The 72,089-nt window shown below is 34.0% G+C and overlaps 1 long non-coding RNA gene across 1 annotated transcript; it reads right to left on the bottom strand.

The window, feature by feature from the left end:
• Nucleotides 1–17,469: 17,469 nt before the first annotated feature.
• Nucleotides 17,470–70,125, bottom strand: LOC309647513. The gene is made up of 2 exons (XR_014256102.1): nt 69,958–70,125; nt 17,470–20,889 (listed from the first exon to the last, which is right to left on the bottom strand). It is a non-coding gene; the product is annotated as an uncharacterized lncRNA (long non-coding RNA).
• Between the last annotated feature and the right edge of the window lie 1,964 nt (nt 70,126–72,089).

The raw sequence follows: 72,089 nt of genomic DNA, 5'->3' as shown, positions 1-72,089 counted from the left end.
TAGCTTTTTGATAATTAAGGAAATCTTTGTAACAATATCAGAGCAAGGAAAACAGTTGAAAATCAAATGGTACATGTTGGCAACTTTTATCTCAAATTCAACTGAATAAATTCAAGTTTCCAGAAAAATTAAGAACAATCTTCTAAAGAAACGAAAGTAAAAATATAGCAGTGTCAATTTGACTCCTCATTAATCTTTGAACATAAAGGATTTTAAAAGATCAAAGAACATGCTCTCCTTGAATCAATATGCTTTATTTTAAACTTTTCTTTTTGAAGTAACTTTAGATTTGCTGAAAAGTGGCCAATAGCTGCAGCAAATTACTGTATACCCTTTACTAGCTCCCCTGAATGTTACATAACCCTGCTATAATTACCAAACTAATAAATTGGCATTGGTAACATAACATTACCTAAACTATAGACTTTATTTGGATTTCACCAGAATTTCCTCCAATATTATTTCTTTCTAATCTAGTATCCAATCCAGAATAAAATATTATACTTAGTTGCCATGTCCCCTTAGTCTCCTCCACTATGACAGTTTCCTAGTCTTTCATTGTTTTTCAAGACCTTCACACTTTTGAATAGTATTGGTTGAATATTTTGTAGAATTCCCTGTATTTAGATTTGTCTGATGTCTTCTCATGATTAGACTAAGGTTATAGATTTCTTTGAATTCTACATGGGGGTAATACCCTTCTCATTAAATTATATAATTGAGGACATGTCAACCTGCATCTTACTTGTGATGCTAACACTGATCATTATTTAGATTGTGTCCGTCAGATAACTATTTTTCCCTTTCCAGGCAATATTCATATCTATACCATATTCATTAGAAGTGTGTTACTAAGTCTAGCTCACTGTTCAGGGGAGGAAAATTAAGCACCAACACCAGGAGAGATGAATATCAAATAACATAGCTAAAAAAAAGTGTTAAAATATGTTAAAAATATATGTGAATACATGTTAAAATAAACCAAATGTAAAATAGATAGCTAGTGGGAAGAAGCTGCATAGCACAGGGAGATAAGCTCAGTGCTTTGTGACCACCAAGAGGGGTGGGACAGGGAGGGTGGGAGGGAGACCCAAGAGGGAGGAGGTATGGGGGTATATGTATATGTATAGCTGATTCACTTTGTTATAAAGCAGAAACTAACACACCATTATAAAGTAATTATACTCCAATAAAGATGTTAAAAAACAAACAAACAAAAAGATGTAAGGCACACTGAGAAAAAAGAAAGAAAGAAAGAAAAAAAGAAAGAAAGAAAGAAAGAAAGAAAGGGAAAGAAAGAAACACTGAGATTAATAAATATTACTTTGGAAACACTATGTAAATATCATGTTTCTTCTTAAAGTTTCACCCATTATTTATATTTTTTGGCGGGGTATATTGTATACTTTGTTGTATACAACAAGGCAGGGATTTTTGAGCCCCTCCCCTTCTTTGGGGTTCTGGGATAGACTCTGTATTAAGGATGGGAGATTCTCAAGAGTATTGGAGGACTGAGTTGGGACAAGGACCCTTTGACAGCTGAGGTGCTCTTTCTTCTTTTCAGAGTATCAGTGGTGCTGGTGGTCCAGGAGGGTCTTTACCCCTTGGAGGCCATCTGAACCATAAGGTCCACCAACCTGTTGGAGTTTCCAACCACCCATTAATTTTAGCATTCATCAGTGAGTCTCACCTGTAGCATTTATTGTTGAGATGTTCTACTGATGACTTTCTATTTCTTTGGTTTATTCAATGCTATTTTTTAAATTAAATTTTGTACCACTTTTGGACATAAGAAGCTCTTTCTTATTGGTTCCTGTGTCCTAATGACACAGCTCCTGGTTAAAGATCTGTGTGTGATTTTTCAGACCTGATTCTAGGCAATGACAAAGACTTTACCTGGCAGGCCTCATGGGGGAAGTCAGCCCTCTCCACACCAGACCCAGCCATAGCCAATGCATTGCAGTCTCTGAAGGAAGTTGTAGTAAAGGACTCAGGCCCTCCTGGCCTGTCAAATGCTTAACATATTGTGATTTCTAAGTCCCCAGCATGTTCATACCAATGTCTCTTTATCTGAGGCCTTGGGCAGAAGTCTTATTCAGCTGCATCTGTTGAGGTCTCCTTTTGGAGACAGAACAGGGGTGGGGGAGAAAGGAGAAGAAAGTCTTAAAGTCCCTTTTCCCCTCCTTGATTTACTGAGTTCTTTTTCACTCCTAGTTCTCCTCCCAGCCCTCCTCTCCCAACCCTGAGGTCAATAAAATTGTCAAAGCTTTTTTTTGGGGAGCTCCCTTAACAGTGAGAGGATCCCCACATTTGTGCTGATCCACTTGGCCCTTGACCGGTGGAATTTTGCAAACAGATTGCAAACCAGAAAGAAGGGAATTTTGGAGGGGAAGTGATGGAAGTCTGTGTCTAAGTTCCTTGGAGGGGAAGTGATGGAAGTCTGTGTCTAAGTTCCTTGTGGTATCTTAACTGAGAGCTGGAGTTTTTTATGTTTCAGTCATGACTCAGACTAGCAGAAAGAAGACACTGTGAGGTCGATAGCTAACAGAGATACCAAGAGTCATGCAGTGCTGGGGAGACTGGAATTCCAGAGAGAAAAGTGAAGACACCTTGCTTAGCAAATCAGATATTCAGATGAGATAAGTGAGCTAAAGACCAAATAAGTAAAAGCCACACCCTAGATTACAACCTATTACTAAAACAAAACTGAAATAGACCAATAGAAGAAAACATAAAACCACAGCTGAAAACATCAAAAGGATCTACCAGTAATAGAACTGCATGCCAAAACAATACTCAACACCTCGAAAAAGAGGACAAAATAAGTAGCACCCATATTTTCTAACATATAATTGACCAAATGCTAGATATGCAAAGAAATAGAAAAATGTAGCTATTGCTACCACTACTGTATAATTAATACAGACTCCAAGATGACCCAGAAGGAATAGTGAACTTAAAATCAACTATTACGTAGATTGCGATAAGTTAAGGATGGATGTTCAAATCCCAAGCACAAACAATAAAATTATTAAAAAATAGATAAAACAAAAATATAATAGATGGGAAGAAAGATATGATATGAAACAGCAATTTGGTCAAACAAAAATAATGAACATATGGAAGAAAACTAAGTAAACTAATTGGCACTAATACAAAATGACTGAAAGTATCAACCATTTCAAATATATTAAAATTAAATTGAATAATTAAAAATGATCATGACCAAAATAATTGTTATATATTTCAAATATTTAAATATTTATGAGATTAATTCAATTCTATATAATTCTTCTAATACCCAGGCAGAATTTTAATGTGTATGTCTTTATTTTTTAATATACTGGCTGCCCAAAGTATTCAAAAGTATGTACTATGTTCTGGTAATGATTTTGTTTTATTCTGATGAATTTCCAAGTTTATCTAATGAAGGCAAACAGTATAACTCCTAATGATAGAGATAATAATTTGGCAGTAGTATTATTCTGACTTGTTTACTTTTACTACCCATAAATAGAGAATGATTAAAAGTAACTACAAGATTTGTTTTTGTGAACTTAATTAGATTAATTGCAAGTTTCAGTTATACTGTGAAAATTCCATTGGTAAGTTATACTACTATTACTGAAATGTTAAGGTAAACATATTTCTAATGGAAAAACATTGTCATTTTTTTTTGCAAATATTTTAAATGTCTCTCCCATACTAAATATTGTATATTAACACCGTTTCTGTCCCTTTCCTTCAAAAGTAGACCAGATTGTTCATAACTGAAGTGAGTGATTTTATTTTCAATTTAAAAATTGTATTTCATAAATACAATAAAAGTGTGTAATATTATTAATTAAAGGAGAACCTACATTCAAATGAAAAATAAAGCATTATAATTCGTATTGATTAACATATAGTAAACTCAATTATAACAAACAGTTACAACTTGCAGCAAATTTTACCAACATGGCATTAGAGAAGATCAAGCAAAAAAAAAAAAAAAAATCATTCATTTAGTTTAGTATATTTTTTCTCCCAATTTGGAATCATACTCAGTTCCCTCAGTCACTGATGCATTCATTTCTTGAGCATCTAGCCTTGGGCATTTTGAGAGTAGATGCTCCCACCTTTGACCTCTCTTGCTTAACCTTCATCGTTTACCTATTAACTCTCCTGTTGGCCATACCCCTGTTGTATTTAAAACATCTGTCCTTGGCACTTGATGAGACCCAGGTCTTTCTGCTTTCATTTCCTTTATCAAAATTCTTTCCTCCTCAATTTTTTGTGTTGCTTAGCTTGTGAAGAAGTGGAATTATTCAACTTAAATAATTAAACTGGAAAAATGTATTAATTAATATCATGCATATGACATTCATATAAAGTATTTTTTGAGGAGTGATTGGACTAAGAATATCTCTTCTGAAACAGCTCTGAACATTGAGTTCATTACACTGAAAAATCACAAAAGTGAAGTTGAAAAACAAGAGGATACTATTAAAGAGCTATTTCTGTGGAAGAGGAATGGGTCCCTGCTCTGTCATAAGACTCTACTAATTAAGCCAAGGATTGGAAGAAATTTTATTTCTTTGCAGCCCATATAAAATTTTTATCATTTGATTCTGTAAACCATCTTCCAGGCAGTGTATTTGTCATTATCATCACATTAACCATGTGATCATCAGTCTAGGCAAATGTGGAATGATGCTCATCCTGTTACCTGCACAGCTTCCGCTGGTAAAGAGGATTGTTCACTGTGTCTGGCAGCAGGGATACAGCTCTGCTCTACCTATTCTACTCAGAAAAGAAACTATGGCAGGGCTACTTAGTTTCCCTGACATTCTGATTCCCTCTATGCAAGATAGATACGTGATGGATACCAAAAGCATACATGAACATAAAGAAGGAATTGGAATTTATAATTACTTGATGCTACTTTGAAAAAAAAATCCTCTTCTAACATTCATAAACAAAATCAGTTAAAACACCAGATTGATTTTGACAGGTACTCAACCCACTTTCTCAAGACCAGATCCTCTTACTGATATTTTAGAATAAATATTGAAATCAATCACCACCAGAAATTTCAGATTTTCAAATTAGCTGCATACCTTTGACCTGTCTATTTAAAACACAGAGGTGAAAATGTAAAAATTCAATTTTAACAGGGTCAGTTTAATTACCCGATACTTTTTAAGGATTTAAGCATATTTCTCATTAAAAATTATAAAATACAAAGTAATTCTGGAGAGTAATTTGAGTAGAATAATTAATTTTTACAATTTTCCCTATAGCAAAATTAATTTCATGAATTATGTTTCAAATATACATTTTTAAGATTTCCCCTATATATTCTGCTGACTTGTTCACTTATCCCAACATTTTTTGGAGAAATTGGTAAGTGTGAATACTGCAGTCTAATGTAGCTTGCAGTCTAGAGAGAGAATTTAAATTATTGAAGTGATAATGCTAACTAGAAACAAGTTAATATAGATGTATGTGTACATATACATATCTATATATACAGATATAGATAGATACATGCATCTATCACACAACTATTATCTATCTCCTTATATATCTGTCTAATCACTGCGAGATAGACTAAACTGGTATTCAGGAAAATAAACTGGGAATAATTCACAGAAACAGAGAATAGACAGTGTATCTCCTAGTTAAAAATGAAAGATTATTCATTCCTGGAAAAAGAAACAACACATTCATTTCTTTATTTTTCTTAATTTATCCCTTTATTTTCTTTAGTACTCAAAACAAAATTTCTAACTTTAAACATTGTCCCCATTAAATGTTGTTTGTCTAGCTCTACTTTATCTTAATTGTAATGTCTTACCTTTACATGCTGCAATAGCATGCTACTAGCTACACAACATTCTAATATGGTTTAGAAAGATTAATACTGCACATTATCTGACACTTTTTATTTTAGTTGAGATTTTGAATATTCTCTAAGTTATTTATTTTATGATACAGAGGGTTTGGAGAAAAAGTTTTAAGGAAATCAATCATAAATATTCAGACATTTGGCTTATTATTTTTCAGAGTAAAACTACAATCTCTCCCCATTTTGGCTGCAGCTGATCCTATTTTTACACGGGTTTCAGAAGAGTTTATGTAAGCTTTGAAGATGATAGGTGTTATCTAATGAATATTATTTACAGTTTTGGGTTAGTCATTTACACAAGCACTTTATGTATTTAATATTACTGAAGTCAAAAATACATAAACATGAGTTATCTTATAAAATGTGCTATGTGCTTCATTCCTTACGGCAACTTAATGCAGTGATGCTTTATACCACACCAAGCTGCAAACGTTTGTTAACTCTCAATTATTTTATTGAAGTAAGCAGATTTCTGACAACCATCTGTTTAGAGTGTACTTATTTCTGTTAATAAATCCATTTGAATGTGAAATAGTCATTAAAGCAAGAAAGTAAGCCCAGCATCTCCGGGAAGTTGGAGCTATATATATATTTTGTGACACACCCTGTGCAATGTTAGTTATAGAGGCATAAAATGAGTGCAAAATTTCTGCAAAAACCAAAAAAAAAAAAGAGCTTTGTTTATATTGCACTTATACAAATATCATCTTTAAAGCAAACCAACGAAGAATATAGGTGAGGCTTAAAATTTACATAATTTGCATTAATATCAGAAAAGTATAATGAAGCATTAACAACATTTTTGACACTTCATTACTCTAAATATTTCTCATTTGAACTTTTATTTAAACACCGTATTTTCTTTCTCTGGTATCTCCCAATGATATGTATTTAAGGACTATTTGAACACGGCTACCTAATTGTTTTGATATAATACATAGTAACCTTTCTAAACTGCTTTGCTCAAGTGAACCATCAATGTTGTAAATTATATAAATGACTGAGTATGTTCACTCTGGAACATGTGACACAGAGTTGCTTGGTGGGAATCAACTTGATCACAAATAAATGTCTGCAATCTTAAGTGTCAGCTTCTGCAATTTCTTTTAATATTTAAAATCATCATTTTTCTTGTTTTCAATGAGATCTTTGTGTAACTCTTGTCTTTCCTAGTTTGCATTCAAATGAATCTCTTATTGTACCTGGACTTTCTTCTTTGGTAGTGACATTTTAGGTCTGTGAGGTGATTTTCTTCAGAGCTTGTCAAAGTGAATTGTTTTATGTATTCTAAATTCTATACTTAAAGTTAGATTATCCCAAATATAACCTCTTAATTTGATTAAAAATATCTATCTAGACATTTCCATGTCATATGTTCACAAACAGAAACAACTTTTACAACATTTTTTATTAACAATTTAGCTAACCTAGGATAATATGATAAAGTTCTGTTCAGAGAAACATATATTTGATGAAATAAAAATGGCTTTTCTATGGACAAGAAAAGTTTCAAGGATGGTGACACATCCTAATCAGAACATGTGCCTAAATCCCCTGACATTTCCTTAAGCTAATCAAGTTCCTGTTTCTTATACCGTACCAGGAGGATGGAAGTCTACCTTTTGGTTCCTTGAATATGAAGACAAGCCTGCCCTGGGAAATAGAAGAGGATCAGCCAAACTGAACTAATATCCCTGTCATTAAAAGACAAGTATCTGCAGTGAGAAGCGTCTGTAGGAATACCAGCAAGGATATCTTAATTGTCCCAGCATCATCAAGAAATAAAAGGGTATAGAGTACAAACCAAGGAGGGAGATCATATCAGAACTTATGTTGTGCTTATACTTGGAATGAGAAGACATGCAGAATTAGAAGCTGTCTTGGTGACATAGTTGAATGATAATACAGGGACATATCAAATTAATATCACTCCCAACACAAAATAAATATAAAATGTTTTGGGAAGATAATTAAGAAAAGTCTATCAAAAAGTTGAAGTAGATTTATTTTTTAGTGTAACTTCACCCACCCTTCACCACACGGTGAGAAAAAAGGGAGGTTCCATATGTTTCCTTGTCTGTGGATGTTAGCTCTTTTGATACTCCAATGGAAAGTGAGAAGACCACTTATTGCCTTTTCTGAGTTACAAAATTGTATATATTATGTGGCAAAATATACATGCATCACGTTTAATGATCTACATTCTGGTTTGTAAGGGATTATAATTAATATTATTTTCCAGAAGATTTATGAATAACAAAATTATTTTATCATTATATCAAAGTAAAAGGACAAAGGCTGATGATATGCTACAGAGATAATCCACTTCAAAGAATCTGAACAGAGATGTTAGGAAATGTAGCTGTAGAAAGAATATCAGGCCTAGCTCTGATATATAGAAGTGATTCAATCTGAAAACTTAAAATATTCACAACATATCAAGTAGTATCAATGAAAACAGAAGAGAACATAGATACAGTTTTACATATAGGGAAAAAGTTAAAAATTACCAACCATATAAGAAACTACATGAGAAATCTTCAAACATTCCTTTGGCACAAAATAGCAAATTAAATAGAGAAATATTAAGTAAAAAAATGTTGTTTTGTGTGCCAATAATTCCTTCCTTTGTTGAAAGATATTCTCCCCCAATGCATTTGTTGCTGGTGAGGCTGTTAATCACAGGTCCATTCACCACTGGCACAGGGATAGATACATGACGTGTTCAATCATAGAATCCCATCAAGTGAACAACTGACCCAAGTAAAGTTCTATGGACACTGGAAGAAAGAAGTCCTTATTTGTTTTGATTGCCTATATTAGTTTTAGCAATGAATAAATATGAGTCTTCACTGTTAATTAATAGTTAAAAGTGTAATGGTTCAGGTCACATTGTAAGGAATGTGGTATTGCTTATTAATTTGGTTGAGAACAATACTGATGTCATAATACCTGGTTGAATATAGTAAATCTTTTGTAACCCACAGTGAAGAAGCTGAAATTTCACCTGTGGTATATTGGCCTCAGATTAGTTTTGACTGATGCTAGAGTTTATGGGAATTTATAGAATTATTACCAGGATGCTAGAATAAGTTGTATTTTTCTTTTCTTTACAAAAAATAGGTATATTTCATTACATACTAGGGTATTTATAGTCTAGAAAGTATGGACATGAAATTTATTGCATTTTTTTTAGTCAAGAGTAATTCAAGATGGACAACTGCTAGTTAGTCATATGACTTGTAAAATCTTTTTATTTATTATTATTGTTATTTTTTATTTTTATTATTTTTTACCCTGACCAATGGCTGTGGTTAAAACTATGGAAGATAATACTGAGATATGGGAAACCTAGTGATGTGTGAGAATTTTGATCCTCTGAGCCCTTCAGAAGGACTTGCTGATTTTTATTTCCTAACATGATACAAGAAATAATATCTAGGTTAATTCTAAATAGTGGGTTTAGGGGGAGGGTAAGAGTTACCTTACAACTCCAACTGTTTCCATTATGTTGATTCACGGAAAAATTCAAGATGAGAGCTGAGACACATAGATTATGGCAAGGCAGTAAAGCCTTTTGCTAAATGAAATGCAAACTTAAAAGGCAGAGATTAGATTTATGGATCATGATTTGATAAGTGTTTGTGTCTGTCTAGGATTCGAAAGGATTGGCAGCCTCTGAAGATCTTAAAAGAGTTGCATTACAAATGACTTTTCAGCCTAATAAACAGTAGCCTAAGGTTCTGTTTTTGTATAATATAAATTTAACACACTTCAATTGCTTCTCCCACTTAATACAATGGTACAAACAGAACAGAACGCATACAGCAATCATTTCAGGACTGTGCAAAGTAAATAGTAGTGCATGGATCATCAATGAGCATCAAAAAAAAAAAAAAAAAAAAATTACCAGCAAACTGGCTGTGAGTATACCCTTTCTCTCCCTCCAGGAAAGAAGGAAACTCAGCTTGACTATAATACAATTAACAACGTGGAAATGAGCACAGTGACACCCAAAGTTCTAGCCCTATAATTCTGACTTAAGGAGACAAACAGGAAAATCCTAATACTCCTTCAGAGTGCAGAAACACAATTATTTTTCTTTCCTTCATTTTCTCTGTCCTTTCATATTCCAGCTTCGTAACGATCCAACAATGGCAGCAGCCAGTATGAAGGACTAACAGGAGCTGAAACTTTGAGAGAAGAAACCTTTCTCTCAGAGTTAAGATCCCATGATAGTGGGACCAAACCTTGTTGCTATTTTCTCTTTATCTGCCTTCCCAATGCTAAGGCATGAATGTTTTAACAAACATGAAAGGGCATGGAAGAGTAAATAAACTATAAACTCAAGATTCTAGTCAGATGACCAAAAAAAAGGAGCTGCAGGGAACAGAAAAGTCTAGGAGAGATGGTGGAAATGGAGGAGCGCATGAAAACAATCTCATAAAATTATTTTTGAACTCCAAAACTTAACCTTGAGCTTCAGCTGCATATAACTGATCTTAACTAGCATACCAAAGACTTTGAGAACTGTATAAATAGACCACCCACCAAGTCACAGTCATGCTACTGGGTGACACACAAACAGGACAGATAGAAAGAGTAGTATAAAGTTTTTGAAAACTGAACTGATAATGGAACCATAGCCTATAAGGTAGATGTTGAAAGTTGAAAAACAAAATTAAACAGGTCAATTTTGGGCAAAAGTAAAAATACCAACATTCTCTAGTTTAAGCAGTACCAAGAGTCTCATAATACAACATTCAAAATATAGAGAATACAATACAAATTTACTCGTTATATAAAGAACCAGAAAATATCAACTCTTACAAGAAAAAACAAAAAGCCAATAGACAACAACTGAGGTGACACAGATGTTGAAAATATTTAACTAATAGTTTAAAACATTTACTTTTAAGAAATGCTCAAATAAGCCATAAAAAATTATCTTGCATCAAATGTTACAATAGAAGATATAAATAAGAACCATATGAAAATTATTAAAAATTGAAGTAGAAATTTCACTGGTGGATTCAATAGTATAATAAATCTGATAAAGGAAAGAGTTTGTGAAAATTGAAGATAGAGCAATAGAAATTGGCCAAAATGAAAAATAGAGAGAAAAGATTTGAAAGAAAAATACAATAGATAAGTTAGGTTTCATCAAAATTAAAAACTTTTTTGTGTCAAAAGACACTATCAAGAAAGTGAGAAGGCAATCCAAATATTGGGAGAAAATATTTGGAAATCATATACCTGATAAAGATCTGATATCCAGAATATACAGAGAACTTGTAAAATTCAACAATGAAAAGATAAATGACCCAATTTAAAAATGGGAAAAGTATTTTTGGCCATACAAATTGCCAAAAAGAACATGGAGAAGAGATCAATTGTCATTAATCATAGAAAAATTCTCAAAACCTCAATGAAATACTATTTGATGCCCACTGGAATAGCTATAATTAGAAAAAAGAAAAGAAAAGGAAAAATAACTGTTGGTGAGATTGTGGAGACACTGAATGCTCATACATTACTGGTATAAATTCAGATCATATCAAACATCTTTTCCAACCACATGCTGAGATTAGAAATCAATTACAGGAAAAAAAAAAACCCAAAAAACACATACTCATGGAGGCTAAACAATATGCTATTATATAACCAAGAGATCACTAAAGAAATCAAAGAGGAAATCAAAAAATACCTAGAAACAAATGACAATGAAAACACGATGATCCAAAACTTATGGGATGCAACAAAAGCAGTTCTGAGGGAAGTTTATAGCAATATAATCCTACCTCAAGAAACAAGAAAAATTTCAAATAAACAAGCTGACCTTACACCTAAAGCAACAAGAGAAACAAGGACAAAAAAAAACCCCAAAGTTAGTAGGAGGAAAGAAACCATAAAGATCAGAGCAGAAATAAATGAAAAAGAAATGAAGGAAACAATAACACAGATCAATAAAAATAAAAGCTGTTTCTTTGAGAAGATAAACAAAATTTATAAATATTTAGCCAGACTCACCAAGAAAAAAAGGGAGAGGACTCAAATCAATAAAATTAGAAATGAAAAAGGAGAAGTTTCAACTGACACCACAGAAATACAAAGGATCATAAGACTACTACAGGCAACTATATGCCAATAAAATGGACAACCTGGAAGAAATGGACAAGTTCTTAGGAAAGTACAACCTTCCAAGACCGAATCAGGAAGAAATAGAAAATATGAACAGACCACTCATAAGTAATGGAATTGAAACTGTAATTAAAAATCTTCCAGCAAACAAAAGTTAAGGACCAGAGGGCTTCACAGACGAATTCTATCAAACATTTAGAGAAGAGCTAACACCTATCCTTCTCAAACTCTTCCAAAAAATTTGCAGGAGGAACATTCCCAAACTCATTCTACAAGGCCACCATCACCCTGATACCAAAACCAGACAAAGATATCACAAAAAAAGACAATTACCGGCTAATATCATTGATGAGCATAGACGCAAAAATCCTCAACAAAATACCAGCAAACCAAAACCAACAACACATTAAAAGCATCATGCACCATGATCAAGTGGGCTTTATTCCAGTGATGCAAGGATTCTTCAATATAGTATAAATATAAAGTGATTAATTCATGTGGAAAGCAGTTCTGTGGTCACTTAATAAGGATCCAGTGGTTCCACTGCTAGATGGAATTGTTACCAGGTGATAGAATCTAAATTAGTATATGTACATGCATAAGAAAACTATTCACAATAGCCAAAAGAGAAAATAAATAAATTAATTAATGTCCCACAACTTATGAGGCATATAAACAAATTGTGGTATAGGCATATAATGAAATATTATTTTCCAATAAATATAATAAGGTATTCACTTCTACTATAACTTGTATATATCATAAACATTATGCTTAGTGAAAGAAGCCAGACTCAAAAGGTCCATATTATGTGATTCCATTCACATGAATTATTCAGATAAGGCAAATCCGTAGAGACAGATAGCAGATTAGTCATTGCCAAGGGCTGAGGGAAGGGAGAAATGAGGAGTGACCACTTAATAGATACCTTAATTGATTGTTTAATGGGCACATGGAGTGACGTAAATATTCTGAACCTAGATAGTGGTGAGGTTGCACAACATTGTGAATGCATTAAATGTCATTAAATGATATTCTTTAATATATATATATATATTTTATAACACACCAAAAAAATCAACCAAATTTTCCTCTGGGTTAGGAAGGGTACATAAGGAGATATGATCATCCTTCCACCCTGTATGGACACAACGTTAAACTTAAAACTTGATAATAATCTCTTTTTAATAAGAATTCCATGAAGCATCTCACTTATTTTATGCTTACTTACTTATTTTTTCTTTACTTATTTTAGATTCTGCAATAATAAATGTTTTGTTAGTAATTTTTTGTAATCTATACAACCTGAAGATTTTATCCAGAACACTGACTTTGCAAGTGAAAATAACCCTGAATGACATAAGTTAAATTTAAACAGCGGAAGCCCAACTTTCCACTTTTTTCCCTGAAAATTGATATACATTTTCATTACATTTGGACACTTGGAATATTGCCATGAGTTTGTTTTTTTGTTTTTAGAATAATCAGTTGCATGTGAATAAAAGGATGGGCTTGTTTCTGTGAATGGTAACTGGGATGTGTGATGTGGCAAAATAGAAGGCCAAAGTAAAATTTTTAAAACAGGGCAGGATATTGATGAATAATTTGACTCTCTCAAGCTTAAGAGAAGTACAAACACACAATCTAACATTCTATAATATTCCAAAAATATTATGTCCACTTTACTAAGACTTATGATTTCAAAAACGTTGCCAAACCTTATTTTAACTGTCTCCTTTCTGTGTCAAATATGTCTACAATTTATTTTCTTTGGTGCTGTTAATCTCTCATTTATTTTACTTAGCTTCATTGAATTTCTTCCTGCTTCATGAAAACTTTTTAAAACACGCATGAGGAATGTTCAAATAACCCAAAAGAAGAGGAGAGTGACAAAATACGGGAAGAAAAAAAGAAAAACACAACAAACAAAAAACCCAAAACATATAATAAAAAGGTACAACTAATCTCAAGCACATCAATAATCATATTAAATAACAATGGTCTTAAAAAGCCAGTTAAAACAAAAGATTATCATAATTGATGAAAAAGACACAACTATATGCTTGAATATAGGAAACTTGTATTAAATATAACAAAATTAGTAGCTTAAAGGTAAAAGAAAAGAAAATGACATGCCATACAAACACTCAATTTGCTACATTAGTGTCATACAGTACAGAAATGAACTAGAAACTTGTTACCAGAACTAAAGAGGGACACAAAATGATGATAAAATTGTCAAATATCCAGGAAGAAATAAAAATCCAACATGTGTATGCACCTAACAACAGAGCTTCAAAATAGATAAAGCAAAACTGACAAACTGACAGAACTGGAATTAAATGCAGAAAATGTCACAATCACAGCTGAGAACTTCAACATTCCTCTCTTAGTAATAAATAGTACTAGCAGATATAAATTTCATAGACACATTGAAGAGTTTATCAATACTGTCAACCAACTAAATCTAGTCAACATGTATAGAACACTTCACAAAAAGACTGCAGAATACACATTCCTTTCAAGTGTATATAGAACATTCACCAAGAATGCTCATGTTCTAGGTCATTAAACAAACCATAAATAAATAAAATCTAATTCATACAAAGTGCATATAATAGAATTAACATAGAAATCAATAATAGAAAAATAGAGGAAAATCTCCAATCACTTGGAAATTATAAAACCTACTCCTAAATAATCCACAGCTCACAGAAAGAGCTTCAAAGAAAATTTAAAATTATTTTGAACTGAACAAACTGATATATATCTAAATATGTGTGATGCAGCTAAAGCAGTACTTAGTGTGGAATGTATAGCATTAAATTCTCACACCAGAAAAGAAAGAGGGCTTCAGAATAGCAACCTAAAATTTTCTCTTAAGAAATGAGAAAATATGAACAAAATAATCCTAAATCAAGTAGAAGGATAAAATAATAAGGATAAAAGTAAAATCATTGACACAAAAAAACAACAAACAAATAGAGAAAAATCAATGAAACCAAAATCAAATCTTTGAAAAGATTTATGAAACTGATAAACATCTAGCAAGTTTCACAAAGAAAAAAATGTGAGATGACAGAAATTATCAGTAGGAAGAATTAAAGAAAGGATATGACTTCAGACCATGCAGTCATTAAAAATTCAAAAAGAGAATCCTACTAAATCTCAACATAAATTTGAAAACTTAGATTCAATGAACCAATTTTCTAAAATGACAAATTGTCAAAACTTACCCAAAATAAAAAAAGTGAATAATCTTATATTATTAAACTAATTAAATTCATAATTCAACAGTTCTAGAAATGCTTAGGCCTCACTGGTTTCATTTCATTCAGCATTAAAAAGTAAAAAATAATTAATACAAAATTTCTAAAATTATCTTACAAAAAGCATAAGAGGAAGGAATATTATCCATCTTATTTTATCTGGCCAGAATTGCTTTTATAACAAAACCAGATAAAAACTATACCAGAAGGAAGAGAGGGAAGGAGGGAAAGTAGAGACCAATATCCCTCATGAATGTAGATGCAAAATTCTCTGCAAAATATTAACAACTCATATACCCAGAACTATATAAGTAGAATGAGACACCAAAGGATCAAGAGAGTTTTATCATGGGAATGCTGGGCTGGAATAATATTCAGAAATCTGTCATTTTAATTCAGCATAAAGAAGAAAACCCACAAGATCTTACCAATTTATATAGAAAATTATTTAGCAAAATATAACATTCATTCAAAATAAAAACTCTCAGGAAATTAGAAATGTAAGTGAACTTCCTTAACATACTCGTTAATGAAAAACAATGCTTTCCCACTAAGATTAGGAGCAAGGTGAGGATGTCCACTATCCACATGACTATGTAGCATCATACTGAATATCTTATACAGTGCAATTAAGAACATAAAAATAAAAGTATTACAGATTAGAAAAGAAGAAATAAGGTATATTTGGAGATTGTCTATATAGAACATGATTGTCTATATAGAAAACACCAATAATTCTACAGACACACCAATAATCTAATAACTAATACATTGGTTTAACAATATTGAAAGATACCAGTTCAACACACAAAACCAATCTCATTTCTATAATGGAGCAGAATACAATTAGAAACTTAAATTTATTTTTTTAAAATTCACTAACAATAGCTCTAAAACAAGAAATACTAAGGTATAAATGTATCAAGTACATACAGATTCTATATGCTGAAAACTACAAAACACTAATGAAAATAATCAATGAAGACTGAAATAAATGAAATTTATACTGTATTCATGGACTGGAAAACTTAATATTGCAGAGCTTCCCCAAATTAATTTTCAAATTTACTACTGCTAATTAAAATGCCAGCAGGATTTTTGTGTAGATATAGACAAGATGATTCTAAACGTATATGTAAAGGCAAAAGTACTAGAATAGCCAAACTAATTTTGAAAAATAAGAATGCAGTAATCACACTCTCTGATTTTAAGGCTTACTGTGAAATCTACAAAATGCAATACATGTGCTATTTGTGAAAAGAGTGAAACATAGATCAATGGAAAAAGTAGATTCCAGAAAAATATAATTACACAACATGGTCAATTGATTTTTGACAAAGGTGTAATGCAATGAAGAAAGAATGATCTTTTTGACAAATGATGTTGGCAATTTGGACATTTATAAGAAAAAACAAAAAACAAAAATAAACAAAACACACAAGGAAAAAAACTTCAACCTCATTCTCACATCTTACAAAATTAAAATAAAATGTATCATATAAAAATTTAAAACTAATAGAAGTTTTAAATTTGCAGAAGAAAATTTGGAAGAAAATATTCATGGCCTGGGTTAGGCAAAGAGTTCTTTGATATGACACCAAAAGCAGAATCATGAAAGAAAAATATGACAGATTGTGCTTATTAAAACTTTTCTTCTGCAAAAGACATTGTTAAGAGAGTGATGTACAAATATAGACTGAGAGAGAATATTTGCAATTCACATATTAATTGAATTCAATGTCTGCTTGTACTATGATTAGCACTTCCACCTCCCCAACTAAGAATTCAGGCACCAGTTGGCTCAAATGCTTTGTGACTATTATACAACTCATTCTATAGGACTTTCCCTCTTTGAATATAATTCATGGTTCATTTTCGTTTTCCCTGTCCTAAATAATAAATCTCTGCTACTCTGTAAAGATCAGTGGTAATATATAGAGAATAATTTTATTAGAAACCAAAAACATGTCTCTTAAGATTGAAGAGAATGACTCCAGAGAAGAGGCTGCTTTAAGTCACTGTGCTAATAAACAACAAACATTGGAAATGTTTTGAGCTTTGTTTTAAAGATCTTGAAAAAATCTGGGTGTACAGTGTAATTAAGTTTATTTTTACCTACTGCTAAAAAGAAGAATCTATTAACTCTTTATTCCATTACCTTGGATGTGCCAAAGTATATATTGTCATACAACAAACAAATTTTTTAAAAAGTTAAAAAAGTAAAAGCAAAAAAAAAAAAATCACACCTGTCTGTTACTCTCAAAAACTGAAATATCCATTTATTTTTAATCTTTCTACTACTTGTTTCAAATGCCCTAAAACTAGTCCTGTAGTGTGTGGTATTGATTACCTTCCTAGCCATTATGCATGGTCTTATTTAGCAAAACAGAGCTAGTAGGTGACTTTTGCAAGAAAGATTTCAGTGTAGTGTGCAAGTTGAAGCCAAATTGCCATAGTTTGAAGAGTTGATTAAGAAGAGAAATCAGCTTTACCCAACACTTAAGAAAGTTTGACTGTGATGGGGAAGAGAGAAATATAATGAAGATAATCTAGTAGAAATGAGAGGTTCAAAAAGAGAGATCATGAATAATAAACTTTTTCTCATTGAAAGTCCTGATGAAATAATCGTGAATATTAGAACTATTATCCTTAGAAATGAGTCAAATCAGGTTTTTTTCAACAGTAAAAGATGGGAAATCTAAAAATACAAGTGCCATATAGGTAAGTTATTTTCTGGGTGGAAAGGTATTGAAGGAGTCCTTACCTAATGGCTTCTGTTTTGTGTGTGATATAAAAGATAGATCAGACGGGAAGTTTTACAATTGCAGAGAAGTTTTGAAATAGCTACTAAGAAGAAAGAAAAGTGAGAGCTATGTAACAAAATGTGTTAGATTACTGAGCTGGTTGAAAAAGACCCAAATGATTTTCCCAATCGTCTATGCAGCCGTATTAATTATGGAGAAGACAATTTTTAAGGAAATATACAGAGACAAAAACAAGGTTTTTTTTGTAGTGGGATTGCCCATTACAGCATAACATTGTAAGCATTCCCCAGATTAATTTACAAATTTAGTTCCAGTTGAAAATACATTTAAAAAAAAAACAGGAAAAATCTACAAGGATGAAAAACTGTAAGAATGTATATTAAATACTTAATAATTTTTTTCACCATTAGTACATAAACTCCAATGAAGGCAAGAATTTTTTTTCCACGAAAACATGCCTGATATTTATTTAAAAAAACCCAAAAAACAACTAGGCATGTGCTATAAATGAATATTAGCTAAATGAAAGGACTTAATTCAAAATGAGTGAATGTACCTGTGTTCAAGGAGATTGTATGTGTCTTGAAATTATTCTTATGCATTTATTTTTTGAAATTAAATTTATTGAGCTTTTCTATATTACCATGATAGCTAATAAATGTTGGTGAGAAGCAGAGAAGTAGAAAGTTGAAACTCATATTTTTTGACTGTTAGAGAAGATAAATGACAGAGTTCCCAAGATATATAATATTTTTAAAAGCAATCTGTTTGGGGGAAGAAATATTAAATGTGTGACATGAACATATGGATTGGTGTGAGTTATACACTAACACTAGGAATAACTATAGCAGTTAATGGAGAAGAAAAGCAAGTTCCATATACAGAGATTGTTTTTCTTCACCTGATTAGAAAACACATTACACTAGGAAAAAAGTATATTATTAAAAACAAAGCAAAACAAAAAACAATGTCTTTATTTCCAATATTTATACCAATGAACTTTGGGTCTCTAGAAAATTTATTTAAATATATAAATGTGAAGATGTTATTAAATGATTTCTAGTGTTTGCTTCTATGTTCTATGTCCTAAGGTAAAACTTCATTTTAAGGATGTGGTGATTGCATAATTCAAAATCAACATTTACTACTGAAAATATACTTGAGTGATTTTTGATAGCATGTTCCTTTATTTTCTTAACAAAGCTTTATCCTTACAAGGACAAGGTGTATTTCAGACTCTTTCATAATTTATCACTAACGCTTAGTCCAAGTGGCAAATAGTAGTTATTCTTAAAAATGTTTAATATATAAATAAAAGAGTTAAGTCAATTGTATTTTCTCTTTCAAACACTTTTTAATGTATACATTCTTACCCTTCTGGGTGTTTTATAATTTTGAATTAGTTTACACCTTAATAATCAAATTCTGCTGTCATCTGATTTGTTTGAATGTATTCAGCTTTCAGTATTTTGATAAAACAACTATGTCATCATTCAGAGGGTTTTTCAATATAGTTCACATTTTACATCATTATAGTATGTTGAAAATTTACTACTTAGTCTATCAAATTATATTTGTAGCTTGTTTAACACAAATATCAAATGAATTTTAAATACATATAAATATTCTAAGTGAAAATTTTCTTTCATCATAGCCAGAGAGAAAATTTTCAAAATTCATTCATGAGCTGATGCTTCTAATACATAATGCTAAATTTAACTCTTGAAACCTGTATTCTCTTTCTGTTCAGTGAGATGATTTAATATATAGTGTCCCATTACCTTTAAAAGGCTAGTAAAAATCTTCAATGTGTCTTTGCTCATTCATTTCCCTTACAGGCTTTACAAAATAGCTGTATAGTTAGACAATAACAAGGCCTTTACATAAGTCTTTGTGTTTAATTATTCAATAGATATTTATGGAACACTATTATGTGTCAGCAATGTGATAGGCATTAAGAAAAAGTCAAAGGAGAGTAAGTCATGCTCTTTGCCCTTGGCATGTATTCAATCTCGCAGGCAAGAAAAGCACATGTGAAGTTGTGCAATCCATTGTAATGAGTAATGAAAGAAGCACAAAGGAAAAATAGTCTTAACATCAAGGCAGCATCTCCAGATGAGTAGGGATAAAAGCTTTGACTAAGTACTACTTAAGTATATCCATGAAAGATCAGGGTATCAGTCAGAGAAAAAGGAGAAAAGCACTGATGGTAGGAGGCAGCAAGTGTTAAAATAATGAACTTCAAACCTTAAAAAGATGGATATCTAATATTTAGCATATTCTTTTAAAATCCTGGCACGCCCCTTCCCAATGAATTACCTTGGCACTTTTGTCAAAATTCAATCAACCTTTAAGTATGGGTATATCTCTGGACTATGTATTCTGACTCATTGGTCTATAAGTTTTCTGAAAGTTATTATATATTATTAAACCCACATTGTCACAATTACTAAAGCTTTCTATTAAGCTTTGAATGAATGTATATGTAACTTAGAAGCCAGCAGTTTGATAATAGCCTTATTATCATATTGATAATAGCCTTGATAATTCACTGCTAGATGGAACAAATTGAACAGATTTGGTTCTAGATACTATCAGCCAAATGGAACTGAATGGTTAAAAGAGTGGCATATTCCAATTTTATGAATGAAAAAACTAAAATTAAAGTTGAATATTTTGGCTATGACTTCTCAGATAGAAAGAAGCTGTTTTATTATAACAAGCAGGTTAGAGGAGGGGCTTCAAGATGGCGGAAGAGTAAGACGTGGAGATCACCTTCCTCCCCACAGATACATCAGAAATACATCTACATGTGGAACAACTCCTACAGAACACCTACTGAACGCTGGCAGAAGACCTCAGACCTCCCAAAAGGCAAGAAACTCCCCATGTACCTGGGTAGGGCAAAATAAAAAAGAAACAACAGAGACAAAAGAATAGGGATGGGACCTGCACCAGTGGGAGAGAGCTGTGCAGGAGGAAAGGTTTCCACACACTAGGAAGGCCCTATGCAGGCGGAGACTGCGGGTGGCAGAGGGGGGAAGCTTCGGAGCCACGGAGGAGAGCGCAACAACAGGGGTGCGGAGGGCAAAGTGGAGAGATTCCTGTACAGAGGATAGGTGCCAACCAGCACTCACCAGCCCGAGAGGCTTTTCTGCTCACCTGCCAGGATGGGTGGGGTCTGGGAACTGAGGCTCTGGCTTCAGAGATCTGAGCCCAAGGAGAGGGCTGGGGTTGGCTGCGTGAACACAGCCTGAAGGGGTTAGTGCACCACAGCTAGCCAGGAAGGAGTCCAGGAAAATGTCCGGAACTGCCGAAGAGGCAAGAGACTTTTTCTTGACTCTTTGTTTCCTGGTGTGCGAGGAGAGGGGATTAAGAGCGCCACTTAAAGGGGCTCCAGAGACAGGCACGAGCCGTGGCTATCAACATGGACCCTAGAGATAGGCATGAGATGCTAAAGCTGCTGCTGCAGCCACCAAAAAGCTTGTGTGCAAGCACAGGTCACTCTCCACACTTCCCCTCCCAGAAGACTGTGCAGCCTGTCACTGCCAGGGTCCCGTGATCCAGGGATAAACTCCCCGGGAGAACACATGGTGTGCCTCAGGCTGTTGCAATGTAACACCTGCCTCTGCTGCTGCAGGCTTGTCCAGCACACTGTACCCAACCCTCCCCCCGGCCTGAGTGAGCCAGAGCCCCTGAAGCAGCTGCTCCTTTAACCACGTCCTGTCTGAGCAAAGAATAGACTCCCTCAGGCGACCTACATGCAGAGATGGGGCCAAATCCAAAGCTGAACCCCAGAAACTGTGCGAACAAAGAAGAGAAAGGGAAAATTCTCCCAGCAGCACAAGGAGCAGCGGATTAAATCTCCACAATCAACTTGATGTACCCTGCATCAGTGGAATACCTGAATAGACAACGAATCATTCCAAATTGAGGAGGTGGACTTTGGGAGCAATGATATATATATATATTTTTTCCCTTTTTCTCCTTTTGTGAATTTGTATGTGTATGCTTCTGTGTGTGATTTTGTCTGTATAGCTTTGCTTTTATGATTTGTCCTAGGGTTTTGTCTTTCCGGTTTTTTTTTAGTATAATTTTTAGCACTTGTTATAATTTGTAGATGTGTTTTTTGGTTTGGTTGCTCTCTTCTTTCTTTCCTTCTTTTTTTTTTATTATATTAAAATTTTTTTTAATAATTATTTTTAATTTTTCATTTTAGTAACATTATTTTATTCTATTTTACTTTATTTTATTTTATTTTATCTTATTCTTTCTTTCTTTCTTTTTTTTTCTCCCTTTTATTCTGAACCGTGTGGATGACAGGCTCTTGGTGCTCCAGCCAGGCATCAGGGCTGTGCCACTGAGGTGGAAGAGCCAAGTTCAGGACACTGATACACAAGAGACTTCCCAGCTCCACGTAATATCAAATGGTGAAAATCTCCCTGAGATATCCATCTCAACGCCGAGCCCCAGCTCCACTCAACAACAAGCAAGCTACAGTGCTGGACAACCTATGCCAAACAACTAGCAAGACAGGAACACAACCCCATCCATTAGCAGAGAGGCTGCCTAAAATTATAATAAGGCCACAGACACCGCAAAACACAACCAGATGTGGACCTGCACACCAGAAACAATATCCAGCCTCATCCAGGAGAACACAGGCACCTCCACCAGGAAAGCTACACAACCCACTGAACCAACCTTAGCCACTGGGGACAGACAACACAAACAACAGGAACTACGAACCGGCAGCCTGCAAAAAAGGAGACCACAAACACAGTAAGTTAAGCAAATTGAGAAGACAGAGAAGCACACAGCAGATGAAGGAGTTAGGCAAAAACCCACCCGACCTAAGAAATGAAGAGGAAATAGGCAGTCTACCTGAAAAAGAATTCAGAATAATGATAGTAAAAATGATCCGAAATCTTGGAAATAGAATAGACAAAATGCAAGAAACATTTAACAGAGACCTAGAAGAACTAAAGAGTAAACAAGCAATGATGAACAGCACAATAAATGAAATTAAAAATACTCTAGAAGGGATCAATAGCAGAATAACTGAGGCAGAAGAACGGGTAAGTGACCTGGAAGATAAAATGGTGGAAATAACTACTGCAGAGCAGAATAAAGAAAAAAGAATGAAAAGAACTGAGGACAGTCTCAGAGACCTCTGTGACAACATTAAATGCACCAACATTCGAATTAAAGGGGTCCCAGAAGAAGAAGAGAAAAAGAAAGGGACTGAGAAAATATTTGAAGAGATTATAGTTGAAAACTTCCCTAATATGGGAAAGGAAATAGTTAATCATGCCCAGAAAGCACAGAGAGTCCCATGCAGGATAAATCCAAGGAGAAACACGCCAAGACACATATTAATCAAATTATGAAAAATTAAATAAAAAGAAAAAAATATTAAAAGCAGCAAGGGAAAAACAACAAATAACACACAAGGGAATCCCCATAAGGTAGCTGATGGCTCAGCAGAAACTCTGCAAGTCAGAAAGGAGTGGCAGGACATATTTAAAGTGATGAAGGAGAAAAACCTACAACCATGATTACTCTACCCAACAAGGACCTCATTCAGATTTGACAGAGAAATTAAAAACTTTACAGACAAGTAAAAGTTAAGAGAATTCAGAACCACCAAACCTGCTTTCCAACAAATGCTACAGGAACTTCTATAGGTAGGAAACACAAGAGAAGGAAAAGACCTAAAAGAACAAACCGAAAACAATTAAGAAAATGGTAATAGGGACATACATATAGATAATTACCTTAAATATAAATGGATTAAATGCTCCAACTAAAAAACATACACTGACTGAATGGATGCAAAAACAAGACCAATATATATGCTGTCTACAAGAGACCCACTTCAGACCTAGGGACACATACAGACTGAAAGTGAGGGGATGGAAAAAGATATTCCATGCAAATAGAAATCAAAACTAAGCTGTAGTAGCAATTCTCATATAAGACAAAATAGACTTAAAAAAAAAGACTATATTGACATTTATAGGACATTCCATACAAAAACCACAGAATACACATTCTTCTCAAGTGCTCATGGAATATCCTCCCAGATAGATCATATCTTGGGTCACAAATCAAGCCTCGGTAAGTTTAAGAAAATTGAAATTGTATCAAGTATCTTTTCCGACCATAACGCTATGAACTTAGATGTCAATTACAGGAAAAAATCTGAAAAATACAAACACATGGATGCTAAACATTATGCTACTTAATAACCAAGACATCACTGAAGAAATCAAAGAGGAAATAAAAAAATACCTAGAAACAAATGACAATGAAATCATGACGACCCAAAACCTATGAGATGCAGCAAAGGCAGTTCTAAGAGGGAAGTTTATAGCAATACCATCCTACCTTAAGAAACAAGAAACATCTCAAATAAACAACCTAACCTTACACATAAAGCAATTACAGATTGCTTAAAAATCTCCAAAGTTATCCAAAGGAAAGAAATCATAAAAATCAGATCAGAAATAAATGAAAAAGAAATGAAGGAAACGATATCCAAGATCAATAAAACTAAAAGCTGGTTCTTTGAGAAGATAAACAAAATTGATAAACCATTAGCCAGACTCATCAGAAAAAAAGGGAGAAGACTCAAATCAATAGAATTAGAAATGAAAAAGGGGAAGTAACAACTGACACTGCAGAAATACAAAGGATCATGAGAGATTACTACAAGAAACTATATACCAATAAATTGGAAATCCTGGAAGAAATGAACAAGTCCTTAGAAATGCACAACGTTCTGAGACTGAACCAGGAAGAAATAGAAAATATGAACAGACCAATCACAAGCACTGAAATTGAAACTGTGATTAAAAATCTTCCAACAAACAAAAGCCCAGGACCAGATGACATTGCGGGCGAATTCTATCAAACATTTGGTGAACAGCTAACACCTATCCTTCTCAAATTCTTCCAAAATATAGCAGAGGGAGGAACACTCCCAAACTCATTCTACAAGGCCACCATCACCCTGATACCAAAACCAGACAAAGATGTCACAAAGAAGAAAAGTACAGGGCAATATCACTGATGAACATAGATGCAAAAATCCTCAACAAAATACTAGCAAACAAAATCCAACAGCACATTAAAAGGATCATACAGCATGATCAAGTGGGGTTTATCCCAGGAATGCAAGAATTCTTCAATATACGCAAATCAATCAATGTGATATGACATATTAACAGATTGAAGGAGAAAAACCATATGATCATCACAATAGATGCAGAGAAAGCTTTCAACAAAAGTCAACACCGATTTATGATAAAAACCCTCCAGAAAGTAGGCATAGAGGGAACTTTCCTCAACATAATAAAGGCCATATATGACAAACCCACAGCCAAAATCATCCTCAATGGTGAAAAACTGAAACCATTTCCACTAAGGTCAGGAAAAAGACAAGGTTGCCCACTCTCACCACTATTATTCAGCATAGTTTTGGAAGTTTTAGCCACAACAATCAGAGAAGAAAAAGAAATAAAAGGAATCTAAATCAGAAAAGAAGAGGTAAAACTGTCACTGTTTGCAGATGACATGATACTATACATAGACAATCCTAAAGATACTACCAGAAAACTACTGGCACTAATCAATGAAAGTGGTAAAGTAGTAGGATACAAAATTAATACACAGAAATCTCTTGCATTTCCTATACACTAATGATGAAAATCTGAAAGTGAAATTAAGAAAACACTCCCATTTACCATTGCAACAAAAAGAATAAAATACCTAGGAATAAACCTGCCTAAGGAGACAAAAGACCTGTATGCAGAAAATTATAACACACTGATGAAAGAAATTGAAGATGATACAAGTAGATGGAGAGATATACCATGTTCTTGGATTGGAAGAATTGACATTGTGAAAACGATTATACTACCCCAAGCAATCTATAGATTCAATGCAATCCCTCTCAGACTACCACTGGCATTTTTCACACAACTAGAACAAATAATTTCACAATTTGTATGGAAACACAAAAGACCCCGAAAAGCCATAGCAATCTTTCGAAAGAAAAATGGAGCTGGAGGAATCAGGCTCCCTGACTTCAGACTAAAATGCAAAGCTACAGTAATCAAGACAGTAAGGTACTGGCACAAAAACAGAAATATAGATCATTGGAACAGGATAGAAAGCACAGAGATAAACCCACACAAATATGGTCACCTTATCTTTGATAAAAGAGGCAGGAATATACAGTGGAGAAAAAACAGCCTCTTCAATATGTGGTGGTGGGAAAAGTGGACATCTACATGTAAAAGAATGAAATTAGAACCATCCCTAGCACCATACACAAAAATAAACTCAAAATGGATTAAAGACCTAAACGTTAAGCCGGACACTATGAAACTCGCAGATGAAAACATAGGCAGAACACTCTATGACATAAATCACAGTAAGATCATTTTTGACCCACCTCCTAGAGAAATGGAAATAAAAACAAAAATAAACAAGTGGGACCTAATGAAACTTAAAAGCTTTTGCACAACAAAGGAAACCATAAACAAGACCAAAAGACAACCCTCAGAATGGGACAAAATATTTGCAAATGAAGCAACTGACAAAGGATTAATCTCCAAAATTTACAAGCAGCTCATGCAGCTCAATAACAAAAAAACAAACAACCCAATCCAAAAATGGGCAGAAGACCTAAATAGACATTTCTCCAAAGAAGATATACAGATGGCCAACAGACACATGAAAGAATGCTCAACATCATTAATCATTAGAGAAATGCAAATCAAAACTACAATGAGATATCATCTCACACCAGTCAGAATGGCCATTATCAAAAAATCTACAAACAATAAATGCTGGAGAGGATGTGGAGAAAAGGGAACCCTCTTGCACTGTTGGTGGGAATGTAAATTGATATAGTCACTATGGAAAAGAGTATGGAGGTTCCTTAAAAAACTAAAAATAGAACTACCATACGACCCATCAATCCTTCTACTGGACATATACCCTGTGAAAACCATAATTCAAAAAGAGTCTTGTACCAAAATGTTCATTGCAGCTCTATTTACAATAGCCAGGACATGGAAGCAACCTAAGTGTCCATCAACAGATGAATGGATAAAGAAGATGTAGCTCATATATACAATGGAATATTACTCAGCCACACAAAGAAACGGAATTGAGTTATTTGTAGTGAGGTGGATGGACCTAGAGTCTGTCCTACAGAGTGAAGTAAGTCAGAAAGAGAAAAGCAAATACCGTATGCTACACATATATATGAAATGTAAAAAAACAAAACAGAACAAAACAAAAAAAAATCATGAAGAACCTAGTGGCAAGACGGGAATAAAGACACAGACCTAGTAGAGAATGGACTTGAGGATACGGGGAGGGGGAAGGGTAAACTGGAATGAAGTGAGAGAGTGGCATGGACGTATATACACTACTAAACATAAAATAGATAGCTAGTGGGAAGCAGCCACATAACACAGGGAAATCAGCTCGGTGCTGCTTTGTGATCACCAGAGGGGTGGGATAGGGTGGTTGGGAGGGAGGGAGACGCAAGAGGGAAGAGATATGGGGACATATATATATATATATATGTATAACTGATTCACTTTGTTATAAAGCAGAAAGTAACACACCATTGTAAAGGAATTATAGTCCAATAAAGATGTTTAAAACAAACAAACAGACAAAAAACATTCAGGTTATTCAGACACCCAAATCTATCTGTGTAAACACAAAATTTTACTGCATACTCTAAAATATTTTTGGTAACATTCAGCTTGCTGAAAGATTCACAGTGATTGACTTTCACAATTAGCACAATGTATCAGTTTTTAAAATATCTTATTACATATATATAAGGTTATATATACAATATAGTTAGCTGTTTTTATCTCCATGTTGTATATTATAGTAGAAAAAAAATACACATTTTGATGTCAAACTTTGCTAGATGGAAATACTGCTTTGTCAATTAATTCTTATTGGCATGTTACTTTATTTAGGTGCTCCTTTATTGATATGTAAAACTCAGTGTCATAGGATCATGATAAAAGTTAAATAAAATTAAAAATATAGAACTTAGTTTTTACTTCCTCTTTATTCCTGCCATTTCCACAAATGAATAAAATAAGGATATAATTTGTGAAATGATTTTCTCCAACTTATATTAAAATTATGTTATTTTTTTCATACAACAGTTACTATTCAAATTACAGTGTTAGCTCTTTGAGAGATGAAACCAAGCTTCTGTTTACATCTTGCAGGATAGCAGCAGCCGAATCAATATACTGGAGAAGAAAACCCTGGCAATCATGAGGTATTATTTCAACTCCCTCAGTGACAAACCAGATGTAGAATGAGGGAATAGAGTATACTGATAAATATATTGTTGAAAAACAAACAAAAAAAAGTGGGATAAAATAATGACAGTGAAGTTGTCCAACCTCCTTATTCCTCATTTTACATAATCAGTAAATTAGATATACTTTTAGTTATAGTATCTACTTCACAAGGTTGTTGTGGTGATAAGTGTGACAAATACATTTATAACAAGGTCTGTAATACAGAAAAACTGATAATACTTACATTTCTATTGTTGATGATCTTTGTTATTGCTATCTAGAATTTGACAATAATCACAGAAGGAAAAACTATTTTAGTGGAAAAATTGAGAGATTACAGGAGGGCTTGCTGTATGTGGTGTTGGTAGGAACTTGTGTTTAAATTAGGGAAAACTTTCAAACACAGGGTACAAGGGCAAGAGTGGAGAAGCATATTCTCTGAGTGTTATACACAGAGAAGAAGTTTTGCTTTGTTTTATTTTGTTTTGTTTTCCCTTGGCAAGGAAACAGGAGGAAAAGTATGAAGGGCTTCTGAGGCACCATGTTTTTCTCTATAAGAAATCAGGAGTTTCAGGTTTTAGTACATATATATTTTAAAAAGAATGAAAGAAATGTATAGAAAAGTAAGTAAAAATACTATCCTTGTCCTCCAAGGTTGTTGGAGGACACTATTCATGCATGTATCCTTGAAGCGGTAATTCAGAACAAAGGACAGTCAGTGACATTGTGGAGGAATGCCAAAGAGATTTTTCTCCCAAGAGATGTGTCAGATGCAAGTCTTATGAATCCTGTCAGGACCCCCACTGAGTGACAGTGTACTGGTTGCTGACATACCGTCTCTGTAAATTTGACAAATCTTTTGACCATGATGTGTTTCTAAATGTTGCAACACATGAGTTGGGTTTTTCTAAGATTTGATCAGAGTCTGGTAGAGATGCCTCAGTAATTTGGCTTCACTTTGATCTCTGAAGGGTATAGAACCCTCAATGTCTGCTACCTTTTCTTCTATCTCACTATGGTTGTGGAGTAATATCAGTCCTCATTACAGTAGGCCGTGTGGAAGGCCAGGTGTCACTCAGCTCAGCACTCAAATTGCTCGGAAAATGACTGAGGCTTGGGAACAATAGTGTCCTTAGACCTAGTCAAGGGACATTGGGTCCCTCAGTTTGAGAGCTCTCCTCAATATTTTGTATGTCCTCGCCAGTCTCTGGGAACTGCTCAGGCCAGCTGTGCCATCAGGACAAGATATTCGGAGAACAGACTTGATCCCTCATGCATGCCAGACACTGAATGCGCCTACTCGAAATTATCTAAGCTGAGACCAGGCAGGACCCACAGTAACATCTGCATGCAGCCCAAGCCCAGACTGTGATTTGTATGGGACCCTGTTCTTGTTTCTCCTCTAGGGAATTCTCTGACCTTCCATCCTGAATGTGGGATCATCAAGGTGCTCCAAGAAGCTGCAGTACTTCACCTTTGTTGTTTTCCTAGGGCCAGTAGAGGCTCTTCTTCCAGGCAGGTGGCTTTGTGAGCAAATTTCTCTTACTGTCCTGGGTGGTAGTTTTTCAAGGAATCAAGAGATTGGACTGGTAGAATAATGCAGACACTCAGCTTAGAACTCATATCATTTATATAGACAGGACTCTTGCAAAAAACAGCTTCCCCAGGACCTGAATATTTGACAGTGGCAAACTAGATCAACCTTGGTAAGTGGGTGTCCATGTCATAGTATCTATGGATGAATTTGGTTCCTGATACCGAAGCCAATTCATTAAGTATCCATCATGCTAAAACTGTGATAATGGATAACTGAGACTAGCTGACATCAACAAAGTGATTTTGTTAACTTTGTTGTTTAATGCCTCTTCACTGATGGATGCTCTCTGGTGAGTGCTAACATATCATAATGGCATGTGCCCATCCACATGATTCCACTGCCTAAGAGTCTAACCTCTGTTCACTTGTCCTTCAGCATAAAGTGCACAACAAAATGCATTGACCAAAACTCTGCTCATTGAGAGAATTTTTTTCTTCACCTAAGTCTTTCAAGGCTACTTCTGTGGGAGGATTCAGTGCAGCTTCAATTTCTACTTTGTTTGCTCCCACATAATATTCCAACTCTTATGAAATAGAAATTGAGCTTTTTTTCCCCTCTATCACTCGTTTATACAGAATCTCTCATGTGACTCTTCTTAGGAGTGCCCTGAGGGGGTTGTGTGGAATGGAACTTCCAAGCCTCTTCAGAAGATCAACAATGCTACAATTAAACAGCATCTTCCAGGTAGAGATCAAATTCAGAACACTATCAGGAAAACATGGTCTAAAGATAAAGCTAAGAATGTGATAGTAAAATTTAGTTACAAAGCCACAGGGAAAAAAAATCTAAGGCACTGCATTAGAAGAAGAAACAGTCAAAAACAGGGTATTCCTATTTAAGGAAGTCCTTAAAGATGCTGTATTTCAGCAGCTTCAATGTAAGTCCAAGGAAGATAAGGAAATAGCTTTAAAAAAATTGTGCCTATGGATTTTGCCTAATTTATTGAACTCCAGTAAGATTCATAGAACACCCACACATTTTAAGATAATATTATAGACAGAAATACTAGCTAGATGAACAGAAATGGCAGGGAAAAAGAAAGTACAAACACACAATACACTAACAAAAAAAACAAGATGTTTGAACTCAAACATTTCTATGGACATAAAACATGTTGGGAAAAACACAGCCTATCTTTAATGCACAAGGAAGATTTACTAAAAGGGCTCAGAGGGTAAAACCAAGAGCCATGAAAAAACATGTCAAAGTCTTGTATCCCAGTCAAGGAATGGCCCATATGTGCCATGCTAGATTTCAAGGTTGATATGAACTTCTGTTTGTCTCCTATGTTTTTCCATTATTTTGAAATGATTGTCAATAGCAATTATCTTATGCCTGTACACCACTGTATGTTGGAGGAGACATAACTTTCTTCTTTAAGTTGCAAATCATCCTATCTGCGGAATTATACAGTACTTGAGAAACTAATTCTGAAGAGCTTTTACTCTTGCACCTGGACCCATTTTAGATGATAAGATGTCAAACTTCAAACTTGTAGTTTAAAAGAATGAGAATATTGGAGGTATTGGAGAGAGTGTATTTTCAATCGTGGAGAAGTGTAAATAACTTGTCATTAAAAGGACTACTGGAGATTTAAATTATGTTCACAAATACTTATGACATTCCTCCTTCAAAAGCTGGAACTTAATTATTCTAACCTTGATTGTAAACTGAATCTAGTGACCCATTTCTAATGAATAGAATGTGGTAGAATTGATGGTGCATGACTTACAAATCTGTCATAAAAAGAATCAAAACCCTGTCTTGCTGTCTCTTAGATCACTTGTACTGGGACAAGAATGCTGTCATGTTCTGATGAAACTTAAGCAACCTATTGAGATCCCTGTATGGAAACAAATGGATGTCTTCTGTGAACCACCAGCACCAACTTACCAGCTGTGTGAGTAAGCCTCCTGCCCACGTCAAGCTTTTGGATTACCACAGCTCCAGAAGACATCTTGACTGCAACCTAATGAGTGGCTCTGAGCCAGATCTCTTCAGCCTAGACATTCCTGAATTACTGACACAAAAAAAGTGAGGATTATAAATATGTATTGTTTTGTCCTCTGAGTTTTGAGATATTTTGTTACATAGCAAGAAATAACTAAAACACCATGTTATTTGCTTGACTATTTGCACATTGGATAAAGGGCAATCCACAGACATTTTAAGGACTGTAGGATATCTGATCTTATATAATGTTGATATTTAGAAACCCAAGCATCATTGTGTCCCATCCTGCTAGAATGTGCATCTGACATCTGACAACATGGTGACAAATGAATTCCTGGACAAAGTCTGTGGTAGATAGTGGTCATGTCCCTGAACTCCAAATATATAATTGGAGTTGACCTCCTTGGTTTTTGTTGCGACCACCACATTGGGTCTAGACTTATAATGTTCTTAAATTATAAACTCTTGCCATATTAATAAGAAAGGACAAGTGGACATCTCTGATACTGTTCATTCCACTTGGTCAAAATGCTACTAAAAAAAAAAAATGTGTACATGAACTTCAGGTAGATGGTGGAAATTAATGTCATTTTTAAGGATCTAAAAAAATGACAGGATAGTAGTATCCAATATATTTTCATTTACTTCAGTAGTGTGGCCTTGTAGAACCTAAAGCGGTCTTTGTGGATGGTCACAGACTACTACCAGATCAACCAAATAGGGACAATGGTCTCAGCTGTCATGCTCGATATGGCAACTTTGTCAGAGCTGATTACTATGGCTTCAGGTGCATAGTATTGGTCATTGATTTTAAGATGTTTTCTTCTCCAATCAGAAAAGATATTTATAAACAGTTCAAATTCATATAAAATAGAAAATATTCATGTGCAGTTTTGTCCCAGGGCTATGCTAATTCTCCAAAATATTGTCATAATATAGTTTTAGAAGATTTTGATCCTTTGGACTTCTTGAAGAACATGATATTAATCCAATATATTGACAATATGCTGATATAGCCAGATAAGCAAGACTTAGCTGGCATGCTATAGCCCTAATATGTGGAAGATAGATATTATGAAGTATCAGGGAGCCTGTCTGATCAGTCAAGTTGTAAGGTATCCGGAGTCCAATGACATGTGGAGATTTTCTTCAAAGCTGAAGATTATTACATTTTGTATTTCTCTCTGATGATGATGGAAGTACAACACTTGGTGAGTCTCAGAGTTCTGGAAGCAACTTATGGAACATCTAAAAATAGGGAAAATTTTAGTTAAACATTTATTTAAAATAAAATTTCTATATGAAGATATAAACAGCTACAGTGGCAGTACAGAACTAAGTACCTAATCAATCGGTGATGAAACACTCGGAAGAGCCACAGAAAGCTTCAAGAAATTTCAAATTGGAAAATTAGGAGATGAAAATGAGCAGAAAGAAAATGTTCCTAGCAGAGAAAGCAATGAGAACAGAGGCATATGCCAGAAATAATAGGTCATGTTTGAGTAGCTGCTGTAGTGTAGAATGTGAAGATGGAAGTGACTAGAACTCATGCTGGATCAGTGGGTAAGGGCCATAAAAAGAAGGACCTTATTTATTAGACTAAGGAGTTTTAGCTTTACCCTGTACATGATGGAGAGTAAATGAAAACGTTAAAACTATTATTTTAGCTGAGGATGAAGTTCAAAGAGTTAAAATTGAAGATGAAGGGACCAGTTGACTAACAACTACAATAATCTGTATCATACATGTGTAAAATTAGCAGAGATAATATAGGTAAAGATGAAAGAATGTATTTCACAGAAACTAACAAGTGGAATAGGCAATAATTATTACTTGAGGTTTGTGGAAATAAGGAAAGTCCAGGTTTTCAGGTCTAAATTATTTGGTCATTGGATGTGCCAGCCACTGAGATAAAAGCTATAGAAGTCTCACCTTGACTGACGAAGGATGAGGGAACATGAGTTAAATTTTGAATGTGCTACATTTGAAGTGCCTTGAATTGTACAGCAGACAGTCCTAGAGATATGATAAGAAATCTCTAAATTGAAACAATATATATGGAAGTCATTAGAGTATGGATGATCATATAAAGTGAATAGAATTGTCCACGTATGACTAGTACTATAAAGAAATGTCAGCTAAGCATTGAGTTCTGTTCCAGAAATATCTATTATTCATTACATATTATACTTTTCCTCTGTAAAGAAATAATATAGCCATTTTAGAATAGTCATCAGTTTGGTTAAAAACATATACAGTTGACCCTTGAGCAATGTGGAGGTTAGGGGCACTGATCTCCCAACCAGTCGAAAATCCACATGTAAATTTTAACCTTCCCAAAACTTAACTACCAATAGCCTACTGTTGAACAGAAGCCTTACCAATAACATAAAGAGTTAACACATTTCATATGTTATGTGTATTATGTACTGTTTTCTTACAATAAAGTAAGCTAGAGAAAAAAATGTTATTAAGAAAATCAAGAAAGAGAAAATACATTTACAGTTCTGTACAGGCATCCCTTACTCTCTGCAGGGATTGGTTCCAAGACCTGCTATGGACACCAAAATCTGTGGATACTCTAGTCCCTTATAGTTGGCCTTCTGTATCTGCAAGTTCCACATCTATGGATTCAACCAACCGTGGATAGGATAGTGCTTGTTTTTAAAAAATCTGCATTTAAGTGGACCTGTGAAGCCCAAATCCATGTTGTTCAAGGGTCAATTGTACTGTGTTTATCAATACTGCAAGTTTATGTCATCTGTTTACAAGAAGAATCATCTGCCTTTCCGTACCTACTTCAATATCGTCTTATATGATACAAAACACTGTAGATATTATTAATACTACTAACACTAGACATCAAAAATGAAAAGATAATATGAAAAGGAAATTCACATTTATTTATAGATATAATGATTCATGCATTGATAATGAAGAAGAAGCAATATGATTGTTGTAACCTAGTGTAATTGATAAAATTGTTTCATAGTAGCCTAGTCTATATACCAATAAATGAATTGTTATAAAATTTTATGGCATATAGTAGTACAGGCATGTTCATAATACATATTAAAAACATTGTTACTTAAAAAAAATAACACCTGTACTGATAGGCTGACATGCAGTTCTCCAATTACAAGAGAAAGGCAACCAAATGGTAGTGTAATGTTTTGAAATAAAGGTTATAAAACTGTAAGAAAACTAATATATGATTAATTTTGTATTAATTATCACATCTTATGCCTATGTAAGAATAGGCTATCCACTTCAATACGAGTCTTGCACATGATGTCCTACAAGATGAGTACTAGGCAATGATGATGATGAATGATGATGATGATGATTAGGCAATGATGATGATGCTGACACAAAAATGTCTCATACAGTGCTTGCCATAGAGTTGTTAGATTTTCACAGAAAGACACTCATGTGCACAGCAGATTAGTTTATTAACTATATGGCATGATGATTATTCACTGTTCATTAAGTGGAAGTGGATCATCATAAATGTCTTCATCCTCGTCTTCTTCTTGTTGAGTAGGCTGAGGAGGAAGAGGAAGATGAGGGGTTGGTCTTGCTGTCTCAGGGGTGGCAGAAGCAGAAGAGGTGGAGGAGGTGGAAGGAGAGGCAGGAAAGGCAGGAACACTCAGTTTAACTTTATGGAAATATTCATTGTAATTTCTGTCTGATTTTTTTGCTTTTTCATTTCTCTAAAAATATTTTCTGTATGGTATAAATTCTTCTTCCACCGTTTGCTTTACTTTCAGTGCCCATATCATAGAAGGGTCCATGTCCTAAAAGAAATCAAAAGCAGACTTAAATAACCAGAAGCCATCTGTAGTCTAATGTCAATTTTTCTGTCACTGCTTCTTCTACATCTTATGCTTCATCATCCAGCACTTGTTCAGAAACACTCAGCTCCATCAAGTCATCTTCTGTTAATTCCTCTGATGTGATGTCTATAAGCTATTAAATTTCTCCAAGATCCATATCTTGAAAACTTGCACCCAACCACCCCCACTATTTTTTGCCATAGCCACAATCTCTTTCATGACTTCCTTGTTGACTTTATTGTAAATTCTGTGAAGTCATGGACAATATCTGGACACAGAGTTCTCCAGCAGGAATTTATTGTTTCCAAGTTGATGGCTTTCATGGCTTTTCTTTAATAACAATGGCATCTTCAATGGTGTAACTTTTCCAGACTTTCATGTTGTTCTCTCTATTGGGGTTCTCTTCCTTTGTGTTGACAATCTTTCCATAGAGTACCATGTTAGTAAGTGTTAGATGTCCTTATGACTACCTGATCTAGAGGCTGAGTTAGCCTATCCATTCTTGCCTTAAATCCTGGTGCTCCCTTCTTGTTACTAATAAATAAATATTCTTTGTGACATTCTTTTTCAGATATGGCACTTTTGTCTGCATTAAAAACTTGTTCAGGCAGATATACTTTCTGCTCAATGAATTTCTTAATGGCCTCTGGGAACTCATCTGCTGCCTCTTGGTTGGCAGATGTTGCTTCTTCTGTTATCTTGACATTTTTTAGCCAGATTTTTAATTCTAAAATTATCAAATCATCCTTTGCTGGCATTAAATTCTTCAGCTTTAGGTTTTTCACCTTCTTTTTGATTTAAGTTGTCATAATGACTTCACTTTTTCTTGAATCATATTAGTCTATAGGTGTGCCTTTCTTACAACAATCCTGCACTCATACAAAGGCTATATTTTCAATACAAGATAAAAAGGTTATTTCACAAAAACTGTAAGATTTGTGCACCTGCTGGCATAGCTGCAGCAACAGGTTCATGAATTTCCTTTTCTTTTTTTTAACAAGGAGTCTTGTGATGGATTCATTTATGTTGGGATGGCAGACAGCCACAGCTGCAGACCCCAATCTGAGGTACATATCAAGCAATTCAACTTTTTTTTTTGTAATGTCATGACTTTTCTCTGCTTCTTGGAAGCACTTCCAGCAGCACTAGTGGCGTTTCGTATGGGTTCCATGGTGTTATTCAAGGTTTATGGTACTGCACCAAACATTGCGAAGAATACGTGAGAAGTAGGAGAGATCACTTTTTACTGTGATACACAATTTACTGGAGAGACGCACTGCTCACGCAGAGGTGATTAATATCTGTAGGTGTTTTAAGAGGATACTCACAACACTTGAGCTCAGCAAGATGGCAACAGGAGATGACAATTAAATTTTACAGTAGTACAATGTACAGTTAATTTTATACGGTTATGATTTAGTACTGCATCTTTACATTTATTTACACTTTTCTCAACTGCAAATGGTGCCATGTACAGTCTGTATGTGTTCTGTAAGGTTTGATAAGTTTTAACTTTTAATAAGAGATTTATATATATTTTATGGCAGTAAATGATAAATAGACTAGTATCTACATGTACTTTATGCATTCATAACATACCTAACATTTTCTTAATTTTCTCGATATTTCAAGGCTATGTAGTTTGTCTGCAAATCTCCAAAAATGGTTTCAATATATTTATTGAAAGAAGTCTCTGTGTAAGTGGATCTGTGAAGTTCAAACCCATGTTGTTCAAGGGTCAAAGTATATAGCAATAAGATTATGGAATAGAGTAATTGTAATGTTACATTTTTTAGATATATGAAATAGTTGTACACTTTTTCCAGATTTATTGAGAAAAAATTGACATATTACAAGGTAATGATTTGGTATATGTATATATTGAAAAATAGTTACCACAATAAGGTTTGTTAGTACATCCACCTCCTCATATATTTACATTTTTTGTGTGTGGTGAGATTTTTTAAGTTCTACCCTCTTAGCAACTTTCAAATATACAACTCAGTATTATTAACTGTAGTCACCATGCTGTATACTACATCCATAGAATTTATTCATCTTGTAACTGGAAGTTTGTACAATTTGACCACCTTTACCCATTTCTCTGAGACCCCAGTTGTACATTCGTGTGTATGTACAGAAAAGACTGCAGCAAGAGATTCAGAATGTGAGTTAAACATGCACAAATAAAGGAACAAAATCCTAGACTGTGTGAAGCTTGATTAAATCATAGGCACATATGGGAGGATTGCCACATTTTTTGAAGATACAAAGAGAAGGGGATTTTTAAAGTTATTTACATGACTAATTACCTTGGATTGACCACTGAAATTTTTTTGAGTCCAAATGGCAGTTTGCATGACTTTCAAAGTTCTTATTGAGATTCTTCTACCTGTGTATTTAGTGTAAAGTCTCAGAGACTAATTATTGTAATGGTGGTGGGAAATTTATGGTACCTTCACATACAGAGCACCAGATGATTACACATTATATATTGGATACTTTTTTGCCTGCTTTTGAGAACTTCTGAAAATTATATGACTTAATAATTGCTTATGATGTATTTTGATTTATCATCATTCATGTGTGTGATAAATATTTAGAAAGCAGGGCAATTCAAAAAGATTGCTTGGGTCCTGTCCTGAATGATTGTAACATGGTCATCATTATTGCAGCCTACAACAATGATTTAAACATTTAAAATACCTTAAAATCTTCAGGTCCATTTAACCTACTAATGTCTTAAGGTACATGTTAAGTTTACAGAGATTTCTTAAAGCACAGTGCTCTAAAAAGGATACAACTGACGTTCTCAATTACCTTGTCGCTGAGACCTTGCTGTCTTCACATACACCTTGGTGCAAATATTTACCATGCATAAATATGGCTTTATCATTTTCATAAATGTTTAACAGAGGAAATGCAAAGATGATAACCTATCTATGAATAATTTTGAGGTTTTGTTTACTTAGGACAAATTTTTAAAAACCGAAGAAGTATTTGAAAAGAGCTTATGGTTCAATTATTTATCAACAGAGAGAGTATTATTTTGAGGACAATTCCATTTTCACTAACATCTCAATTTTTAAATTCAGATAAATATTCTTGGTTATCATTCACTAGAGTAAAGCTTTTTTTTTTTTTTTAACCACATACCAACTTATATAAGTGGTAGTTATTTCTAAAACCAGGTTTTCAAAACGATAATATTACATCAATATTCTTAATGTCCTTGAGTTCTACTTCAAATATAAGCATCTTAACACTCTAGATTGAAAATAAAACTATGAGAATTTTAATTAAGTTAAAATTAATGAATTAATGAATTAATTTTAATTCATTGAGTATGAAAATTCTATGGAAATTAAAACAAAATATGAAATTGTAAGGGGGAATGGAAGATGACATTTATGGAAGTCTTCAATTAGCTATGTTTTTCTTTTTTATCCTCTCCCCAGGGTTGCCACTTAAGCTCAAATGAACTATATTGATTATAAAATGGTACATCTTGTATTTGACTGTTGTAAGACACTTTATGAGTAGAGAATCCCAAATATGATATTTATTCTTGCTTAGTTGTAGAATATAATAACATGATGCAAAATATATCTCAGTAAATTATGAAATATGCATATTTAGATTTTTTGGAAGTTTTCCATATAAAAGTTTAACATGAGTCTGGGAGGAAGTATTTTCATTGCTCAGGAGGTTGCGATCACAGGTGCTTTGCAGTAGGGTAGTAGCCGAATTAGTTTTTTCTCTAAAAAGCAGCAGCATCACCAGTTTGTGATCAACTGATTGACTGGACATTGGAGTTCTACTGAGCAAAGTAATTGGCATTTGCACTCCACAAATCATCCATAGAAGTTAAAGTGTTATTATAAACAAAATTTAATTCTTTTTGTTGCCCACTATAATATGTTAAACATTTCATCTTGGTTTTAAACTGATACTTTTTTGTTGTTTTGGGTTTTTTAGCTTTGATTTTGCTGATTTGGGGCAGTTATTGCAGGATACTTAAAAATCTGCTGATGTTTCACTTTAAAAACTAGTAGAAAAATGTAACTAATGGATAATCTGCTGGGATATATTGGTTCTCTATTTCCTCTACTGCCAGTCTATATTTTTGGTGGTTTGCATGAAAAGAAGATGGTATTTTACTAAGGAACCAGTCTTCTGTTTCTATTTATTTTCTTTCATTTGATGACTTTTCTAAAAATGCATTACAGAAAGAGGGTATCTTGAAACCAGTTCCTCAAATAAAAGTCTTATATTCAGTGAAGTCCAGATTCACTTTATTAGAATGTTACATCAATCAGAGTATGTCTACTGTTAATGTTGTAAACACCCCTTGCAAGTTTCATGCCAGGCACCTTATGTGCATGCTAATCCTTACCACAGTCTTCAATATTCTTATTTTCTTCATTTACTGATAAATAGATGTTTCTGTAAAGAGATTCTACACTTGATTAAGAACTTACTGTCTGCTGTCTGGTTTTGGGCTATTTATTTTAGAATTGAAGGTTTTCAAAAATTTTAACTTCTCTCACTTAATTCAATAAAATTGTTTTTTTTCTTTCTCTAAGTCTTTTGTGGCCAAAATTTCCACTATACTATTGTTCACGTTTAATAGTTTCCTAAGATATTCTTATCCCAAATTTTACCTAGGTATAGTTTACTTATTTTCCAATTGTTTCTCTAGTTAATTCATCCAGAGGAGTGAACATTAGAGGAATGGCATGGTGAATTCACAAGACCCTAACATTTGCAGTGAGATTATACTTTTCTCAAAGTGAGAACCCTTTGTTTTCTCATGCTGTCTCCTGGTGAAATGCATAGCCACCATAGTTTCAACTGTATACTTTGAAGCACTAAAGAGTAACTTATTCAAAGACTCCTTGAAGGAAGTAAAGAGCTTTACTGGAGTAACAGGGCTGTTCAGTGACACTTTACTCATTTCAGTGTCTTCTGACACTCAAACTCTGGAGCTTCTTCTAAGGGACATGTATTATGTAGACTTTGAGGGAATCTAGCATCATTTTGTAATGACAGAAAATATGTTTTCTGAACAGAGTAGCTTCAAATAAGAATAAAATCCTTGAAATTCTTGCTGACAATCTCTCTCAAAGAGGTAGACAGGATATGGCTTCCATGTTTTGCTTTAGACAGTCCATCTAGAGAAAGTCTGACCAATTAATGGAAAGTATCTGTATACATTCCGTAAATTGCTTTGATTGCATAACAAAAACCAGATCTGGGGATTGAGGTCAAGCTAGCTAGGTCTTTAGTTACTGTAATGATTAGCAGCATTTCTTGGTTTTATTGAACCTGTCACTTATACAATTTAGTGGGCTTTTGTAATCAAGTAATACAAAATTATAACAGAAATTCTCAGGAATTGTTCCACAGACTTGGAATGAACTTGTGTAAGTGATCAGTTTTGAAAACTAAATTTTGTTACTTTACAGTAAATTCCCTTAAAGTTGTCTCCATTGCTCAAGAATGAGAGAAAACAAAGGCATGGCTTTCATTCAAACAAACCAAAAGAGTCCATGTCACAGAGAACTGTCTGCTATTTACCGCAGATCAACCTTATGGAACCATGTGGTAATAGCGTTGTTACTTTTGGTGAGCACTGGATTTAATGGCCTTAAAAAGAATGATTAACTAGACATAAAATAAATGGTGAAGGACTGCTAATATGGGTTTTTAAGGTTTCTTCTGTGCATGTGCCCATCCCAGACCCCAGAACATCAGTAACACTGGAAAGCTGATGCCTTAAATTGAGCATATCAAATTACTACAGGACTGATACCAGTTACTCCCAGGTTGATATTAGTTCAAAAGTCAGTTCTGGGAGAGAGATAATGAGATTTTCACCACTGTATTCATGAAATGAAGACATATCCAGCAAAGTGATTGTCTTCCCTGCTATACTGGGATGATCACAGGAGGTTATTAGGAGTTTTTGCTTGTGTCTGTATGACAAGGTCACAATTATCCTCCATCTCACTAGTCAAGATCTGTCATCTACTTCACAGAAGGGCCAGATGATCGTTTTTCTAGAGGAATGAGCTTTAATCTAGAAAACTGAAAAAGGATTTCTTATTGTCGCATTAAAAGTGACCCCTAAAAATGAGACGGTGGCTTCAAAAGAGAGGAAATCTATTGCACAGGCTTAAGAGTCATTGTGAACAGGGTATATGGCACAATTGCAGAACCACTGCTGACAATGATAAAGTCAGAGTTATCCTTTCAGTGTATATGGCCACCAGATGTCATTGTGAAATTAAAAAAAAGAAAAAAAAAAAAAGTCTCCAAAACTGTGTTGGTCCAGTCATCATTACTAGTATCTTTTTTAACCAGTATCAGGCTGGGAAAGGAAAACAAAGGGCAAGTAATTTTGGTGTTTAGATACTCTCAATTCTGTTTCATTTATATTACCTCAAATGGGCTGCCCTTTTGTTTTCCACTTTCAAACTCTTAGGTACCTGTGAGCTTCACCAGGTAGTGAGGTCCTTGAAGAGTATGTCTATATTCATCTTTTAAGGGTTTTGTTGGAAGTCTGACTCCTTTGGCCTGTTACATGTAACTACCAATACAAAACACCAACAATGCTTTACTATAATTTTGATGGATTGTTAAAGCCCTCTGTTAAATCTCTTCTGACCAAGAAAAGGGAACCTTGATTTCTTTTGAGATTCCAACTCTTGTAGGTGATAACATCTTTAAAGTCAGAATCCCTTGAGGTTTAAATAAAGAATTTAGCAGGGTCATACCTTTTACTACAGGGTGAGTAATCACAGGTTTATAGAGTTTGTCTAGCCATCAGGAGCCAGGTTTGTCTCATTGGACGCAATATTTTTATTTTATGCTTGAGTTTTCCAGGGTTTATCCCACCTTAATTGATTTTGGCTTGAAGAATACTCCTGGCAGTTTTGAAATATTGACTGATTGAACGTTTTTTGTTTTTTTCTTTTTCCTACGGAGAGACAATTTGTTTCCACTAAGAACAAGGAACAGATTAAAGGCTTTGTTCAGTTGAATGGAGAAAGTATGAGCTACTATGTCTAGGAAACCCAGGAATACCTGGGATTTTCCCTTTCCAGTTCACACATACTGGAGCATATAGAGCATATTGTCAGTGGTGCCTGTGGGCAATAAGGGAAGAAGATGGTAGGAGACCAGGAAACTGTCTTGGCATTCTTAAACTGCATAGTCTTAAAGTGGATATAGGCATGTTATGCAACACAGTTTAGGATCAAGTTTACAAGAGGACATCAAGGGCTGTGGGAGATCTTGTCAGTACCTTTGTTTCCGTTTTCCTAAAAATTATTGGTGTCATCATTTGGTCCCTCTTCTTAGGTCCCAGTGGGCTTAGTGTCTTCCAAGAAAGACGGCGAGGTGAGGGAGAAGGGCTTTAATATTTAAATGTAATGCTTCCCAGGATATTTCTTGTTCAGGTCTCTCAGTTGTTTTCACTGCAGAAAAAAATAACGTTTTCTTTATTACATTATTTTGTAAATCCTTTTTATTCAGAATTCCATAGTTCCCTTTGGATTCCACAGAGTTCCATTACCTCACCCCTATATCTTCTATAGTTGAGAATTTGGCAGCTCATCAGTTTTCTCTTTGTCAACCACATAGTCCCATAATCACATTATTTTATTTGAAGGAACATCATTAGGGTTTCTGTCCTAATATTTGTGCTGCAACTTTGATACCTCTTTCCATGCTGCCCATTTTTTCTATCTTGGGCAGAAAAGTGGACTGCTTCCTAAGGTACTTTGTCTCTACCTCCTCCCATGACCTGGGTTCTAAAGTAGCCTAGAAGGGTTAACCCATTCCTCACAGTGTGCTCACTCTATGATGCAAATCCAAATTGTTCCCAGAATTTCTAGAGTGAAGGGCTATCCCCTTGCACCCAGGGTTCTCTCATAAAAATGTGGAGTGACTAGACTCTTTCAGGGTAGTGACAACTTCAGCAGGGGTCCTCCAGTTTGTGGTTCTGGTCCCAGAGAAATTCCCCCAGTAGAAATATGTCACTTTTGTATGCCTGTCTCACTTTTACTATTATAAAATGTCCTTCGTGTACATTCACAACAGCGAATAATTGACTATTAAGGTCTAGTTTCACTAAAACCTATTAATATATCTAGAAAAGAATTCTTTACATTATTTAAATGATTAAATAAAATCCATAAATACTTTATATACTTAAGGTTGAAGTATGTGGCTCACCAAGTGGGATTAAAAACCAAATGTTTTGTTTTAACAGATAATGAACAATGCTTTAAAGATAATATTCCCAATATTTTAATGAAAAATCTTAGAAATACATTTTACAATACGAATGCTTGTATATATCTTAAACATTCACTTTGAAAACTGTTGAGACTAAATTGGGAAGGTGTAAATTAACACACACATTTGTTGATTATAAGAAATATTGCCATAATTTCATTTTTTCTGTAAATCAAGATGTTTCTTTATTCTCTAATTAAAATATTCAAACTTCACATTGTCAAAAAATGAGAATAAAGCTTTTATATTAGTAAGGTTTTATTTCACTTACTGACTAAAAAAGTTTTTGAAAAGTTTTAAACAAACTTCATTTTTTAGAATAATTTATATTTACCAAATACAAATATAGTTCAAAGATTCCGCATATATCTCGCAGCCAGTTTTGCTTACTATTAACAAATTATATCAGTATTATACATTTGTTACAATTAATGAATTAATATCAATGCATTATAGGTAAATGTAATCTATGTTTTTATTTAGAATTACTTATTTCTTATCTAATGCTCTATATCTATTCCAGGATTCCATCCAGAATGCCACATTGTATTTTGTTGTCATGAACACTTAGGTTCCTCTTGATTGTGACAGTTTCTCAGACTCTCCTTTTGTTTAATGACCCTGACTTTTAAAAAGTACTGGTTAGTTATTTTTTAGAATGCCACTCGATTGGGATTTGTCTGATAATTTTCTCATGATTACACTGGAGTTATGGATTTGGGGTAGGAATACCACAAAGCTAAATTGCCCTTTTTCATCACATCATATCAAGGCTACATACTAGCAGCATCACTTATCACTATTGATATTTACCTTGATTACCTGTCTTCAGATAGTGTCAAGTTTTTGCATTGTAAAATTACTGTCTTTTCATCCTTTCCAGACTATGCTCTTTAGAAGAAAATTCATTATGCTCAACACACACTTAAAGAGAGGGTAGTTAGGTTCACTTCCTTCAGGGCAGAGCATCTGCGTGAACTTGCAATTTGCCTTCATGGGAGACGTATCTTTTCCCCCCTATTTATTTATTCATTTTTTATATTTATATAAGGATGGAAACATGGATATGTATTTTATATTCTGTTTTATAATCCAATACTATTTCATTTTGTCTCTTAAATTGTACTAGTTCTGCCTACTTGGGACTCTTTCAGTTGCTCCCTGTGTCCCTTTGACCTACACATGTCATTGTTTTTTTTTATTTTTTATTTTTTTTAACATCTTTATTGGAGTATAATTTGTTTTGCTTTTGTTTTTGAGTACTTTCTTTCTGGTCCTAAAAGAGGCTTTAAGTTTATCTTATATAATATATGTGCCAGCACTAGATACATTCATTTTTACAAGGAGTCAAGTTTCCTTTAATTGGAGAATGGTATTAGAAACCAAATCTAGGTGCTAGGGTTGATAATTACTATGAGAGTGCCATTGCTTGCAGGCTCTCTTGGTTGATGGAACAAGGACATATGTGTGCATTTTAACCTACATACAATATTTACTTATCTATCTATCTATATATCTAATCTGTGTATCTCTTTATTATGCTAAACATGGGTTCATACTGATGTCTTCAACTCTGATGCATTATGACATGTATATTCTAGCTGACTCCCGTTGCTTATCTGTAACCTCCAACTCAAACATTCAGAAACCTACCACCCACTATCAGCCATTCATTTACTTAACTGCTCATTTCCAATATAAATGTAGGGTGGTTTTAGTTTTCTCAACCTATATCCCCATAGGAAACATCTTCACCAACAGGAGTAAAGTTTGTATGTACAGTTTTTTTTGGTTTTTATTTATTTTTTTTTTTTTTTACCTTTGGTTTTACAACTTTTCTCATTTCCAAAGTTACTTAGGTAAGCACCATTTTTCTCCATCCTCATCAGTGAAGTCATTTTATACACTTGTAATACAGTTAGATTATTTTGTCACAGTCTGCATATGAGGGCAGGATTCCCTTGACAACTAAATGATATTTTATATTTCCATGCATTAAAATTTATTCTTTTGCTGTAAAGTTCAGTGAGTTTTGACAAATGCATAGTATATCATGTGTTAACAATTACAGTTATAGACAGACTAGTTTCACTTCCCTAAAATACTTCCTGTGCTTCAGTGATTCAATTATCTCTCTCTCTCCCTCTGAACCCTGGCAACCACTGAGTTTTACTGCCTTTATGGTATTACATTTTCTAGAATTTCATATTATTGGAATTACATACTATTATCTTTCACGTAGCAAAATGTATTTAAGATTCATCTATGTCTGTTCATGGCTTGATTTTTTTTTATCATTAAGTAATATTCCATTGTGTGGATGTACTAGTTTTAATCCATTCATGAATTGAAACACATGTTGGAGTTTTTAGTAATTATGAATAAAAATGCTATAAATAATCACATACAGGTTTTTGTGTGGGCTTAAGTTTTCAAGGTATTTGGAGAAACACTTGGAACTATGATCTCTGGATATTATGATAATTTTGTAAAAAAATGGTCAACCTGTCTTCCAAAATGGCCATATCATTTTACATTCCCACTGGCCATTAATAACAACTCTTTTTACTCCTCAATCTTACCAACGGTTCATGTTTTCAGGTTTTTGGGTTTCAGTCATTCTAACAGATATGCTGTGCTGTCTATGTGTTGCTTTAATTTGCAATTCACATTTTTTTCACAATAGCAAATTTTAATTCTTAAGGCAATCAAGGAAAATAATTCCCAAAATGACAAATTTCTCCCAGGCACAGGTCTGGCTATCAATGTTACTGAACCTAACTTAATTCTGCTCACCCCCATGCAGTAAAGCCAATCTACTGACACTAGGTTGTGGTTAAGGAAAGTACAGCATTTATTGCAGGACACCAAGCAAGGAGAATGTGCAGCTCATGCTCAAAGGACCTGAACACCCTGATGGATTTCAAGGAAGAAATTTTGAAAGCAGTGTGAGGGAGGGGTCTGCAGAGTGTGTGATCAGTTTGTGCACAATTCTCAGACTGATTGGCATCAAGGTGAAGCTTCAACCAGTCTAAGCTCTATGTTCTTGCAGTCAGCAGCTTTCATCTCGTGGAGATCTGCTTCCTGTAAAAACAATTTAGGAATAGGCCTTTGTCTATATCTTTCACTGTGAGTTCAGTGATTCTGTTATGTGGCAGATTTATAGTCTAAATTGTTACCAGTTCCTCAGGCCAACAGCTAATTTTTGTTTCTGTATCTTCACATTTCCTAATCAGTAACTCTTGAGTCAGCCTTTTGAGACTCAAGGGAGACCTGGGAGACTAAAACAAAAGCCTTTTACTTCAAAGGACAGGAACACAGGAGCTTATATAAGGTTTTGTCAAGAAGGATGACTGGGTGTGTAATATATGTAGTAGAACTGAATTTGGTCTTGAGGAGGTCTATAATTAGCGTGTTTTTCTTGATTAGGTCATATTTCTTTCTACTTAAGAGTCTCCCAGTAAAAAAAAGAGAATGGATTGAAGGTCTGCTTCTCTTTATTCTCATCCTATAATTTTAGATTGAATCAACATTTTAAACATTTACTAAAATGGACACTTCAAATTCAGGTGGGCTTATTGGCAAATTCTATAAAATATAGAAAGACAAAATAATTTCTGTCTTATATAAAGTGTTCCATAGAATAAAAACAGAATGGCTATATTCCCATGCATTTATGAGGTCAGCATAACCTTAACACCAAAAACTGAGAAGGTCATCATAAAGCAAATATCAGGCCAGTCTCATTCATGGACATAGATAAAAAAATCCTAAAACAATGTTAACAAACTGAATCTGGCAATATAGGAAGATAATATTATTTCATGAGGAAATAAAATTTAACCTAGAGATGTGAGATTGGTTTAACACTTGTAAATCAATTAGTGTGGTTTAGAACATTAACAGAAAAAAAGGAAAAATAGATAGAGAAGAACCATTTGATAAAATTCAACTTTTACTACTACTTAAAACCCTTAGCAAACTAGGAAAAGGGGAAGTTCTTTAATCTGGTTATGGACATATATTAAAAGCCCACAGCAAGCATCAAACAAAGTCGAACTGTTGAAAGCTTTCCTCTGAACTAGAAATGAGACAGGAAGATAATAGTTCTATCCAACAGTATTTTGTAAGAAAGAAAAGCTAAAAAGCTACAAGGATTCAAAGGAAATTAATGACATACTGTCATTCCTCTACAATATGACTGTATATATTGACAATCCAAAAGAGTCTACAGATAAGTTATTATGTTACCATTATAAGTAAGTTTAGCAAGATTTCTGGGCACAAAGTCTACATATAAAATTTCTATATAATATGACAAAGTTGGAAAATAAAATGTAAAAATAACTCTTTGCAAATAACATCAAACATATAAAATTCCTGGTTTTAAATCTAATGGAAGATATGTAGGCATCTATGCATAAATCTGTAAAACATTACTTACAGAAATTAAAGCCATAAATCTATGGATGTATATATCATGTTCATCAATTAGAGGAAGCAATATTGTACTGATAAAAATTCTCCTCTCATTCACTTATAGCTTTAAATTACAACCAAAATCTCAACAGGTTTTTAAAATTTTCTTTGTGAAAGTTAACAATCTGATTTAAAACTTTATATGGAATTACAAAGGACCAAGAATATCCAAACTATTCATCAAAGTAGAAGAAAACATGGACATTTTGTTTTATTGAAAATCTGGTTTAAAAGACATAATAATTGGTGATACAACTGACTTTTAATCAGTAATATTGAGCATCTTTTCTTACACTTATTTGGCTTGTGCATATTTTCTTTGGTGACACGTCTATTTAGCTCTTCCTCAGATTTTAGTTGGACTGTTTGCTAATTTTTTGAGTTTTAAGTATTCTTTGTATAATTTGGTTATAAGTCCTTTATCAGATATGTGTCTTGCAAATATTTTCTCCAAATTTGTGGCTTGTCTTTTATTCTATTAACAGAGCCTTTCACAGAGCAGAAGTTTTTTATTTGAATAAAATCCAATTTATCAATTTTTTTCTTTCGGGCCTTATGCTTTTGTTCTCTCACTCTATATATAAACTTATCACCAAGCCAAGGATACCTAGATTTTCTCCTTTTTTTGGTAGGAGGTTTATAATTTTACATACTAGATTTAGATCTATATCCACTTAGTTTATTTTTTGTGAAAGGTGTAAATTTTAGGTTGTGCTTCATTTTTTTTGCTTATAAATGTCTAATTTTTTCTAACACAATTTGTTGAAAAGATTACCTTTCTCCCATAAAAGGGATATGCTCCATAATTAAAGATCAGTTATCTCTTTTGTTTGGTTCTATTTCTTGGATCTCTATTCTGTTCCATTGATCTTTGTCTGTTCTTTTGTCAATACCACACTGTCTTGCTTAATGTAGCTTTACAGTCAGCCTTGAAATCAGGTGTAAGGCATTCATTTGGTTCTCTTCCTTCAGTATTTTTTTGGCTATTCTGGATAGTTTGACTTTTCATATAAACCTTAAAATTCATTTGTAGAAATCCACCATAAATCTTGCTAAGATTCAGACTGGGAATGCACTGAATCATAGATCAAGTGGGGAAGAATTGAGATTTCAACACTATTGAATCTTCCAGACCATGAACACAAAATATCACTAAAATTATTTGGATATCTAATTTTTTATCACAGTTTTTAGTTTTCCACATATAGATCCTATACATATTTTACTAGATTTATATCTAAGTATTTCATTTATTGGTTGGTGCTGTAACAAATGATATTTTTTAAAATTTCATATTCTAATTGTACCTTGCTATTATTTAGGAAAGAAATGGGTTTTGTATATTATCCTTTATCCTTGGGCCTTTTTATAATCTTTTATTAGTTCCAGGACATTTTTCATCAATTTTTGGATTTTTAAGTCAATTGACTTACACAATAATTTTTGTTATTTCCTTTATCCTGATAGCTTTAAGATTAAATTATTTTATTTTTTAACATTTATTTTAAATTATTGATTTTAGCTCTTTGTTAATTTCTAAAATAAGAATTTGGTACAATAAGTTTCCCAATAAGCACTTCTTTTGATATATCCCACAGATTTTCATAAGTTGTATTTTCGTTTTCATTCAGTTCCATTTTTTAATATTTCCTCAAGATTCTTCTTTGATCCATGTATTATTTAGAAACATGTTGTTTACTCTCAAATTATGTGGGAATATTACACATATCTTTTTTTTTTGATTTCTAGTTTAATTCCACTTATCCTGAGAATATGTTTTATACAATTACAGTTCTTTAAATTTTTAAGGTATTTTCAAGAGTCAATCAATATACTCCACCACATAAACAGGTGAAAGAAGAAAAATCATGTATCTATATCAATTGATACAGAATAAGCAACTGAGGAAAACCAATACTAATTCATGACAAAAACTTCTACCAAACTGGAATATACTAAATTTGATAAAGAACATAATCATAGCAGTATAACTCATGATAGCCAAGATTTGAAATAAGTTAGTGTACATAGATAGATGACTAGATAAAGAAAATATAAGATATATCTATATCTGTATCTACATCTATATTTATTCAGCCATAAAAAGAAGGAAATCTTGTCATTTGTGACAGCATGGATGAAACTGGAGGACATTATGCTAAGTGAAATAAAGCCAGACAGAGAAAGACAAATACTGCATGGTATCACTTATATGTGGAATTTAAAAACTTTTTAAAAATGTTGAACACATGGAAACAGAGAGGAGAAAGGTAGTTACCAAGGATCGGGGGTGGCGGGAATAGGGAGAAGCTGGTAAAGGGTACAAACTTTCCATTATGAAGTGACTAAGGTCTGAGGGCCTAATGTATAACATGATGACTATAACTGATAATACTACATTGTATAATTGAAATCTTTTAAGAGAGCAGAACTTGTGTTCTCATACACACACACACAAGTAAATATGTGAGGTGATGGATAACTTAACTTGATGTAGGAAATCCTTTCCAGTGTATACTATATCAAATCATCACATTATACACTTTAAATATCTTATAATTTTGTTTGTTGAATATTACCTCAATAAAGTTGAAAAAAAAAAGAATATCTTCAAAAGAAAGCCTACAACTAATATCATACTAATGGTGAGAAGTGAAACACTTTCCCACCAAATTGCGAATAAAACAATTTTATCCTTTCTCAGCAGTCTTTTTCAACGTTGTGCTAAGAAGTCCTAGTTGTTGAAATAAGACAAGAAAGGAGAGAAGGTATACAGATTGAGCCAAAAAATAAGACTGTCTATTTTTACAAATGACTTGATAATCTATGTAGAAAATTCTAAAGAATCTAGGAAAAAACATTTCTGGAAATAAGTGATCACAGAAAAATCACTTACACTCCAAACTCCTTTGTTAAATCCATGTTTTCATGTTGTAATATTGTTCTTCTGCTAAAAGAACATCATTTTTATAGTACAGTTCTGCTGCAGTTGAATTATCTCAGCCTCGTTACAGGTGAAATACCTTTATTTCACCATTACTTTTTAAATTTTGGGTTATTTACTTATTTATTTTAAACTCAAAGGATTGTATCTGTATTAGCATAGTTTATGCTATTTATGGTGTGTTGAACTTCTTGGAGAAATGTGTATTTATATTTTTCATTGAATTTGGATAATTTTTAGCCATATGACTTGACATATTTATTCTGACTTCTCCTTGACCCTAATCCTACTCTCATCTCTTTTTGGGAATCCAATTGAATAAATATAAAACCACTTGATATTTTTCCATAGGGAAATTTCCTCACAAAAAGAGGAAAGACATTTGGAAGATAGTATAGGGGAACAGGGATATATGAAACAGTTGAGAATTTGAAAACTAACGTCTAATAACATTAAGTGATTATTAATTATGTTGTATGATAATATTATGGATAAGATTGTTAAGGAACAATTTATCTTTTTAAAGAAAAGTGCAAAATATGTATAGAGGTAATAAACAGATCTGGGTTTTACCTCAAATATTCTTCAGTATGGGCAGTGGATGAGAGTATAGAGAAAAAAATACTGCCTATGATTTGGCACCTGTTGAAATTGTCATATGAATTCATTATTCTATTACTTGTATATCTGTGTATGTTTGGTTTTTCTTTATTGAAGTAAAATGAATAAAATAAGGGAAAATAAACAGACTATTTCATTAGCCATGAATTCATTAATGTTTAAATAAAAACTACAAAAACAAAGTCAACAACAAAACAAGTAATATTTGGAGAAATTAGAGATAATGGGAGGAGAGACATTACAGATGATCAGGGGAGTTTGCAAAATTTCTCTTCTGTAACTAGCCAGAGATACCACCTCTTATCTTTGCTGACACTTTTTCAACTATTGTTTTCAATTCTGTCATTGAACATTTTGTCATAATTTTACATTATAATCCTTGAGCACATGAATTCTCTTACTACTATTCAGGATACCAGTTAGTCTTGATGCATGGTTATTATTCTAAATATATGGCAAAAGTTTTATACACTGCATCTCTCTCTATTCCTTCTCCACCCACATATTCTAAGTTACTATATTATCTGTTAGTAACTAACAATTTCTTGTAGTATTTGTTTTAGCCTTTTTAACATTTTTTAATATGCATGAGATTTCATTTAATTTACAGTATAAATGGAAAGTGCTAGTTTACTTTCTTCTATGTGGTTGGCTCATTATATAAATATAATTTATTTTCTTCTGAATAGAAATAACTAAATGTTCTCATCTAAAATCCAGTATACACTATGACCTATAGCTAGATATTTTGATTTGGTCCACTGTTTTATTTGTCTTCACTATACAAAACCATGTTAATTTTTTAACAATGAGGTTTTATAAATCTTCTGCTACACCATAAAATAATCCATCTCTCACTATTTTTTTTAAACATTTTCAAATATTCTTGGACATTTATCCTCCTGCATAAACCATTAGATCATTTTATCCAATTATAATTCTCTTTGTAAAACTGGAAATGAATAAATGGAGTAGACAGGACATAAAACATTCTGTATTTTATAGAGTATTACACAAAAACTTTGAACCACAATCAGGTAGACCATTATTGGCTTTGGGACTATTTTAGCTCTTCCTAAAAGCCCTATAATTTTGTAACGTGCCATTAAGGAAAGCCACTCTTGCCCCAAATAATGGTTTCAAATAATGTTTCTTTATTTCCTTATTGAGCAGGTTGAAGGATAAGTTGAATCCTCAGGAATAATGTCTCAAAACCCCTTTAAATATGTTCATCACACTTTCTACAGTTTCTGTGTGTGTGTGTGTGTGTGTGTGTGTGTGTGTGTGTATGAAGGAGAGAGCAAGAGAGACAGGCAGAGAATGGGCAATCATATATGAACTTAAAAGAATAAGACATAAACTTCTATTGAAATTGCATGGTACTGAATCAGTTAAGTTAAATACAGTTTTCATGCTATATAAACATTAAAAAAACATTAGTATAACTAATGCGTTAGATATTGAATCCTGCATCAAATAAAATTTGTAGTACAAATTTTAAAATTCTCTTGAATTTATCTGATAGCAAATACATGTGAAAACATTTTTAAGGGCAGTTTAGTCAACTAATATAGGAAGATATTTCCATTCAGGTGGTTAAAGCAAAAGAATAAAGACTAAGTACTGCAGTGGTTGCTTATATTCATGCAATAATTATGTATTTGGTATTCACCACCTTTTCCAAAGTTTAATATCAAATTATATATTGGCCCATATCCATAACCATGTTTTTTACATAAATTAATTGATGCACCATGTTACACCATGACTAAGATACAAATATAGGAAATTTAAAATGACCATTTCAAAATCAAAATATTTCTCTTGACATATTTAATGCTGGAGATTATAAAGTCATTTTGAAGAGGGGACCTATAAGTCAATTATTTACTTGATAGGGGAAGCATATTTTAAATATATTCCAACAAAGTAGACTTTAGAATTAGTAATGCTTTATACAATAAATATGAATAAAAAATAATTGTTCAAGACAGCTAGGCATTCTAAGATATCATGCAAAATATTTTTCATATACATGTACTTATACGTTATTCAATTTTAATGTACTATAATTTCTTATGAAAATTTTGACATTCTACAATTCCTTTGTAAAAAGTAAGATTTTGTTTTTTTCTGTAAACTTTTGATATTAAAATCCAATAAAGTATATAAAAAGAACATCAAAATTAGTGCTATTTTGAGTGACATCAGCATCATGGCAGCATAAGACATCGTTTGTTTTTGCTCACCTCCTCAACAACAGAAATTCATCATCCAACCACAGACAAAGTGCCTTTGAGGGAACTGAGGGATCAAGCACCATATACCAAGAGACCCAGCATGAGTCCCAACCACCTATGAGTCAGGTAATAGACAGACAAACCTAGGTCCTGACTCTGCCCCCCACCCCAAGTGGCCCATGAACTGGCTCCAGCCCATCTTGGTCATGGTTCAGGAGCCCGAGGAGAACTCTGCCTTAGACAATTACCCGCAGATGAGAGAGAGCCTATGTGGAAGTCCAGGATTCCACACGAGAAGTTCTAGCACACCATTGTAGAAAAAGAATGAGTTTGGATGGATTGCAGTGAGTACAGAATAATGAGCTGTATGACTGGGGGGTGGGGGGGAAAGACAGAGAGAGTGTCAGATATAACTGTCAAAGGACATTAAAAGGAGATGCTAGAAGCATCACACTTCCTAATTTTAAACTACACTATGCAGCTATGGTAATCAAAAAAGTGTGGTGCTGGCATAAATATAGACATATAGACCAATGAAACAGAATTAGAGCCCAGAAATAAATCCCCACATATACAGTCAATAAATATTTGACAAGGAAGCCAAGAATACTCAATGGGGAATAGATATTTACATAAAAGGTGTTGGGAAAACTGGATAACCACATGTAGAATAATGAGTTGGACTCCTATCTAACACCACTCACAAAAAATGAAGTTGAATTCAATTAAAGACCTAAATATAATACCTGAAACCATAAATCTCCTAGGAGAGAATATAGGGAAGAAGTTCCTGACATTGGTCTGGAGAGCAGTTTTCTGGGTATGATATCAAAATCACAAACAACAAAAGCAAAAATAAATAAGTTGGACTAATCAAGCTAAAAAAAATTCTGCACAGAAAAAGAAACTTCTTATCAACAAACTACAAAGGCAGTCTACAGAACAAGAGAAAATATTTGCAAGTCATATATCTGACAAGGAGTTAATATTCAAAATATATAAATAACTCATACAACTCAGTAGAAAAAAATAGAATAAAATGGACATAGGATCTGAAGAGACATTTTTTCAATGAAGATATACGAATGGACGAGTACATGAAAAGATGTTCAATATCACTAAATATCAGGAAAATGCAAATAAGATATCACATCACAACTATTAAATTGGCTATTATCAAAAATACAAGAGATAATAAGAGTTGATGAGGATGTGAGAAATGTGATCCTTTATGCACTGTTGGTGGAAATGTAAATTGGTGGAGGCACTATGGAAAACAATATGCAGTTTCCTCAAAAATTAAAACAAGAAATAACATATGATTCAGCAATCCCTCTTCTGGGTATATACCCAAAGAAAATGTAAATAGTATCCTCAAGAGATAGCTGCACTTCCATATTCATTGCAGCATTATTCACAAAAGAAAATATGGAAAGACCTTAAGGGCAGTTTGCTAAATGAAATAAGTCAGAAAGAAATGCAAATACTATGTGATATCACATATATGCAGAATCCAAAAGAGCTGAACTCATAGAAACAGAGAATAGAATGCTGATTACCAGGGCTGGGGAGTGTGGGAATGGGGAGATGTTGGTCAAAGGGTACAAAGTTCCAAACTATGTGATAAATTCTGGGGATCTAATGTATAACATGGTGGTACATTTGTAATACATATGCATATTAGATAAATACACTGTACACCTTCAACTTACACAATGTTTTGTGTCAATTATATCTCAGTAAAGCTCGAAAAAATTAGAGGTAACTCAAGACAAATTATAATAGTATGCATGTGATTATATATTTTAGTTTTATTGTAGTTATTGAAAAACCAACATTACAATCTGTAAAAATGATTTAGTTATCTTATTGTTTACTATTACCAGAATCACATGAAAATCATTGGAATCACATGAAAATCATTATGTGATATTAGAATCACATAAAAATCACATACATAAAGTAAAATAATCATTATGTAATGAATGCTTTTTAATTTAAAATGTTCATTATTTTAAGCACCTATATTTATTGAAGTAAAGTTGATTTACAATGTTGTGTTAGTTTAGATGTACAGCAAAGTAGTTCAGCTATACATACATATAAAAGAATACATACATATATATATTCTTTTTCAGATTCTTTTCCCTTATAGGTTATTACATATATTGAGTATAGTTCCCTATGTTATACAGTAGGTCTTTTTTGGTTATCTATCTTATATATACTAGTGTGTATATTTTAATCCTAGATTCCTAATTTTTCCCTCTCCCATACTCTTTGGTAACCATAAGTTTGTTTTCTATTCTGTGGGTCTATTTCTGTTTTGTACATAAGTTCATTTGTATCTATTTTTTTTAGATTCCAAATATAAGAGATATAATATGATATTTGTCCTCTTTAGGTCCATCCATGTTGCTGTGAATTGTACACCACATCTATCACCTATCTTTTTTATAGCACACTTTTCATTGTTCTGCAGAACAGAAAATAGATTTATTATATATTGTATTTATTATCAAGTTTAAAAATAATTATTTAAAGAGTGCCATAGAGATTTTACCATGATACATTATATATGCCTAGCAATTATTAAAAATTGATATTACTTCAATTGTCCCAAAAGTTTAGCAAAGTCACATGTTTGATTGTCATTTCTAACAACGATTTAAGTATGTAAAGAATCACATTTTTATAATTAAAATAGTATCTTGCACAAGTATTTATAAAATGGTAAATAGTAATGAGTGTGAAGTTTCCAATAACAGAAAAATGAAAAAAATTCTAGAGACTCATTTAAAGTGTTTCTCATCACTGGGGAAATATTAAAATACATAATTTAAAATTGCCTTGTTCATTTATACTTAGAAAAATACATCAATATAAAAGTAATGCAATTATTTATTTGCATATTTTGATGAATGACAAACTATAATTTTTTTCTCTGAATTGTGAATATGGTGTTTACATTGGTTAGACCAACCAGTATTCTAATAATTAAATATGGACTTTAAAGTGAACATTACCCTAATGCCAATAAAGTCTTGTGTAAGCACATATGAGGTAGAATATTTTAAATGTTTATACATATACATGGTGCTTAGGAGAGTACAAAGCACCATAGTATAACAGCAGAGAGTATGTTGATACTGCTCTCTCAAAATTCAAATTAATAGTAAGACATGTAAGTAAATAATTGCAATATACTGAGTCTAATTAAATAAAAACTTTAAAGAAAGTGATAATGTAAAAAAGAAAATAAAAATGTAGAGATGGGTAAAGTTTCAGGGAAGTGATTTTTAGAAGCTGCTGGTTTTATCCACTCCCTTTTCCCAATTATCTACATCTCCTGAGTGAAACTACTACTGTACCTGGAAGGGAGGTGAGTGAGAATGAAGTTTTGGGCTCTGTAGGTATCTGAGCATACACAAGCTACTGTGCTTTCTCTCCTGTGAACTGAGCCCAGTGTTAGAGATCTTGTGGAGGAGATCAGAAAGTAACAGAAGCAGATGAGATTTGTCAACAGATATTCTACAACCCAGAGAAGCCATTTTGTTGATCCATGTAGAACTAGAAAAAAACAGGGTATCATTGAAATTAGTAGGAAGACCCTACCTACTTCTGAGGATAAGAGTTCAGGTAGAGCAGGGAGCAGATAGAATTCTTCCTGAATCTTTAAATGTCTCACACTGGCCCCTGTACAAAGACGTAAGTGGGAGAATCTACTTCATTTTCTGTGAATTGTAATAAGATAATCCAACAACTTGATTCCCTGAGAAACTGAGAAAAAAGAAAAATAACAATCAGTCTACACTCATACAGATTAAGAATTGATCAAATTATCAGAAGTGGACACAAATTAAAAATAAAAATAAAACTGAAAAAAACAAAACTGAGAATATTTAAATACAGTACTTTTTTTGGTGTGTGGAATCAAAGCACGTAATTTCTTTTTTTTAATTCAATACATAAAGTGAAGGAAACTATGGCATTCACTTTGAGTTCTTAATCAGTGACCAGGAAGATCAAGAAGATATGTTAGAGCATAGAGCCAAAATAAAATAAGGTGTAAATTGTGAGGGAAAGCATAGGAGAATTAGACAATAGATACAAAAGATTTTTGAAAAGATGAGTAACAAGAATTTCAAAAGCAGAAATTTAAAAAAAAAGAGAGAAAAGAGAGGAGATGACTATATAAGAATTAGAAGAAAATATCTCAACTGAAAATAGTTTTAAATCTGAAGGTGAAGGTCTCACTGAGATTCTAAGGGACTGATTGAAAAACATACAAACAAAGAATATACAATAGAAATCTCCAATTCAAAAGAAACTGAGAAAAATATGATTCCTGGGACTCCTGTACTTCAAATCAATTTATCAGACTTGGTTTTTGTTTTTTTTCAAAACCGGAACATGGAAGACAGTGAAAGAAAATCTTAAGACTTCTGTGAGAAATATATTTCTTCTCAACAGTCTAAAAGCCTACAAACATATGGAGGATGGGAAGGAGAGAAAGATTAGTTTCCCTAATAGCCTGTCCTATACAAAGTCAGATTTGAGAGTGGGCGTGGAGGGCTGGGTTACAGTGTCTTGGTGGGAGAACCAGTGCAACTTACTGGAGAAAATAGTGGAAATGTTGTGTGTAAAGATAGTAGAGAAATTTGTGTCTAATTATAAGTAACCAGAAAAGAAAGGTAATCATTAATGAAATGAGAAATTATATTAGAGTTTTACAAAGTAACAAACAAGAAAAATGGAATATCTATTTCAACAATAGAAACGATGAAGAGTAAAAATGACTAAAATAGTCTAAAAAATATAACAGGAAAAAATAAATATTTTAAAATCACCCATCATTACATCAAACATGTATTAAATAGTGTTGTTAAAATACAGAGGCTGCCAGATTGTCCATAAATAAAAATACAAAAATTATATGTATTTAACATAATATATACATAAAGTTATTTAAAAAAGTGTTTTAAAATATTTCATGGAAAGTGATGTCAGATAACTAAAAAAAGCAGTAGTGACAATAATAATGTTAGAACAATATAGATTTTGAGTTTAGCATGACATTGAATTGATAGGTATACTGTATAAGACAGTTTCAATTTGCAATAATTTGTTGTATATGACAGAAATTTGATGTCTAGTTATAAAAAAGCAGAAAAGATGAGACCACATTTATGATTCTAAGTTAAAATAAATTTCTAAGAATATGAAATGTCTAATAGATATAAAATGCATTTTTAAAGTTTAAGAAATGAATAACAGAGTCATTAACCTCTTAAGAATTACACTTTCAAATATGTGTATATGTATATTCAGGTATGTATATATATTCATATTAATATATGATGTTAAAAATCTACCAAGTACTCAGCCACAAATACCTGTGATCTACATCACAAGTAATGCATGGTTTCCCAGAAAAAAACAATTACATAAATTGGATTGTATCAAATGCATTACTAGAAGATATTAATTAAAATGGAAGCTGTAAAGCTGGTTAGAGATATACATATAAAAATTTATCAGGGCCAAATGGCTCACAAATAACCTTGAAAGAACTTATAATACAAATACCATTAAATTATTTTAAGACTAAGAAATAGATAAAATCAGTAAAATTTCTTAGAGCAGCACAGTGCTACCATAACCTTATATGCATAATTAAAATCAAACTAAGAACCAAATATAAATATTGATGCAAAAACTCTAAACAAAATCTTAGTAAAAATCCAGTGAAAAAACAAAAATACAGAGCCTAAGAATACAGACAACTTTTGCCATTACAAATTATCAAAACAATTTACTATATTAAAATTTAAGGGAATGAATCATATGCTTCTATCAATAGATGCTAAAAATCTGTTAATAAGACCCAGCATTAAATGATAAATAAAACTCCAAGGAGAGTTAGAATATTATAGAGGGCAATGGCATTCAAGAAAAATCTACTTAAGGGGAAAAAAAGCAATTATTTAATTTATCAAGTTGTAAAAGTCTTATTACTTGAAAACAAGAATGTTATGGATAGGAGTTATGGCAAAAACCTGGGAATCTGGAGACAAGAAAAATGAAAATAACCAAAATGTTTTTCAAACACCTCATGTAATGCATGATCCCCTTAGGCGTTTATGTGGTGTGCATATGTGTCTGTACATATATGTGAATATATTACTGAAATCTTTCTGGATTTTAAAGATTTTTCTAGAAGGACAGCATTTGGTCTCCATGTTATTGCATAAGTAGGATTTTGCCAGACAGAGGAGGATTTGAGGATACTGCAAGATGAAGAAATATAATTTTAAGGATACCCAGTCTATTTATTCAGTAGTACCTGTATAGTGACCTTGTGAATGACTTATTGTTCTAGGTACAGGAATTACAATGACTACATGTAGCTCTTGTTTAGGAAGAAATTTGAGCATGTAAAAGTGCTAGCACATAAGAATACTGGTAGCACAAGGTGTAAGGCCCTCTAACTCCCATATTTACTCACTGAAAGAGAAAGAATATTGAGCAAATAGGGCCAAATTCCTAGAATATAATTGGTAAGTTCTTTTCCAAGCCTGGATGTGACTATGTTTTTGGACCTCCCTTTTTTGCACAAGTGGCAGCTGATTTAGGGTGCACACAGTGGCACTCTTAGACATTTGCTTCTAAGGGGGTGCCTAAAGTTGTCGTTTGGTCTCACTCATGTGTTTCTTTCAATTATGTGTTGAGTGTCTATTCTGCCAGACAATATGCTGAGAATAATTATTTAAAATCAGAGATTAGTTACTCTTGATTTTATTTTTCCTTTTAACAATATAGTATTCTGCCAGGAAAACAAACCAGAAAACAAATAAATAAATAAGCAACAAATTGATAACACAAGGATGTATAAATATAAAAAAATGGTGATGGCTATAGGGTGGTAGTAGATTAAATATCTACTGTGGAGATATTTAAACTGAGAAATGAACAATGCTATGTAGCAATGGTAGTTGAGTGTGCTTGAAAGGATACTTCAGGAGGAGAGAGCACGTGCTCTGTGGTAGGAAAGAGTTGCTGTGCTAGATAATTGAGAGAGCAGGGTATGTAGAGTAGGGTAATTAAGAGAAAGAGGAAAAGAGATTTAGAGATAGGCAGTATATTAAATTATGCATGGTCTCACAGGCCTTTCTTTACAAAATGGTTCAAGGCTTTAAGTTTTCACATCAAGCACAACAGGCAATAATTAGAAGAAATTAGATTTATTTTATGAGAGGGACATTGGTTGGGTTTTTGATCACATGTTAGACCCTCCAATTAGATGAAATGTCTCCATTTAATTTCATAGAACAAGCTGAGCTAAAATTAAAATATCCTCCTTTTGAGATGTCTTTGAGTGATCCAGTGAGAAACTGAATATATTAGGCCCAAGGCCATGAATGCAACCTCTGGATACAAATGTAAACATGAATTTGTTTTGTAATCCATTTGATTTTTTTCCACTGATTTCCAGCAACCTAGATACAAATGGGGTAACTAAGAGTTGGGATAATATTTATCCACATGGTTGATGTAAAAAATATCATGGAAATTTTGCTACACTTGGCAAGAGATTGAATGAAGTAATAGGCTGCGGAAGCAGATAATATAAACTAGAATATGAAGTAAGTGAAGACAGGAAAGAATGGAAGTTGCTGTAAAGTCAAGGATAAATGTAGTGAATACAGGTAAGGCAAATGATGGAGCATAAGAGTGTGTGTTTTAAACATAGGATATTCAAATTTACGGTCAGCTGTGGAACAAGTCTGAGTGATGAGAAACATTTATCATGAGTCATGATGGAGCACTGATAAAGCAAGATGAAGGTGATATCCCCCCAAATGAAGGTGTGGAGAATATCAAAACTGCAGTGTCTCCAACATTGAATGTAGGATTTAGAATAGGAAAGAACATGCCTATCCTAGTGATAAATATAGAATTATAGTCAAAAGCAGAATCTAGATCCAAACAATGTAGATTTGAATCTAAATCTCACCACACATTAATTGGTGATCTTGGGAAATTTACTTAACCTATTCTGAGTTTAACTTTCCCATCTGTAAAATAGGGATAATAATAGTATATATTGCATACAGTTGCTCTGAGAATTACGGATTATTATATGGAACCTAGAAGAGTTCCCAGTATATAAGAAACACTATAGAGTGTTAGATAGATTAAAAAAAAAAAAAAAAAAAAAAAAAAAAAACCTTTCAATAAAAGGTTTTGGGAAGAGCGATTAGTCATGCCGCAGCATAGTGAACAAATGAGCCGGGTCATTAAGTAGACTAGGAAATACAGTCAGGCTAGGACTGGAAGAAGCACGTTGATTGCTATTAAGAAACATGGGAGAGAGCTAGAGAGAGGGAACATGAAGAGGACAGAAAAGAAAATACAGTGTCATACAGCCAAGGGCAAAGAGCTTTTCAAGGTGGTGGGATTTGCTTTTCACTTCTGCTGTGTTATGAGAAATCATAGAAGCAGCAACTCTGAAACATATTTGTCTCCTTTGCTGTTAAAATCTGCTCTAAGATTTGATGCCAAATGTTACAGCTTTCAAGCTGATGCTTCAGTAAGTTGTTTACTCCATTAGCTGAATTGTGAAACTTAAAAAAAATTGTATTGAGAATATGCTTCTCTGAAATACAAGCCACTTTAAGGTAGGTGAGCATGTGTGTGTTATCGGTTAAATTAGCTTCTCTGTTGATCCTTATCAAATAATACTGAACTTTGTTTTGTTACCTAGGTGATAGATAAAACAAGAAGTAACATCCAGACGGAAAGCTAATATTTTTAAAAACATAGTTGCTTTGTTAAAGGAAAAAATATAATACAGAAAGACAAATTTTGGCAATAAACTAGGTGAGAATGAGGGAGACATGGAATTTTTAAAAATAGACTCCCAGCTATGTCTTGGGATATGACAACAGAAAAGAAAACATCAAATAATTAGAGTACAAGATTAGAAAAGTTTTAGAAATTAATGAATTGGCCTTACTGATTCACAGGACCCATTTCTATTTACCAGGAGAGGCATATGACTCTGCTAACAACACTGTGCAATAATTTGATATTCCTGTTACACACAGAAAACTATCTGAAGATGAAAGAACATTCCACTTTGTCTAAATCTATTCAAAATGTTGATTAAGATGATGATGGAGAAATATTCATAGGAGCTTATAATACAGTAGACACATCTTAGCTGCTAAATATTGATTTTCCTCATACTTTTCAAAACTGTGCTGTTCTGTATTTTTTAGACCATTGATTATTTTAAGTCCGGGTGTATTTAAGTGTGAGGGAACCACATTAAGTGTGGGGCTCACTGGACATTGGTGATGTATACAGAGCTATCTATATATTATCATTTCTCGCTACCTGCTTATTTATTCATTAGAGAATAAATATTAGTTCAGTCTAATTAATTAAATATATGGTTGTTAAGGATTTACAGGTAGAAAGCATATAGGGAGAAGCTGAATTCCCCTTTTTTCTTCTAAATTGATTTAGTTATATCCCTCATGTCCTACAGTAACTTTTTCCTTCTGTCTCTTAGATGGTAAGCTTTGATTTCTCCTGTTCTATTTAAAACACAACTTTAAAAGTCTGTGACATTCCAGGGACTTCCCTGTTGGTCCAGTGGTAAAGAATCCACCTTCCAATGCAGGGGACGTGGGTTCTATCCCTTGTCAGGGAACTAAGATCCCACATGCCACAGGGCAACTAAGCCCACGTGCCACAACTACTGAGCTCACACACCTCAACGAGAGAGCCTGTATGCTGCAAACTACAGAGCCCACACAACACAACTACAGAACCCACGCACCATGGAGCCCACACGCCACAGCTAGAGAGGGAAAACCCGCACGCCACAACAAAAAGCCTGCATGCACAACGAAAAATCCAGCATGCCGCAACTAAGACCCGACTCGGCCAAAAAACTAAATTAAAAAAAGTTTGTGACATTCCGCTATGAGAATAGAATAAGAATGACTTGTATCTGAATATTGCAGGAGTATTATAGTAAGTGAAAGAAGCCCATCACAAAACACCACGTATGGTATTCTTCCATTTATACGAAATATCCAGAATATACAAATCCATAGATTCTTGAATGCCTGTGACTGGGATGATAGGAAAATTGGGAGTAACTGCTGATGAGTATGATGTCTCCTTTTAGGGTAATGAAAATATCCTGATATTAGATATAAATGTTTGGACAACTCTGTGACTACAATAACTGACTTCTATACTTTAAAAAGATGTATTTTGCAGAATGTGAATTATACCTCAATAAAGTTATTTGAAAATTAAAACTGCTAGCCAAGACTAACCTCATTAATATCATTTTTATACCTTTATAGTGAACATCCAAACTGACATTTTGCTTGTTATTCCTGTGCTTTAAAAACATTTTTGTAATGTCAAAGAAAAATTGCACTGCCTGCACAGTCAAGTGAGACTTATTCAAGACTATTTCAGTAGAGGAGAGAGGTTGAACTCAACTTCACTGAAACAAAAGGCAAGAGAGTTTTTAAGCACTGGGGTCAGGTATTAGAAAAGTACTGGAGGATGTCAGGGGGAAACTGTTCAATGTGATTAGGTCACCTGTGTTCCTACTAGTGATACTTGCCTTTTTCCTCTGCATGTAAAATTTGTTTATTCAACATCTGTTTTAGTATTACCTGTTTACAGCTGGTTTAAAAATTTGATTATAATATGCTCTGTTACTCCATGCTTCCTGTGCTTGGGTGTTAGTGAGTTCTTTGTATCTATGGGTTTAGAGTTTTATTTATTTATTTTTTTAAAAAACTATTCAGCTTAACTATCTCACAGCTCACTGTTTCTCTGTTCTTTTTTGGTATTGTTCCTTTATATTTTGTATTACTTCTTCCTGTATTTTATTTTACGTAATCTAATTGTTCTCTTCATATTCACTAAACATTTCTTCTGCACGTGTTTAGAACTTTTCCTTTTGCCTTTCTGTTATTTATTTCCAGTTTGAATATATCATGATCAGATAATATACTATGTATGATTCAATTTCTTAAAATTTTCAAGGCTTGTTTTATGTATTAGGATAGGGTATATTTCATATATGTTCCATGGGCACAAAAAAGAAATGTATATTCTGCTGTTGTTGGCTACAGTGTTCTATAAATGTCAGTTCATATTGGTTGATTGATTGTGTTGATGAGTTATTATGTACCTTGCTGATTTCTAGCTAGTTGTTCTGGCAATTTCTGACTGATGGGTGTTGAAGTCTGCACATATAATTTTGGATTTGTCCTGTAAAATCTATCAGTTTTCCATTACATATTCTTTTGTTTGATGCATACAATTTTAGGTTTGTTATGTCTTCTTGAAGACTGAACTGTTTATTGTAATTTGTTCTCCTCTCTTTCCCTGGAAATTTTCTTTATTCTGAAGTCTACTTTATCTGATATTAATATATCCACCCTCTTCTTTCTTTTGATTATATTTTACATAATATATATTTTCCATTCTTCTAATTTCAACCAGTCTATATCATTAGATATGAAAAGAATTTCTTGTGGACATGATATTGCTGGGTCATTTTAAAAATCAACTCTACCATCTCTGTCTTTAAATTTGTGCTCATATTTCAGTATAGATGATGGTTGTTGGATGAGATATTTGGAAATCCCATGTTTTAAAAAAACAACTGGAGATTTTGTTGTGTTAAGCTTGTGTTGTGTTTCTTGGTCTATTTTCCTTGAACTTAAGAACTTCAGTGCCAGTTTATTAGGATAGACTTCAGTTTTCTGTGTTAATTTCTTATATATAAAAAGTTTAAGCTAAAAATTATATATTGAATACCTTAAATAAAAAGTATTTTATCAATCTTTTAGTATTTTAGGCAGAAATGAGATTTTAGCAATTTCTGTGTCATCTGAACTAGATTAAGATATGCAGTGTTGGGCTTCCCTGGTGGCGCAGTGGTTGAGAGTCTGCCTGCCAATGCAGGGGACACGGGTTTGAGCCCTGGTCTGGTAGGATCCCACATACCGTGGAGCAACTGGGCCCGTGAGCCACAATTACTGAGCCTGTGCGTCTGGAGCCTGTGTTCCACAACAAGAGAGGCCGCAATGGTGAGAGGCCCGCACACCTCAATGAAGAGTGACCCCTGCTTGCCACAACTGGAGAAAGCCTTCACACAGAAATGAAGACCCAACACAGCCAAAAATAAATAAATAAATAAATAAAGTAAAACCTTCCTTAAAAAAAAAAAAAAAAAAGAGAAGCTTTAAAATTGCAGACCCAGCCCTGGGATCAAGCTCCCATACAGGGATGTCTCACATTGCCGCTCCCATCTCTCCTTTAAAAAAAAAAAAAAAAAAAAAAAGATATGCAGTGTTAACCACAATTTAACTTGGAAAAAAGAATGATTTTCTTTCAGAGTTTAATCAAATATATTTTATATACACATTGTATACTATATTCCATTGTTATTAGCTCACTTATATCATCATTATCATCATAAATTGTCTAATTTCTTTTAATGTTAATAATAAACAAATTGAAATGAAATTTATTTTGAGTCCACATTTCCTTCCAAATAACATCTTTCTCTTATCACCTTCAGAACCAAAGTATGTGTGTGTGTATACATTTACATACACTGCATTTTGTGTCTCCTTGTGTTAGGTATTATTTTGTGTTTGTTAAAATATGTTTGTTTCTTGACTTCTGAATCACTAATAATTATGAATCACTAACAATCCCACCTCAGTAGACACCTCTTGTTAATATCCTTCTGAGACACCTCTTTTTTCTAGTTGATCTACTTTTTTTCAGGATGTAGCATGGGTTTTCTTCTATCATTACACTTTTTCTTTAAATTAGGAAAACTGAAATTTTATTTTAAAATATTTAAATTTTATCTTTGTTTTTCACTTACTAAATTTAAATCCCCATACATATACATCTTCATTCTAAAATACATACTAGTTCCTTTTTCAGTATCACAATTAGATATGAATTTAAAAAGATCTTAGCCTTCTGTGTTACTTCATTCTCAAGGTCAAACAGGACTTTCATCGAAACAGTTTTATAATCAAGTTCAAAATTTTAATCTCATTAGAGCCTTTAAGATTGACAATAAAATGTTGAGGCCTATCACAGATTTTAGATTTTTATGCATTTAAAATATTGTTATTTTTCCCTAAGTAATTATTTAATAGATGTAATTATTTAATATCCAAATTTGACATATCCAAATAGGAACTCTTTGTTTCTTCCATAAATTTGCATCCTCAAGTCACAACCCAATCTTCTCCATTACATTAAATGTCCAGGTCATGTACAAAGACTTTAAATTATTTTTAATTCAGAAATACAGAAATTATTCTTGATTACTTATTTCATTTACCTCACCTTCTTGTATCTGATCCAACAGCATGACACAGTCATTATGCATCTAAAATATATTTATAATCATTATGTTTTCATATGTTTATCTCCATTCCCTTAGTTCTGACAATTATCTTATATTGCTCCACCTCCAAAACCATTTTTACCACAACATTAAAAGTGATCTTAAAATACCATCGACCTCATTTCAAGTTGGCAGCATAGAAGGACGTGCGTTCACTCCCTCTTGCAAGAGCACCAGAATCACAAATAGCTGCTGAACAATCATTGACAGGAAGACATTGGAACTCACCAAAAAAGATAACCCACATCCAAAGACAAAGGAGAGGCCACAATGAGATGGTAGGAGGGGCACAATCACAATAAAATCAAATCCCTTAATATCTGGGTGGGTGACTCACAAAGTGCAGAACAGTTATACCAACGAAGTACACCTACTGGAGTGAAGGTTCTGTGCCCCATGTCAGGCTTCCCAACCTGGGAGTCCGGCAACAGGAGGAGGAATTCCCAGAGAAACAGACTTTGAAGGCTAGTGGGATTTGATTGCAGGATTTTGACAGGACTGGGGGAAACAGACTCCACTCTTGCAGGACACACACAAAGTAGTGTGTGCATCAGGACAGAGGGGGGAGGAGCAATGACCCCATAGGAGATTGAACCAGACCTAACTGGTAGTGTTGGAGGGTCTCCTGCAGAGGTGGGGGGTGGCTGTGGCTCACCACATGGACAAGGACACTGGCAGCAGAAATTCTGGGAAGTACTCCAGGAATGAGCCCTCCTGGAGTCTGCCATTAGTCCCACCAAAGAGCCTGTAGTCTCTAGTGCTGGGTCACCTCAAACCAAAAAACCAACAAGAAGGGAAGTCAGCCACACCCATCGGCAGACAAGTGGATTAAAGTTTTACTGAGCTCTGCCCACCAGAGCAACACCCAGCTCTACCCACCACCAGTCCTTCCCATCAGGAAGCTTGCACAGGTCTCTTACATAGCCTCATCCACCAGAGGGCAGACAGCAGAAGCAAGAAGAACTATAATCCTGCAGCTTGTGGAATGAAAAACCACATTCACAGAGAGGTAGATAAAATGAAAAGGCAGACGACTATGTACCAGATGAAGGAACAAGAAAAAACCCAGAAAAACAACTAAATGAAGGGGATATAGGCAAACTTCCAGAAAAATAATTCAGAATAATGATAGTGAAGATGATACAAGACCTTGGAAAAAGAATGGAGACAAAGATCAAGAAGATGCAAGAAATTGTTAACAAAGACCTGCAAGAATTAAAGAACAAACACCTGGAAGAATTAAAGAACAAACAAACAGAGATGAACAAAAAAATAACTGAAATGAAAGATACACTAGAAGGATTCAATAGCAGAATAACTGAGGCAGAAGAACATATAAGTGACCTGGAAGAGAGAATGGTAAATTCACTGCTGTGGAACAGAATAAAGAAAAAAGAATGAAAGAAATGAAGACAGCCTTTGAGACCTCTGGGACAAAATTAAACACACCAACATTCACATTATAGTGGGCCCAGAAGGAGAAAAGAGAGAAAAAGGACCCAAGAAAATATTTGAGGAGATTATAGTTGAAAACTTCCCTAACATGGGAAAGGAAATAGCCACACAAGTCCAGGAAGTGCAGAGAGTCCCAGGCAGGATAAACCCAGGAGAAACATGCCGAGACACACAGTAATCAAATTGGCAAAAATTAAAGACAAAGAAAAATTATTAAAGCAACAAGGGAAAAATGACAAATAACGTAAAAGGGAACTCCCATAAGGTTAACAGCTGTTTTCTCATAGAGACTCTAAAAGCCAGAAGGTAGCGGCATGATATATTTAAAGTGATGAAGGGAAGAACCTACAACCAAGATTACTCTACCCGGCAAGGATCTCATTCAGATTCGATGGAAAAAATCAAAAGCTTTATAGACAAACAAAAGCTAAGAGAGTTCAGCACCACCAAACCAGCTCTACAATAAACACTAAAGGAATTTCTCTAAGTGGGAAACACAAGAGAAGAAAAGGACCTACAAAAATAAACCCAAGAAAGATGGCGGAAGAGTAAAACGCAGAGATCACCTTCCTCCCCACGGATACATCAGAAATACATCTACAAGTGGAACTGCTCCTATAAACACATACTGAATGCTGGCAGAAGACCTCAGACCTCCCAAAAGGCAAGAAACTCCCCACGTACCTGGGTAGGGCAAAAGGAAAAAGAAAAAACAGAGACAAAGAATAGGGACGGGACCTGCACCAGTGGGAGCGGGCTGTGAAGGAGGAAAGGTTTCCACACACTAGGAAGCCCCTTCACGGGCAGAGACTGCGGGTGGCAGAGGGGGGAAGCTTCAGAGCCACGGAGGAGAGCGCAGCAACAGGGGTGCGGAGGGCAGATCAGAGAGATTCCCGCACAGAGAGTCGGTCCCGACCAGCACTCACCAGCCCGAGACACTTGTCAGCTCACCTGCTGGGGTGGGCGGGGGCTGGGAGCTGAGGCTCAGGCTTCGGTTGGATCACAGGGAGAGGACTGGGGTTGGTGGCATGAACACAGCCTGAAGGGGTTAGTGCACCACAGCTAGCTGGGAGAGAGTCCGGGAAAAGTCTGGAGCTGCCGAACAGACAAGATACTTTTTCTTACTTTTTTGTTTCCTGGTGCGGGAGGAGAGGGGATTAAGAGCACTGCTTAAAGGAGCTCCAGAGATGGGCACGAGCTGCGGCTATCAGCGCGGACCCCAGAGACGGGCATGAGATGCTAAGGCTGCTGCTGCAGCCACCAAGAAGCCTGTGTGTGAGCACAGGTTAATCTCCACACCTCCCCTCCCAGGAGCCTGTGAAGCCCGCCACCTCCAGGGTCCCGTGATCCAGGGACAGCTTCCCCGGGAGAACGCATTGCGCACCTCAGGTTGCTGCAACGTCCCGCCGGCTTCTGCCGCTGCAGGCTCGCCCCACATCCGTACCCCTCCCTCCTGCCAGCCTGAGTGAGCCAGAACCCTCGAATCAGCTGCGCCTTTAACCCTGTCCTGTCTGAGCAAATAACAGACGCCCTCAGGTGACCTACTCTCAGAGGCGGGTCCAAATCCAAAGCTGAACTCGCAGAGCTGTGCGAACAAAGAAGAGAAAGGGAAATCTCTCCCAGCAGCCTCAGAAGCAACGGATTTAAGCTCCACAATCAACCTGATGTACCCTGTAACTGTGGAATACCTGAATAGACAATGAATCATCCCAAATTGAGGAGGTGGACTTTAGGAGCAAGATATATTATTTTTTCCACTTTTCCTCTTTTTGTGAGTGTGTATGTGTATGCTTCTGTGTGAGATTTTGTCTGTATACCTTTGCTTTCACCATTTGTCCTAGGGTTCTGTCCATCTGTTTTGTTTTTTTTTTTTTCTACTTAAAAAACTTTTTTTTCTTAATAATTATTATTTATTTTAACAATTTTATTTTATTTTACTTTATTTTATTCTCTTTCTTTCTATTTTTTCTCCCTTTTATTCTGAGGCGTATGGAGGACAGACTCTTGGTGCTTCAGCCAGGCATCAGGTCTGTGCCTCTGAGGTGGGAGAGCCAACCTCAGGACACTGGACCACAAGAGACCTCCCAGCTCCACGTAATACCAAATGGCGAAAATCTCCTAGAGATCTCCAGCTCAACACCAAGACCCAGCTTCACTCAATGACCAGGAAGCTACAGTGCTGGACACCCTATGCCAAACAACTAGCAAGACAGGAACACAGCCCCATCCATTAGCAGAGAGGCTGCCTAAAATCATAATAAGGCCACAGACACCCCAAAACACATCACCAGACGTGGACGTGCCCACCAGAAAGACAAGATCCAGCCTCATCCACCAGAACACAGGCACTAGTCCCTTCCACCAGGAAACCTACACAACCCACTGAACCAACCTTAGCCACTGGGGACAGACACAAAAAACAAGAGGAACTACAAACTGGCAGCCTGCAAAAGGAGACCCCAAACACAGTAAGATAAGCAAAATGAGAAGACAGAAAAACACAGAAGATGAAGGAGCAAGGTATAAACACACCAGACCTAACAAATGAAGAGGAAATAGGCAGTCTACCTGAAAAAGAATTCAGAATAATGATAGTAAAGATGATCCGAAATCTTGGAAATAGAATAGACAAAATGCAAGAAACATTTAACAAGGACCTAGAAGAACTAAAGAGTAAACAAGCAATGATGAACAACACAATAAATGAAATTAAAAATACTCTAGAAGGGATCAATAGCAGAAGAACAGATAAGTGAC

The sequence above is a fragment of the Balaenoptera physalus genome (assembly GCF_965194825.1).
Source record: "Balaenoptera physalus genome assembly, chromosome: 18".
NCBI classification, from domain to species: Eukaryota; Metazoa; Chordata; class Mammalia; order Artiodactyla; family Balaenopteridae; genus Balaenoptera; species Balaenoptera physalus.
Note: the sequence above shows the minus strand (reverse complement) of the source record. Positions and strands in the feature narration are given on the sequence as shown.